Consider the following 72,089-nt stretch of genomic DNA (forward strand, 5'->3'; position numbering starts at 1 on the left):
ATTCCTTTGGTTTTCCTTCTTACAAAAACTATATTTGATACCATATATGGATAGTCAATAGGCCAAATGAATCCAACATATAATAATAAAAAAATTAAGTCCTTACTAGGGATACCTTAGGATGCACTTTTCTAATTTTTTGATGAACTAGTTTAGCATTGGATATAACCACAAGGTGATGAACAACCAAAGATGGGTCCAAACCAATCATGTCAATGTATGACCAAATAAAAATATTGAGTAATTTATAAGAACAATAGAGACATTGATCTTCAACTCAAGATCTAGAGAAGCTACTATTTGTATTAACTTAGGTGTCTCATCTATACCCATATTTATGTTTATATCTTCCTCAATATGAAGTGGTAACCTACATTGAAGTTTGACAAGATCCAATGGAAGGTGAAGCTCACTATAAAATGGTGTGTTTGTATTTGTGGGTTATGATGGTTCTTCTACATTATCTTCTTTCTCACCAAAGTATGTTGATCTGAACTCAATATGATTTGGATGCCCTCTTTATGAACTCCATGTATTAAACACGATATGTGATTGCATTATTCCTAGGATGGCCTTTTCATTTTGAAATGTGTCCAAGGTAGGGGGAATCATGTTGGTCCCATTTAACGAGTTTGGGGTACCATAGGTCAAGATGGAAAGAATGGCATTATCATGGAATAGGTTCGTTGCAACAAGATCTTCAAAAGGACAAGGACTAAAATTTTATTCCCTATCACCAAGACTAGAAGAGGTGTGCCTGGTGTTATTAGAAAAATCAACAAAAGAATCATAATGATCATCGTAAGTGTCATATCCTGAGCTAGTAGTTTCATCATTGGCATATATATTGATAGGATCAATGGGGACTTGTTCATGCTAACCAAGAACTTTTCCTCTAAAGTACATTTAATTTCAAATAAGAAAGGGAATGAGACATATGTGTTATTTAAATCAAGTAGCATAATGTTCATATTTGTAAAGCCATGTGGCACAAAACCTTCTATGTCCTCATCAGTAAAATAACCACCAAAAAGGTAAGTAATGGGGCCCCATTGTAGTGTGTGAGGAAAGAATCTTGGACCTTTGGGTATGACCAACTAAAGGATCAAGGTAACAGGGGTAACTTGGTGATATGAAGATATTTATGGATTTGGTATCCTCCACATCCTTTATTAAGTTTTTTGAATGTAGATTTTAAGGTTGATCACTAAGTGTATGGAGTAGAAGGTGTGGAAGATAAATCACTAGCATCAATGTATGATGTGTATTCTATGGAAGAAGACATACAAACAATGTCAAAAGAAGGACAATGGTTTTGTTATTTACCTTCCAGCATTTTGCAATATTGTTAGGGGTGGAAGTCACCAAAAATGGCAATTTTCGCATCATTATGGGGAAATTAATATATTGATAATATATAGAAGGTACGGCTTGCATAGCATGTAGCCATGGTTGACCAAATAAGATGTTGTGTGGAAGTTCTAAATCTAGGATGTGGCATAAGGTATGCTGAAACAAAGTTCCTACTTTGATGGGAAGGTAAATAGTACTTGTTGCTTCTCTCTGCATTACTATAGGCTTCAATGATGATAATAGTATGTGATCATATGGCTTCTATGAAAAAATAATATGATATTCATCCCCTAGCTACTTGTTGTGTATATGCCAAAGCATCCCGCAATCATGTGACACATCTATATAGTACAACTTGTGCACTCATACAAATTTCGTATGGTACAAAATTTTCTATAGTAGCACCTATCACTTTGTGGCAAAAGGATAGTAATTCTCTTTCAAAGAAAATACTAATTGTTATATATATAAAATCATTTCTTGATTGCTTTAGATGCAAGAGTGTTGGAGCTTTGTTTTACTCCTTGATGCACCTATAAAAAGTTGGTCCCTAAAACCACTTAGAATTTTGCAAAGAACTAGTTACACAAAAACCAACATTGTGTACAAACACATAAACAAGGTTAAATAAAGAGCATATTCCTTAGTGGAGTCACCAAAATGTGTGTAATAATCTGAAATTTAAAATGAAAAACTAATTTAAATCAAGAGATTCTTATTTCAAATGACTACAGACATCTTGATAGAGCTCAACAAAAGAGTTCAAAACAACAAAATAAAATTAAAAACCAAATCAAACTTTACCACAAACTCCATTGTGGAATGTTTTTCTCCAAGTGATTGTTAATATGTGGATGCTCCTTTGCTTGAAGATATCAATTTTGATAGAATATACTTAGCTCAAAGTTGATGGATCTAAAATGGACGGAGCGCCTCTATTTATAGAATTTTGGAAGAAGCAATGGATGGTTAAGATTTGATGGTGAGCTCAATAGTGGAAGATGCTTGAGAGGATTTTCCTAGGATCAAGGAGAGAATTGAGGGTTGACATGGAGGTTGTTGAAATGTGAAGGGCTAGGATACACTCGCTTAATTTGGCAAGTGGTTGTAATCATGAAGGATATAACGAACATGTGCAACTAGAACCCCTTTATTCTTGGGTTTTGTGGAGAAAACATTGGAACTCTAACAAGTGTTTTTAGGTGTACTTTATTCTTGGGGAGGTTGAGGATATATAGCCATAATTAAATAATTATTTTAGCAATGTGAGGTGAAAAATATGTGTATTTAGTCATTTACTTATTTAAGCTGAAATAGAAAAAGGGATAATTAACTAATAATACGATTCAATTAAGGGGGGAACTTTAGGTTAAAGGGACTTGCGTAAGTTATGGGGACTTGACTAGGTGATTTGTATAATCAGTTAGGACTAGAGAAATGTTTAGGTGTCTTCAACTACCTTACACTTCTTGTAGAATATTTAAAGCTCTCCTTGAATGCATTTTATCTAAGTTGAGATGTTAGGTCCCAACATCTCTCATTGTTCTCCTTCATTAGAAATGAAGTCAAGCTCTTTAAAATGACTATTGAAGGAAGAGAGTGGCCAATTCTCAAATATATATGAGTAGAGGCCAAAGATGGAAGCACACATGGAAGTTTTTTGGAGAAAGATAGGAAAAATGAAGAGAGGCAATGAAAAAAAATCAAGGACTAATTGATATATCAAGTAGATATAGAGGCCATTTTGGTTTATGAAGGAGGTCAATTAAACAATTGTTCTAGTTAGAGCAACTAGGTCATAGGGAAGATTTTCAATATGGAACCAGCTAAATCTTTAGATGTTGTTGATCAACCAAGACATCCATAAAGATCAAAACAAATAACTACGAATGTGGAAGATGATAACATTGAAGGAAGCATAAGTAGAGTGTTGATGACTAGGAGCTCACGTTTGGGTAGTGGTCAAATCTCACATCTTTCTCAAGCACAATCTAAAGTAGTAAAGGAAACACTAAAAGGGAAATAAAAATCACTATTAGAGACACTTATAGCGGGGCAAGCCCCTAAGAGGTATAACCCATGATCATTTTGTCAGTCATCGTTAGAGTTGTGGACAAACCTTTATAAAAGAATACCCTTAAGATAGTAGTTGTTATCAACAAAAAAAGCATGGTTATGATTTAGGACACAAAGACAGAAGAGAAAATTTATCAAGGCTTTGCCTAACTCTTGAAAGATTGGGATTTTTTGGTTGTGGATTCAACTAGGACCTCTAAGGGATAGGTCTCGAGATGAAGGAAATCTACATTGCAAGTGGTTAGGTCTGTTTTTTTGTTTATAGAATTGGTTTAGAATTTTACTCTTTAGAGTTGGGGAAAATTTTGTTGTGGCAAATATTTGTGGGCCTTAGGAGCAAGGGGTAGTTTGTTGGGAGGACCTATTTTCTTAAAAAATAATTTGAACTAATAATACTATTATTGGGGTTAGATTTGACTACACAAAGAGCTAGAGTATGGGGTGATGTTGCTAATATTAATCCATTAGCTTATTATTGCTTGAACAAATTTGAGGAGGCTAGTGTGGTGGATATGGAACCTATTAAGTTAGTTCCTACTTAGAGGAATATGAGAGTTGGAATTAATAATGGCTAAGCATGTGGAGAGATTTTTATTATTGATTCTTTGTTGAATGGTTATGTGAGGATTAGATCGTAAGCATCATTAGGTGGTGATTTTGATCATCTTTCTATGTTGTTATGGATTGAGGACCATAAGCCGCTAAGCTAAATTTAAATTCAATATGGTTGAAGGAAGGTGACTTCATTAAGTTAGCTAATGACAAGTGGGTTGCCTTTCATGCTCTTTCAAAGGAGTAACTTGTTTACAACTTTCCATAAATTTGAAATGAAGTAAATAATGTAGTCATTACCTAGGCATCAACAAGCATAAGGCAATTGAACAAGAGATAACTCATGTGGGATAATTGATCACTAATTTGTATGGTAAAGATTTTGGAATTGATTTTTTATGAGGCTTCTAAGAGAAAGCTAAATGTATTAGAGCTTAAGAAGAAGAAAATACTAGTAGATATTGAACGTGTGTGGAGATTAAAAAGTAGAGCTTTGTGGTTAGAAAATGGTGATGAAAACACCATGGTTTTTCATATTTTATAATCACCATGAAAATAAAAATACTACTTGGGGAATGATAAACGAGGTCAATTCTACAGTGCAATCACACAAGATGATTGTCAATTTGGGAGTCACACACTTTGAGAGTGTGTACAAGGACTTTGTCAAAGCCAACATTGAGGAGATTGCTAAAATGGTTGTTTTCTTCCCAAGCCTTGTAATTGAGGAAGAAAACATGATAGTTGTTGAGGAATTCTCTAAGGAAGAGTTTTTAATTAATGATTATTTGTTGAATGGTTCAATGAGGATGATATCATTAGAGTCATTAGGTGGCAATTTTGACCGTCTTCCCATGTTATTATAGATTGAGGACTATAAGCCTCTAAGCTCATTAAATCCAATGCTCGGTAGTTGGAGGATGGCTTCATTAACTTGGTAAGTGATGAGTAGTTTTCCTTTCAATTTGTCAAGTTTTTTACTACTTGTTGCAAATTTGAAAAGTAAAGAAAGCAACAGTCACATGGTTTGTCAACTAGTGTAAGGAAGTTGAACAAGAGATAGCTACTATAAAATAGTTGATCATTGATTTCTATGGTCAAGATTTTGGAAATGACTTTTGATGAGGCTTCTAAGAGAAAACTAAATGTAATAAAGCTTAAGAAGAGGAAACTATTGGCAGATGTTGAAGCTCTATGAAAATTGAAAAGTGGAGCTTTGAGGTTGGATAATGGTCAGAATGATAGTGGCATTTTTTAGTCTCTGACATGAAATTTTATAACCCAACAACCTAGAAAAAAAATCTCTTAACACAATCTAATCCAGAAACAACTGCAATAATTCACTATGGATTGTGGAAACTTGATATCATTAATCTAGAAAAATTCCAAATAAAAAGCATAACGGGGTGAATTTTCAAGAATAATTAATTTCAATTCAATCAGGTAAATAAATACATGGCAGGTGGGTCCAGAAACAGTTTTCAAATATAGCATCATACCAAAGAACTCCAAACAAACAAAAAACAGTAAACACAAATAATAGCAATAAAAAAGCAAAATTATCAATATTGTCTCATGACCCCAGGTGCTATTTAATAAGTAAATTGAGTACTTGACTACTAACATGATTGGAAGGATTGAATTGTCTTGCATAGACTGCATTTTTTGCATTTTAGTGATGCCGAGGCTAACCATGAGTTTTGAATATTTTTACATTCACCAAAAAAACAAAAAAGAACTGAGAAATGTCTATCAGTCCACTAGCAATTAGCTACTCGTGAAACAGGTGGTATGGAATCTATTGATAATTGTTTTGTATAACATCAAACAAGTGAATAATGTCATATCAAATTGTTAAACTAAAACAAAAATTATAAAACAGTAAAAATGCTATATTTATTCTCTTAAACCAGCTTGAAAAAATATCTGAAATTTGGAGAGAAGTTAACATGTACCATTTTTTTCTAGCACGCATGCTTCACACAGGCTGGACCGAATGTAAACAGATCTGGATATATGCATGGTGGAGTTAATTTTACTAAATTTTAATAAATAATATTAACTTTAGTTGTACTTCATTATATGAAGCTAAATCTACTCAGCACAAGGTTAGGAGCTATCTGCATCAGCAGTTGCAGTTTCCCCAGCCTGAAAGAGAGAACGTCCTATTCCTGATATTCTATTTACTATCTTTGAAAATATGCTTATAAATCACATATTCATTAGTAAATCCTAATTACAGAAAAATAATGAATATCATATGAAGAAAGAAATACAAGATTTTTTCCCATCAAAACATGTAATAAAGACTTGTGAAACCCTAATTTATGGTCTTTCTAGGAGAGACTTCACAACATCACATTATGCTATCGCTAATTGAACTAACTTCTCAACTCAAGATGTAGAGTGTTCCTTAATGCACAGATATATAATGGCCATTCTTCCAATAACACTTCAATTCTCAAAAAAAAAACGTACACTAAATTTTACCAGGATATTCCAACAAAAAAAATAGGACATGGAATTTATAGTCCCTTTTCCTATCATTTTTATGCAATAATTAAAAGAAAGAAAAACCCTTCCATCTGGCATAAAATCTTCAACAAAATTGAATGAGATAAGAAATCATTATACTGCATACACTCTTGTTTTATGTTCTAATTTTCAAAAAATGACTCTTCCATCTGGCGAAAATTCCTCAACAAAACTGAATGAGATGAGAAATCATTACACTGCATACAGTGTTGTTCTCAAAAAAGTTTCTCTGCAATTTGCACTGCATTAAGAGCAGCCCCTTTGCGTATTTGATCCCCACAAACAAAAATTTCCAATCTGGTTTAGCATAAACAGCAGTATTAGAATATCAGATATGATAATAGGCACACATCATTTTGGAGGGGTGCAAGAATAATGGAGACATACCCATAATTGCCATTTTGAGAAGCATCTTGCCGGATCCTTCCAACAGCAACATCATCCTTGTTTGAAACCTGTTGAAAATGGTTCTTGAAATGTGTTAAATGCCAAAGCAACCACAAAGCATCAAGATGAAGAAATCATTAAAAAAATGACCAAATAGTGCAGTGAGCATAGCAATAATGACTTCAAGAATTTCATATTATCTCATATTGATATAATAATGGCAAACATGACTGTCAGAATTTGTTTATATTGCCGTATTACCAATCCAACACATATGTACTCATGAAGAGCATATAAACAATGCAAATAGATGAAGCAAAGGAAGTACCTGTAGAGGAGTTGGAAAGTGGTTGGCATCTCGATCATCAATAACAACAACACCATCAGAATTCTTAAGAATCTCTCGAGCAGTATCCTGCATAAACATAAAAAAAAAAATTGTGGATCAACAAAAGCATTGTATTACTTGCAGGAACATTTCAGTATCAATGAAAGTGAGAACGTAACACAATGATACCCAAATTCAGTACAATTTGAATCACCAGAAATTAAATGCCTCTGCCATCATAAAGGCAGATATTACAATATAGAGGACCTCACAGAAATTTTGATTTTAAATCACATTGTTAATGTTTATAGCAGCAGGAGATTTCATTTTGCCTTCGATGGTTTCTTCCTACACTTCTAAGAGAAGCTGATGTGTAACAGCTTCCTTGATAACTGTCACCGACCTGCATGTATGACTCGCAGCTTCGTGAGAGCCTCGTGCATGCTGGCAGCGGTTTCTTTCCTCTTCGTATTCCATCCGGAAAGAGGTTCGCTTGTGTCTACGTCTTATGGCTCTTGTCAGTGCTGGAATTTGTAACGGCAAGTATTGTAACTACTGTCTAGCATATTGCATGATCTGGATGTTGGCTTTTCGTCTCCTCCATCTCAGATTTTTCAAGCCTTGTCGTTTCTTTAAAGGAGGTCAGCAGTTCGTAATTCGGAGCATGAAAAGTCCTTAAAGAGAAACTATTATATATTTGTATGAGTGATCATTCAGGGGTGGAGTTTTTTGACAGTATTTCTCTGTATCTTCTTCAGCATATATATCTTCTCTGTCTTCTCGTGTATGATTGAGGGATGATTATTATATGTCTCAGAAAACTTCGTGCTGGCTGTATTGTAGAAGCCTTCAGTTTCAGATGTTATCAACTTCATTCTTCTGATTGTTAAGGGTTAACAATTGTGTCTAGATCATTCAGTTTGAGAGCTTTTGTATTCAAGTTTGTGACTTCAATAAAGTTTGATTTTTGATGTGGCTGGGTTTTTCACCCTCAGGTGGAGGGTTTTCCCAGGATAAAACTTGTGTATCTTGTCCTTGTGAAATTTTATTGTTTCAGATTTCTGTGTCTTATGTTTCTGGTTCTAACATTAACACACATAACTAAAAATATCATTTTTATGTTAGTTGTTTGGACTTATGAAGCATATTAAAGCAAGATAGTATTTGGAATGCTACTGGTGCCTAGCATTTTAGCGTCCGGTTGACTGAAACAGTTATCATAAAGAATATGACAGATTTTGAGACCCAGAAAAATTGGATAGTTCCGCAGATTTTCCCAAGGAGACAAGGTGCAAGAAACTTCTTTTCAAAGCCATAATTTTTTTCTGCTGTAGAAACTTAATAAAACTTCAAGTTTTGAGCTTAAAACAAAAGGGAAGTATCAAAATTAATCTGTTATAACCAGACTAATCGTGGAAGTATCACATAAAGCAATTGCCAAAATCTCCAATGTAGCCTTGATGCAACTAAAATGACTTTTTTTTCCAGCATTGCATATAGTTAGAAGCTGAAAGTGGGCATTAAGAAAACTATAGTCAATAGTACTATATCAGCAACAAGATATAACAGCCAGGCACCTCTCCAACAATGGTCTTGTTGTGACCTTTTTCACACATCGCCCCATTGCAAATAGGGACCCCTTGTTTTTGCTTTTTAGGGTTTTGTTTTGGCGTCGCAACTGCTAATCACTAATCTTTTTAAAATGAGGAGTTAGAGTTTTTGAGAATTCATCCCAAGCCAAGTTGAAAAATCATGTATGAATGTTGTCAAAATGTTTAGAAGGTCTGAAGGACGAGGATCGCAATTGCTTTGGGTCATTTCTGAAAACCTGCTATTTTTAGAAATTTTTGTTTTTTCTGCTTTTTTGAAAGTGGCATATGGGTTTTGTTCCTCGAGTCATTTTATTACTACCCATTTTGTCAGAATTTGAAAATTTTGCCTCTAGGTATAAAAAGAAAGGCTTTGAATTTTTTTCTTTTTTTTGAGATTAGGGTTTTGATCCTCATGTTAAATTATCCCTACTCATGTTCTCAGATTTTGAAAATTATGTCTTTAAGAGTAAAAAGCAAAATGCAAACCCTAATTAGGGTTTCGTTCCAATTAAATCAGCCATATTATCAGTACCCATGTTCTCAGATTTCAAAAATGAGGTCTCCAAGTGCAAAAAGCAGAGTGGAAACCCTAATTAGGGTTTTGTTCCAAATGACCCAGCATAGTATCAACATGGCATGAACGATGTTGATCAAATATAGCGGAAGAGTTTGGGTATGGCACATTGAAAATTTCCCCTAAGTTGGAGAAGTAAAAATGGCAGATGCTTAGACAAGCCTGTCAAGGCTCAAAGTTAGATAAATGGAATGATAGATGATCAGTCAAATTCGCCCAAGGATGTCAAGTATGGAAGATGTTTAGGCAGGATCAACGTCTACCATAGCATAAGAAAGTTGTCCAAGACTCAATCGGACTCACCTTATGGTCAAGTAAAATTGTCCAACAGATGGTAAACTCCTACCAATGGTTAATTAACTCTTGGCAAGAGTTAGTTAAACTCCTACTTGAGGTTAAACCATGTTGGAAGAAAAAAAAAAAAAGAATAAACTAAGGCATGGAAGTGTAAAGCAAGTTGGAAAATAAATTTGTCACATGAAATAAATTTTTAATTATTTTTCAAAAAAAAATTGAAGAAATCTTTTTATTATTTTCAACACTTAGGATAAATTCAAGAATTTTGGAAATTAAAAGAAAGTTCTAGAAGATTCCTTGATAAAGATGAATTTGAGAGATAAAATAAAACTTTCCATTTTGGAAAGATTAAAACAAAAAAATGATAAAATAATTTAAAAACAAAAATAAAACTTCTAAATTTAAAAATCTGAAAATAACTCACTTTCACAATATTATTCAGGTTGAGAATTTGGAGAGCAATTGAGAAGAAGTTTTCTCTCAAAATTTGTGAATTTTGGAGAGATTTTCTAGAAGTGAATTCTTCTAAGTGTTAGAAAACAAGAAATTAAGTGCTTTTTTCGATCTTAAGACAGAATTTCAGAGTTGAAGGTAAATTTCAATCATAAAGAGGACCTAAAATCTGAATTTCACTGAATTTTCTTACCTTTCTGTCTTACTTTATCAATTTCTTGATCAATTCCTTCACTTTCAGTCTACTTTTTTGCAGAAATTTAACCTTTTGATAGGTTGAAAGTGAACTTTTCAGAAAAGAGGATTAAAAATCAGAATTAAAATCTGAAAATAATATTAAATTTTCATGTGTTTTGCAGGATAAGGCAGCAATGTACCAATGAAGTTCGCTAGCCATAAAGAAAAGCATGATGGGAATTGATCAAAATATGGCGGTCAAACTTCTTCCAAATCCGCCATGATGAAGACAAATTAAGGTTGGCAAGAGGTTTTCAAACTTCACCCAGCCTAAGGAAAATATGAAGGTGGTCACAACAAAGAGCAAACACAAATTGACAAAGCCTTTGCCAAGTCCGCCATATCTAAGAACTATCCAAGTCCGCCTTGAACATGTCCGACAATCTTCCAAGTCCACCTTGGCATGGAGTCTTCCAAGTTGGCGTGACAAGGAGAAGATGAATTCCTTCCAAGCATGATCAAAGTCCGCCTAGGCAAGTAAAATTGTCGAACACATGGTAAACTCCTACCATTGGTTAATTAACTCTTGGCAAGAGTTAGTCAAACTCCTACACGAGGTCCAGCAAACAAAATTAAATTGAAAGTAAACTAAGGCATGGACGAGGTCAAGAAAGTAGGAAGGTGATTGTCCAAAGTTCGTCCAAGGCAACAAAGCATGAGCACATGGCAAAGTCTTTTGCCATGTCTGCCTAGACATGTTCAAATTCTCATCCAAATCCGCCTTCCAAGTTGGCAATGAACATGTCAAGACATCATCCAAGTTCGCCAAAGTTGGAGCATAAGCCTATGTCCAAAATTCGCCAAGGATGAGCAAAGTAAGTAGCTTCCAAACATGATAGAACCTGATCAGATTATTAGACTTCAGACAGAGACAACAAAATTTGCATGGAGATAGGAAACAAAGCATTCCAAAAAGTAGAAAGAAGCACTCAATAAGTTCGACATGTCCAAGACTCATCCAAGTTCGTCATAGACAGTGAATTATAAGATAGCAGATTGGAAGTTTGATGAGCACAAAGACAAAGTAATATGTCTTAGCATATTCCAATTCGCCTACAAAGAAGAACATCTCTTGTCTTCTAAATCAGCCTGAGAAGGAATGACTAATGATCTTCCAAGAACAAATCATTCATGTCCAAGATTCAAAAAAGTCCGCCCTACCAGGATTAAGGAAGAATGTTATCCAAATTCACTAAGGAATAAAGCAAAACAAACTGTCTAAACTTCCAAGCAATCAGGTTGGATAATAAAAAGAGAAGGCTTGGAGAATGATCTTCCAAGCACATGACATGGAAAGAATAAATAAAGCCTAGTGATCAGACCTCCAAATCTGATCCATGAAGACGGGGCAATCCAAGTTCGCCTTGGAAGGAAAAGATTAGCCAAGGTTTGTCCAATAAAATAAGACACAAATTGAAACTTGTCCAAGGATGTGTAAATTCTGCCTTGCCAAGAGGAAATTTGCTAAGCAAGCATAAGGATGGCATGTATTTTTCCAGGATTGCCATAAATCAAGATCAAGGAAAATTGGAAAACAAATTGTCTGATCATATTTCCAAATCTGCCAAAGACAAGAAGGCTCGTGACTGTCCAAACTTTTTCAAATCCACCAAACACAAGGAGATGATTGTTCAAACTCTTTCCAAGGCATAAAACAGATTAAGGCAAATTGAAGGATGATTGTCCAAGAATATTCCAAGTCCAAGGGCAAACAAATTGACACAAAGCATGCCAAGGCATGGAAGAAAGATTAAAGCATAAACAAAGGTTGGCTGGACTTCATCCAAGTCTGCCATGGCAGAAAGAAATAAATTTGACAAGACAAGCACATGAATCAGATTCTTCTCCAAATTCAAGGCACCTGAAAGAGTCTCCGGGCATCAAGAAGGAAAAGTCTTCAGACTTGGCAAAGGTATGGAAAGAAATTCCAGATTTCTTGAAGGATTTAATTTCTGAAGAGTCAAAGACAAGCTCCCCCGCACAACATAAATTGGCGGCAAGAAGAGTATTCCAAGCAAATTTCCATACTTAGGCAAATTTTTCGACACAAATTGGGGAATTCAAGTCAACACATCCAGGTTCATTGAACACACTACCTCTCAACAAAAGAAGGGGGTGCAATCCTAAAAGATAGCATCTTGTGCCACTTGTCTCTCATCCGACGGATATTTGATCTATTTTGGGAAACTTTGATTAGGGTTAGGTTGTTTTAAGCTCGACCGTTGATTGGAAATCAATCTTGGCCATTGAATTGTAACTGGGGAGCCTATAAATTGAGCTCACCCCTCATTTGTAAATTATGGGAGCATGTTGCAAAACATGTTGAGATAAGCAATTGTTGCTTAGGATTGCCAAAATAAGAAGTAATACATTGTTCGAATTGATGGTGAATGTTTCCCTTATTTTGGAGTCTGCATTGTTCTTATCCCTCATCATAGTTTAGGATTTTATTTCATGTATGTTAAATGAATGAAGGATTTGATAGTTTAGATTGGTGAAACTTTTTGCTCATACTTTTGTTGGATGGATGATTTTCATTGAATGTGTAAAGTTAGCCTGAGCTTTTGATGTGGATGCTTAACTTCTACCTTGAATAATATTGTTCAATTGTTGGTATTATTCATAAGTGTGAAAATCTTGAGCACAACCTTAGAAGATTGCACATGCTTTGCGTAGATGTCCTCAGTGTGGGGAAACAAAGTGTTGTTATTAGTTTCACCTAGTCTTTACCATCTCCTGAATTCTTAGGAATAGATTAGAATTTGTAAACCTTATCTCCTTTTTAATTTTCTTGAAATCCATGATCCAAAACCCAAACGATAAATCTCCACTGTGAATTGAATGACCAAGCGTAAGTCCCTTTGTGTATTGCCAGCATATCACAACACCCATTGAGCTTATCCACACGTCAAGGCCCGACAAAAGAAACCTTGGAATCGCCATAGGATATTAGCATAAGCGGTGATTTTTCAAGAGAGGATTGAGTGTCTTTGGATATTTTATTCTAATGTTTGGTAGATGATAAAACAAACACCAACAGGCCCCTACTGGCATAGTCATCCAAATATAGAAACTCAAAAAAGTTACATTAGCAAATTAAGTCACCCAATAAAACATCTTCAATCAATCAGTTCAAAGAGTACACTAAAATAAGTATTGTTATTCTCCAGTTAACTGTCATCTAGATGGATTTTTCGGGAATATGGGTAATCTTGCCCAGAAACTGCTGGACCAGCAACCCATAGCAATGCTTTTTGCAATAAAACATTCCTCTTTAAGCATACACTACACACACTCGGCAGCTGGGGAACCCAATGTGTGTCCTTGATGTTGAGGTACTCACAGAAAAAACCCTCATTGATCAACCAAAAATAATATCTTGATGGATTTTGGCGCACATTTATACCTACAATCAGAAAACTAACACAACTAGGCCTAGTATTGAAAACTACATCTTGGAAGTGGATCAGATCACTTAAGTAGAAAATATGGTCTACAATCCATTACCCTATCGAATCTGAGAGGGTTTTCATTCACTTTATAGCTGTGTAACATATGATAGATCTACCATTGCTATAACATGCAATAAACACTATACATCTTTAGAAGACCATGGGGTCTGAATCAATCTGATTCTCTCTTATTGTCTTATTGTTTGAGAAGGTGAAATTTATCTACCCAGTAATATAACCCTTAAATGAACACCATATGTCTGAATAATTCTCAGCTTTTTCTTTGGAAGAGAACCATCATGTACAGAATTATAATAGTGAATTACCTCATCGAGTGGCTTGTCAAATTCCAGATTGATACTCTCTGCATGTGCTCGCATTACTGGGACTCGTATACAAGTTGCAGTCACTCTTACATCTTGGTCATTCTGTGCAAGTTTCAGTGTTAAATATCCAATGATTATTCATTAAAGAAAATAACAGAGATAATCAGAGCAGAAAGAAAAACATAAACATAACATATGTGAATCAAAAGCTCCAAAATCAAATATCCTATAAAAGTACTCACCCAAATTTTCCTCGTCTCTTTTACTAGCTTCATCTCTTCCTCGTTGTAACCATTTGGGAAGATTTTTGTGTTGTGAGAGAAGAGATTGAATGCATACTGCAAAACGGGGCTTATAGAAGAAGTGACTTGACAAGATCAAAAGATAAAGATGTAACTTATCTGAAAATTCAGGCCACCTATGAATCCTGGAAATGAATATTACATTAATAGTTGTACAATATATATATAGTATCTCAAACAATTAAACTGACCTGTTGACTAAAGATATTACAAGTTGGCTCTTTTCCTTCCAAAACCTGATCAAATTCCAGATACAAAAATAAAAACTCGTTAACTTCTCAACGGTCAGTAAACTTTAGCAAATGGCAGGTGGCAGGAAAAGTAAGCACCTCACGTGTTTGCTGTTCAAGTTCAGCCATTGCTGCAGCACCAGCTCCACTTGCTGCCTGATAAGTGCTAACCACCATTCTTTTCACCTGTCATGCAGTCATGGGTTAGCAATATATATGATTAAAGCATTTTAAAGGATTGATAAATTATGTCAATAATACACATTCCATTCTGATGGAAAAAAAGCTGAAATCTTTAGCTTATCAGCCTTCTTAAGCTCCACCTGGCCCAAGTAAACTAAAGTGAAATGCAAGTTGCACGATCAGCCTGGATAAAACATTAGAATTAATGCCTCACAGACAGTTACGGCAGAGAGAACATGAGGATGTGCAGAGGCAACAAGTGTCTTGTATGTGGTTTCCATAAGAAAATTCAATGCAGACTTCCATAAGAAAATTCAATGCAGACACCTTCACGAGATCAGAAAAGTATGATTTCAATGATAAGAAGAGGCAGAGGAAATTTTTGATGCAGGTAAGTTAACAAAGTAGAAATGTCTATGTACGATAGCTTATAGCTTAAAAAGTTAGATATAGGTGAGGTGGTTTCGTAATAGAATCTACTTTGATTTAGCCTCAAATTGTGACACGGAAACATTTCACATGACGATACTATGAACAAAAAGCATGTTGGTATTCTGATGGGCCTACCAAACAACAGCAATCAGCAATCTATTCAACTGTCATCATATAATATGGTGTCAATTACAAGTTTTATTAAAAAATTAACACCACAGATCCAAACAGCTCTTATTAGTTATCTCTTATGTCTTTCAAAACCAATATTGTATGTGGCATGGATGAGGCTTAGGAGTATGATGAGCAGACATTTAGCTTGACAGTCTCTTGAGACAAACCAACTCAAGCTATCCCAAAATTTCAATATGGTGTACCATCATTTATGGGGGTACCATTTCTGCATCCTAATAGCAAAACAAATGCATGTCAGTCCTGAGAAAGTATGGGGACAGATTGTGTTCCTGAGGAAAAATCACAGTAACATTCCCATGATAGGATTAGAGGATGCTTGGCATACCGCTTATCAATCTTCATCCACACTCAAAGGATAACTTGGTGTATTGATGGTCACCAATACTTGATAATTTCAAATAATATTGATTGAAATGACTGCTTCTGTAGTACTGCAATGCCTTCTTCCTGGATAAGCCTTTTTCTGTCAGTAGCATTGTCTTTACTATTTGCATTTATGCCACAGAAAATCGTAGGCTCAAACATGTTATGAGTAATTCTCGAAATATGTCTAAGAATAATATTATTTTCTATAGAACGGGAGCTTTACATTTTAATCAGATTTTCTTACAGTTGTTTCCATATTTTTCTATACTCAACGGAAGTTACTATTGCATCACTCTAAAAGACTATAAGGGGCCTTGTTCTGTAAATGTGGTAATATGAAATATATTTGAGAATCCTCACAGGTTTTAGCAACCAGATTGCAGATTAAAAAACAAACTATGCATATCCTGTCAATGTGACCTAAAATTGTAAATGACAGAATAAATGCCAATTAAAGCTTCTCTTGGTCCCACCTATCGATAGACATCTGATTATTCACTACTCCATGTTGTATTCTGTGGCCAGAAAATGTGATAATTAATGGTAAGATTGTAAAAATCTCCTATCAATTTGTCAACAACTACAGGCAAAACTTGACCTGTCCCTTTCTAGGTTTCAATCCCATTATGGTTAGAAATAGTCTTTACAGGTTAACACCATCTACAAATAAGGTTTAATGTATCTAATACACAGTGTACATTATTTATCCACCCTTACACACAGTAACAAACTCAAAGTTCACCATCAGCATTGACCTTTTAGGAGAATTCCTTCATGACATTCACACAGTTCTACCACATAATCATACATGGAATATAATAACTGACACCTTCTGGACTCTAATGACATTAAAGCAATTGAGATTGGCATGCATCTAATCTTCTTTTGGCCTAGTTTATCATTTATGTCACTTAGTTCACAATATACACAGATAGGAAAATAGATGGAGAACCAAATTGAACTACAAAAAAAAGTGAGCATACACAACTAGGTTGTTCCCAAAGACAGCCTTGACTATAGGACCTACTGCTTAAGGTTTGGTTAAAACTCTCAGATGAAAGGGTTAGGACTACAGCCACTTGGTGAAACTTCATTCACTATTCCTAAACTTCCAAGATTTAAAGAAATTCATTTTTACAACACTTCACATGGAAGATCCGTAATCCCCTAATCGAGACTAGGACATTAGTCAACATGATCCAAAAAATCTACAACACTAATAAATGTGTAACTCCATCAATGCTAACAATTGACTTTCATAGTTCAATTGGCGACCTCATCATCACCTACAGAACATGTGGCTGTAAGCCTGTAACACAATAGTACATCTTCTCTACAATCTTGCCACACACATCCAGCGGCATCTGGCTTGACTATCCTGTTCTGTACACAGTTGCAGCACCATTCCCAGATAACAGCGACACAAAGAAATCTCATCAATGCAACCAGCTGTTGTCAAAGCTGCAAGCAGTCTTGTAACTGCCCAACTGCTCCTTCATCCTCATGTAATATACTGTATGCTACCATACTTTATGGACATATACAATACACAAGCGATTGAACACAAAGTACATTCTTAATATTTAATTAAACCATAGCAGTACAAGACGAGCAACATTTTTTATATTATTTTCAACACCATGAAGCATTTGTTAGTATGGTGGAGGAATAGCCAATGCGAGAAATTAAACTATTTTGGGCTTTTCACCCTCAAGCCTCTTTCCCAATTCACAAAGCTTATGGTATGTATTGAACTTTTCAAATCACCCACTCACCCCATGGTGGGATGAATGAGGGATAATTGCTTAAAAAAGCAGCATGCAATAAGTGATTTCAATTAAAAAAAAATCATATTTAATTAAACAGAAGCATTTGCTAGTGCCAGTGTGGAAAACTAAATTATTTCGTGCTTTTCACAAGACAAAAGAGAACGAACATGGTTCATTCTTAATATTTAATAAAACCAGAGCAGCGGTGAGCAGCTGTTTTTATATTATTCTCAAAACCATGAAATATTTGCTAGTGTGGGGGAGGAATAGCCAGTCTGAGAAACTAAAATACTTCGGGCTTTTCACACTCGAGCCTCTTTTTCCCAATTCACAAAAATTATGGTGTGTTTTGAACTCTTCAAATCACCCACTCACCCCATGTTGAGAATTATATAATAAAGAGAGTTGACACACAAATTAACAAAATTTAATTGCTTTCATTGTCAACATGCATATTTTATATAAAAATTACACCAAAATGTCAAAAGGCTGCAAGTTTTGACTGCAAATTAACAAAAACATAAAAAATATGCAGCTGTCCCCAATCAACATCTAGTAACACTACAAGATCAGGATCTGAGTCCAAGTCACTACCCCTATGTGGGGCTGCCTCATCTAGTGGATCCCAATCAATCTCTCATGTGCCTCCTCCTCATTAATCTATGTGGTATTCTTGGGATCAATATCCCAATGTGCAGCTAGAGTCTGACAATACTCAAAAGTGACAATCCTAAAGCCACAAGTTACTATGCATGGCCACCAACTCAACTCAAGACTTTACAAATCTTGCAAGGAACTTGGAGAACTCTGATACCATGGCGATACTTATTAGTGGTTACAATTATTCCAACAACACATAACATCCAAGAAACCTATTGGGAGTTTGGGAAAAAAGTATAGTTGCTGATGAGCCGTTACACAACAATTTGGATGCAAAAAATCATAAAGATCCTATACCTTTGTTGGCATAATTAAATTGATCTATATTATTGCACATTTGGTCCAACATCTTGTGTAAAATGAAACCATTGTTTGAACTTTGGTCAACTATTTTGCAACCAACTGGATTAAATTTTTATCTTGTGAGTTTCTTGAATGGATCCCAATTCTTAATAGATGGCAAATCTGAAGCTAAGAATTGTCTAACATATTCCTCTCACTTTATCAATACCTGGTCTTTATTATGTAATTTGGCTACCATGATATTATGACCATCATTCAAACATTGTTCTCAGAAATATAAATGCAAACTATGGAACTCTAAATCCAGTTTTTCAGCATTAATTGTACCATACAATATAGAAATATGTTTCTACCACATCTAGATTGGTTGTGCCAGCATAGGAACAGTAGGCACATCATCAATGTTTCACATCAACATGTAAAAGAGGTGAGCTAGACTGTCCCTTGGGTGTTGAAACCATTCAAGACTAGATTGGCAGCTTGGCAATCTAGAAGCCTTTCATGTGATATGTTTGTATTCCATCTCTTCTATCTTCAACTTTACTTTGATTTCAGTTTGTGAACCCCTTGGTAGTAAATGATAGTATTGTAGCCATATGAAATGTTTTGTCATCTGCCAAGTTTCAACTTTCAAGCTTAAAATTTGCCATTTTCTTAATTCAAGTCGAGTTTCAAAATTTGTCTTGTTTGTCTGACATTTAGGTGTCATTTTTGTCATCCTTTTCTATGTCTTTTCAGAAGAAATTGTAAGAAGCTTTAGAATGGATTCATCAAGCAGTAAGATTAGTCTAATGGTGAAGGCATTGTGAACATTCTTTGAAGCATAAAGATTGCACTCAATATGTTAAAGTTGACTATTTTTTTTAATAAATTGAGTATTTTGTGTTTTGATCTGTAGCTGTCCCCAAAATTACTGAGGGACATCTAAAAATCCCTCAAGACATTTGAATGTCCCCTAGCTGTCCCAAGGATAACTAGCCATCCCCTAACATATCGTACCATACACTGTTGAAATTTTGTCACACCAAAAATATTTCCTATTTTTTTGAATATTTAAGGACATGGTGGTGTTTCCTACCCATCCTTGATAAATCCCCTGCAGAGCACAGGTCCAATTTTGCAAGGGACATGTCTCCAAGGTATATAGGTTTGCATGAGTGTGTATGCTATGACTTATCATATTATTGTTTCAAGTGTTCCACAGAAACGCATCCCCCCCCCCTCAGGACCACGTTTCCAAGACAGGGTCGTTTCTGAGACAGGGAGACAGGGACGTGGCATCTCCTGCCATCCCACCACCGCCACCGAACATCTCGGCATCTCCAAGGAGTCTTGGAGACGTCTCGGTGTCTCCAAGACTCCTTGGGAAACTCCCAGGCGTCTCCAAGACTCCTTGGGAGACTCCCAGGCGTCTATTGAGGGGTGGGGAGACTTGCATGAGTCTCATCTTTGAACACGTCAAAAAGCAATTGAAATTTTAATTTTTTTTAATTTTGAGTGATTTTGGGGGGTTGGGGGATAACCCTAATTTCACGTGGGCCCCACCCCTTCCCCCAATGCAATACAAAACCACTAGAACTACTGATTTCATTCACATTTCTAATTCTGATTTTTTTTACCAGCTAGCTGAAGAGAAGAAAAAACTTAGAAATCTTTGTATTTAGATTTAGTATTTCAAATTTTGCTATTTTATAATTTTACTAAATTTCCTATAGTTTTACTTGAAATGTAATTCTTATACTGTTATACATCTTTTCACAACTAGTTTTTCAAGTACTATAAGTATATGTATAACTATATCAACACCACCAATCCGCCACCGTCCACCCGCCGTCCCCAAACTTAGGCCCTCTCTTCCCCCGTCCCCAAAACCCGTCCCCTTGTCCCCAACGGTCGTGGAACACTGGTTTCAACTGTTTATTGCATGATGTGTTTGATACATGCAGCAAGTGTGCAGGTTATAGGTATAAGTCAAAGGTGGTTAATTATGGAGATGCTGGCATGGACATAAGTGTGCAGCATCTCACTCCATCATGTGGGGTAACTGGGCATGATGATGTATTACCAATGCAACCTTTGTTATTTGAATGGAATGTGATTCAAATCCTCTTAAACTAAAACCATAATTGATGTCTTAAGTGAATTATACCTTAGAAAATCATGTACACATGTTCTCCATATGTCCTGGAATAAATTACATGCTTGTTTAAATGTTTAACTTCATTTAAAAAATGAATAGAAAAGAGTTATTTTCTCAATTTTAATAAAAAAATCGGTTGAGTTATTATTGTATCTGTTAGGCATTATCTAGAAACATCTAGAAAGGCTTGACCAACTTCAAGGATAAGACATTTTCAATACTTTAATATTTGTGCATATATGTTTTCGCACGTAAGTCTTTGTATCCATGTGCCCTTCACATGAGCCAAAGGGTTTGTCTTCTAACTTGCAATTTCATTTATATTTTGTGGGTGAGTGATATTATATATTTTATTTATCATCTCCTCAAAAATGCCTTATTTCACTTACTGACTAAGCTAGAGGCAATAGACATGTGTCATGTTTCCAATGCTTAGGATTTGGAGAATTAGAATTGAGGCCATTAAAATTTGGAAATAGGTTAAATTCTTATTCTTAAGATTCAATCTTCACTTTTGCACTTTTAAATGTGGAGAATTAGCGAGCTCGGGAAGAGGAAAGAAACTAATACAATGTTCTTGAGATTGTGAGTCAAGCTTGGGAAAGGCAAGGAGAGTTCTTGGAGAAGATTGAGAAAGAATCAAACCCTCTTTATTGAAGGTTTGTGAGATTAGAGGTATTTTTCTTTTAGCTATGGTTTTCCTTCTTGCTACTTTTTGTTGTTTAGTTATGGTTTTCCTTCTTGCTACTTTTTGTTGTTGAAAGAATCTTCTGCCATTGTTAAGTGTGTGAATATGCTTGAAAGAATTGCTTTAACATTGTTTTCTTATAAGTTGAAAGAGAACTTAAAAATGTATTAATGGGGTTCCTATAAACTCTTGTGAAGAAACTTGTGTGCACTTTTTTTTTTAACGAAAAGAAAAGAACGCTATTTGTAGTTCTATATTGTCATTCATATCTGAAAACAGACTGAAACAAATTTCATGGAAGAAATGAGCTTCAAATTATTATTAATTTATTATTAAAGATTTATACTTTCCAAACAAGAGAAGTTTAGAAATAAAAAGGTCACCGTGAGACGCCCTGAAATGCATTTGGGCTATGGATGGTGTAAAAAACGTATGCTGGTAAATCCCTTCAAATAACATATTTCGCTCCCAATCACCTTTGCTCCAAGAGAATCTGTTTGTGGCCCCGTAGAGAGCTAAGTTGCTCCTTTGGGACCTTGCAGAAAGATAAGGTGCCTCTTCTTTAAAAGGATCCATTTCTTTCCTTGTGGAAAGATATGTTGTCTTTGCTCTAGAGTCCATTTGTGACCCCATAAAAAGGTGATTAGGGATTTGTTGAGTCTGCCTCATAATTGTCATTGATGAGTTTTCATATTTGGGTTGGGTTGGACACAAATAGCAAGTTGATCCAAAACCTTAAATTAACGAGCCCAATTCCCATGACACTGTTAATGATGAATACCTGATGGTACCCATCTCTAATAGGTTTGGTAATGGTCACACTCCAATCCTCATCTTAAGGGTTCAAGTGGATATCCATACTCCTTTGGCGGTTTGGCCTTATGGACCCAAAGGTTGCCTTGTTATACTAACAATATGTTGCACACATGTATGTATTTGCTCCCCACCACATGTTTATATGACTATAAGATATCCTACATACACTACCTAGCTTGAATATATTTGTTCAAGAAGTTCTAGTTATGTATCATCCCAACAATGGATTTAAAATTTGGTGGGTATTCGCTAGCCAAAGAACATAGATAAACCCAATTGCAACTTGGCTGGTGACTCACAAATCCTTGCAAAAAACTCACAAAATCATATGAAAAAGATAGTGCATTTGAAAACATGATTTAACACATTTTTTTATTTTCCCTCACTTCACCACTTTTCGCTTTGCTCTTTAATGCTCACAGCTTAAACATATAACCACTTTTTAGTTGTCGTTAAGCTATCATCATCAGATTTGAAGGATTTTTTGGCAGGATTTTGAATGATTTGAGAGGCATGTGCTTAGTTTAATGGTTTTTGTTTTTGCTTTTGAAGTTATTTTCTTCCATTTTAGTTTTGTTCTACAGTTTCCTTTTTTGTTATTTGCTAGTGTTTCAAAAGTGTAAAGCTAATTGTTTTTTTTTCTAGGGTTTCAAAAGTATAAGGCTAATTACTACTTTGCTAGGCTATGCAATGACCTAGAAAATGGTATCCTCAGCTTATCATAATAATAGCAAGTTCAAGGACCCTGCTTAGCAGCATGGCAAACTAGGTTCAAAGGCAAGAATTGTGATATGCAACTACTATGGTTTCCAAATAAGAAGAGGAATCAATTGCCTCAACTACCACTTTGCACAAATCCCTAGCAAAGATGTGTAGTCCTGCATTCCAGTGCAGCCTGGAGTTACTCTCCTTCGATGAGTACTCTCCTTCCTATGTACGAGGAGAAAAAAATAGAAAAGAGGAGCACATCTACAGTAGTTTCAATTGTGATAATAACCCCTCATTCACATACTGAATTAGTAAGCTCTTGTCTTGGCCCATAGATTGGGGGTTCATCCACTAGAAAGAATTAAAGCCAATTGCATTCATAGGGCCTTTTTTTCTCATAATACTCTTTGGTGCGCAACCTTCACTCAATAGTATTTGGCTTGGAACTGGGAGAATCATCATGATATATGAATGGCTGCTGCAAGTTTTTGTGACCATAACATATTATTCCATTTGGCAAGACTCCCATATTGGGAATCATTGGCCAAAGCATTGACCTTTATTGAGATAGGGTTCAAGGCACCTAGTCCTCACGATTTGAAGAAGCCCTTGCTAGAGGGAGTCATGAAAAATAAAGGGGTAATAGTAGATTATAAAGAATTCAGCGCAGAAATGGCTACAATGTTTTGTCTGATTTGTAGCTGGATGGCAAGAATTGAACATTGATAAACTCTCAGTGACTTCAAGTGGCTAGTTGGAGTTCTTGGAGTCCATTGATTGCTCTTGTGATGTGACAAATATAGAGACTTTGAGCACTATGTTAGAGGTGATTATAGAAATGGGCATTCAGAATGACTTCCAAGTTAAGGTCCTAACTATGCAACACCATATGTAGCATCAAGGATGCTTCTTGAAAAGAAGCAACCTACCACTATCGGGGCCCTTGTGTCACCCATTCCATTGATCTTCTAGTTGAGGGCATGGGAAAAAATTGATGGGTGGAAAATGTGGTTGAAGAAGCTATATATATCACTAATTTAAATAGCCCCTAAGTTCTTAACTTGATAAGAAAGCACATCAAAGGAAAGGATCTTCAATGATTGGGAACACAATTACCCACAAACCTCATTACATTGCATGGCATTGCAGCCTCACTGACATCTCCTAGAGAGGTGTTTAAGAGCACATGATAGTTGCAGTCTCCATTTTGTGAGAAGTCAGAAGTGAAAAGAGGTAATGAAGGTATTTTTTGATGATGTATTTGCAAAGAACACAAATGAGATCATCAAGGTTACCTTAAACTTAACGATTACAAACTTACAATTCTTTGCAATTTTTATTCTCTGCTTTATCGATTACATTTTTCTTTGTTAATATCACTCAAGTTCCAATTAAATTTACTTAAAAAATTCAAGTGGTTATCTATATGAGGCCATTGACAAGGCCAAGGGGACTATCCAACATTACCATGGGAAAAGAAAAAAAAATTGTAAACGTTTGGTGCATAATTGATATAAGATGGAACAAATAGCTCCACAAGCACATACATGCATCAACCTACTACTTGAACCCCATTTTTTTTCTTTTCTAATTCCTTTAAGACAACTAAGGAGATAATGTACAGCATCAACACATGTATAGAGAGGATGATGCCCAAAAAAACAATTAGAGACAAAATTCTTGATGAGTTACATATTTACGAGGGGTGACTCTCATCTTCAACTATATGCATTTGAAGGAGAAATGACCTAGCAACTAGGTTAAAAAATTTGAATCCAATAATTGTAATCTATTATCTAGTGGATATTAGACTCTTTTTCGATCTAAAATTAATAATACCCATTCATTATCTAAATTCATTTTTAATGCTTTTAACAATATTTTGCATGTTATTTAATTTGATTTTAAGAATTTATATTTTTTAAGTTAATTCAATTTATATTGTTTAAAATGTCAATTTTTTGCCTAAGTCCTGAGTCGAAGTCAAAATTTCAGGATATCAAATTTTCTCCAGGTCCAAGTTTTAAAACTATTATCCCAATTAATAAAGTGATAGAAGAGTAGAATTATTAGTTGTAGCATTACAAAATTGCGTATGTTAAAAAGGAATAAATCAAGAGGGGCTAAAGTATTCATTTGTAAGCATGTGCAATAATAGATACCTTTGCATGACGATGCAGAGGTGTAGCTGCCATGAGACAGATGATAGTTGAACAGTTTGGATTCGCAATAAGTGCTCCCTTCTTGGAACCGAGTTTTATATGAGCCATTGCTTCTGGATTGACCTGAGAAATAACCAAGGATCCAAAATATAAAAACGACAAGATTTTCCTTCACTGATCTTCAACAATGAAAATAAAACAAGAAATGGATGAAACAACATACCTCAGGAATAACAAGAGGAATACCATCATCCATCCGGAATGCAGAGCTATTATCAACTACAATTGTGCCTTGTTTAGCAGCCAGAGGTCCAAACTTCTTGCTGAAAACAATAAATGAAGCAAACTTAAGATTTATGCTCGGGTAGAATGCACCTTCTCAACACAATATCTCCATGGTTAGAAAATTGTATTTCTGCATATAAAATCACTTTAACTGTCATTTTGCACAGAGCATCTTCCCAGAGCATTGCCTCTAGAATCCTTTTGCTCGTGTGGAGATAGAAAAACTCCATGGTAAAAACCTTAAACCTACTTCTGCACATTTACTCAATAAGCTTACCCCCAGCTTCATGATCTTTGCAGTTTATGCTACATAATGTATCAGAAGAACCTCTGCCTACTATGTCAAGAACATTCACAAATAGGTTTGGGAGATTTAATATTATTTAATATGGTGAAGCTGCTGCAGATGGTCAAAAACCCATGACTCGAAGATGGAGTTTAAAGCAGCCACACAGTAGATCAACTTGTCAGTCATAAGTGGCATTTAAAATGGAAATATGATGATATCCAATCCCACAGGGTCTATGGTATGTCAGTTGGAAGAGGGGTGACATACATAAGAAGAATTGCAGTCAGCGCTTAGTCATTCCCAAGAATATCTCCACTCTTTTATGGTAAATCTTAATTTTGCATTGTGGGCAGTGAAATAGTAAAAGCACCAATTTGTATTTTTCCAAGTACAGCATTTCATCGTATATAAGATTGTCTGCTGTTTACAAAATTGTATTACACCCTCAATAACATGTCCTGCTACCACATGGTACACTAGCAGTGCATATTCAGTCACAAAAATAAGATCTACGTTACCGTATGAACATAACTATCAACATTTGTTATAATCATTGATCAGTAAGTCCCAGATTATCTGAACAGCCTCGCCCTATAAAACTCTGCAAACCGATATGGTATTTGAGTTGCACTGATTAATATTGAAGTCCAACTCATTGCCTATGATCAAATATTGATGTGACCTGTGAGCTAATTTATTCTGCCTTAAATAGCCAGCATATTAAAATAATTATTTAGCCCAACTTCAGATTCTCTCCTATTGCATTGTCATAACCTTTGTCTCCCTTGCAAAAATTATCATTTTCATGTATCTGATCCATTTTATACACCAACTTATAACTTTGGAGGGTAGCTTGGAAAAAGTTGTAACAGAAAATAGGGTAGCAAGCTAAGCAGACTTGATTGTGGAGAAAACCCAACGGTTAAGAAGGTTTTATTATGGGGTAAACCCAATGCTCATGCCATATTAGTTCTGCGATATATGAATTCTGGGAAGTCCCAGTTACCGGGTGCAACTCCTCGAGGTGAGAATTGAGGATATTGGATGCTTCTTTTCATTACTTTCAATTCTACAACTTCACCCTTATGAGCATCACCTAATTCCATGAGTGCCGGGTTGATCATTCAAAGTCAAGGGATATCAGTTATACTTGGAATGACTACTCACTATTGCAGACACTCTAACTCCTAAACAGTCATTAATAACAACCCTAAAACTATTTTAAAAATGCATTGTGAGAAGGATTCCGAACGGACCTTATTGAGCCACCAGCACTAAAAAGAGCAATGTCAATACCACCAAAACTGTCCTCTGTGAGCTCCTCTATAAGATAATCTCGTCCCTAAAAAGATTCAAAGAAACAACAAAAAAATGAGCACTTGCTACTGATACTTACCAAAATATGACGTCCCGCAAAGTCCAAGACATGACCAATCCTAACTGACCTCAAAAGTCGTGTGTTTTCCTGCAGATCGCTTGCTAGCCAGCAGCTTAAGACTCCTGTAGGGAAAATCTCTTTCAGTCAACACCTTCAAAAACTCCTGGCCAACAGCACCAGTCACACCCACAACAGCCACTGATGGCCCATCTTCCTTGAGAGCCATTCTCACTGTTTTTCTGGCTAACTTGGATGGAAACTTAGCAGAAGAGACTGATCTAAGGCTTTTTCCCCATATTTGGCTACCATTGTTACCTCCATTGTGGTTTGAAGTTGCAGACAATGCAGATAAATGGTGAGAGGAAGCAGCTGCCATTGCTGATACAAATGTTCTCTGGAAATGAACTAGACTTATGAAATGGTGAGAGCTGAGTTTCGAAATAACATTAACAATGGCTGCTTGAATAAAAACTGAATATATAAAGATCTATTGGTTGCAACCGCACTTGGTATAAGAGCACGAGGTTTTAGCCTTGGAAGGGTTTTATGTTTGGAAGAGGCGTACACCTCATGGATGTTGACCATGAATTCAGATGTGTGGAACATTGGTTTGATTGAATCAAGTGAATTAATGCAAATTCCGGTTGGTAGTGCTTGCAAACCAAAAGCCATTAGGGGAGTATTAATAGATAATATAGTTCTATGAACTGTCACTTTATTGTCATTTATTGTCATTTGATTCTTAATAGTTGTCATAGTGAAAACATCATTAATAAATTTGTTTTGTATCAATAGCCGATCATTTTTTGTAATTAATTGGTCCATTTGTGCACAACTATTGAAACATTTGTCCCATTTGTGCACCACTATTGGAACATATGTGCACCACTATTGGGACATTTGTCAACAAGTACTAGCGATTTTGAGTTGATGGTTATTGGAAAATCTTTAGTTAGGTATCAGGCGACACTTTGAAATGTGTAATTTTTGACCTTTGTGCGCATAACTGATTTTGCAGCATGCATCGTTACTACCCAAAAGCCAGATCAATAGCTATAAGTAGTTAAGTCGCATACGAAGACAACTAAAAAAAAAAATCAAAATCAGATGTACCATTTAAGATATGTGGGTGCACGAAGTTAGCTATGACGGCTACTGGTGATCTTCCCCTAGTCCTCACTCATGTATTGAATAACTATGGGGGAATGGTCAACATTCTTTTTATTAACTCTATTTGAAATGATAAAGGTGAGACAAAGAGTTAGTTTTGATTTTTATAACAGAGTGATTTTATTGAGAAATATGTTCAATATTTTATTGAGTGATTTTGTTGAAAAATATGTTCAATATTTTATTGAGTGATTTTGTTCAAAAATATGTTCAATATTTTATTGAGTAATTTTGTTGAAAAATATGTTATGAAGAGTATAAAATTATTGAAATTGCAATAAGATTTATTGGACCAATAATCTTTTGTAATATTATATTATTTTTCATAAGAAAAAAGTAACAAAGAATGTTATAGTACCAATAATAATATAAGATGTATAATATATAAGAGCAACCTTCTTTATAAAGACGATGTGAGAGTTAAACAACATAGAATTATGACATGGTCAACATTCTTTTTATTAACTTTTAGGTTAGTGTAAAAAATAAGAAAGGAGTCCAAAACTAATAATTTTAAATATCTCTATTTGAAATGATAAAGGTAAGACAAAGAGTTAGTTTTGACTTTCATAATTGAGTGATTTTGTTGAAAAATATGTTCAATATTTTATTGAGTGATTTTGTTGAAAAATATGTTATGAAGAGTATAAAATTATTGAAATTGCAAAAAGATTGTTGGTCCATAATATTATATTATTTTTCATAAGAAAAAAGCAACAAAGAATGTTATAGTGCCAATAATGATATAAGATGTATAATGTACAAGAGCGGCCTTGTTTATAAAGACAATGTGAGAGTTAAACAACATAGGATTGTGACAAGTGTCATAATCATATGACATGAGAGACAAAGAGATAACTATCTTAAGTGTAACCTAAAAGCTCCCTATGTAAACTTAAAAATCTAGGTGTGAATAGGTCATAAAAGAGAACTAGTTAGGTAAATAACCATGTTCATGCCAAGAAAAGTAACTTATTCTCTACTCTTGGTCAAATTTGCACCACAAAACGAGTTTTACACCTATAGAAATGAACTTGATATATGAATTTGGCCTCTAACTCAAAAAATGGCATGTGTATCTTTTGATGTTTAAAACCTTTTTGTCTCAATGTTTAGACCTATGTTTGAAAATGATATTGATGAATGCCTTTAAGAGCTTGATATGTGGATATATTCTCCTTAGTCAAATCCTTGGGTCTAAATTAATTATTTTAATAATGATTAAAGATACACCAAGTAATCATGCAATATGCCTATTCTTTTGCTCATGATGTTAATACAAGTTAATGAAATTATGCTCTCTATATGATGTCATGATGCTTGGAATATAAGAGAATGATGTTGATTATGGGTTCCTAAAAGTGAATTATTGTTTGTTCTTTCGTACATCACCCTATCATGGAAATCATACATTTCATGCTTAAGTCAACCAGTAATGGCTAATAGAAAGGGGGTTGTCTTGGGCCCATTTTGAATGCAAAGGTTTGATGGTGAAATCCACAAAAAAAATTGAACCAATATCATTTTTACAAGTGCAAATTCTACACAAATAGAGGAATGATTAAACTAAATATTGGATCTAATCCTTATAATGTGGGAAGTTATATTTAGATAGAAATCTAGTTATTTGTCAACTCTTACTAAAAAATGTGCCAATTATACTCTAATCATTGCATTTGGGACAAACTAATCAAATAAAGTCTATTGGGTTCAATAACCACTAATCTTGAATCTTAGAATGTAACTCAACTATCTAGGTTGGGGATGTCTTTAAGATGGAAAAGTTAGGGTTCATCCACAAATTATAGAGGATTAAAGGTCAACTAGTGAAATTGGGTAATCTCCCTTTCACTTTAGGCTTGACTTAAATCAAGTAGGGTATTCCTAAATATATGCACTAATAAGCATTCATATCAAACAAAATGAATAAATAATGTACTTCATAGAAACCATACCCAAATATGAGCTTAATATCAATAATTGTCATTAGACTAAGCTCAACTAGTTGATGTAAAACATCTTTATGCATGATCAATATCTTGCACAAGCATCTACAAGTAAAATAGTAATGTGATCCCTTAAAATATTTTTAGTTATTTTTCCTAAGCATTGGCAAAGCATAAATACACTGAACATGACTCATTAAATCATTTAATAATTAGGTTTTCCTTGGTTCATGAACATGTGTATATAAAACCTAAAACTAGCTCCTATACTAATTGGTGATTAATTTGGTATGATTTTGTTGTGGTTGGAGATTCAAAGCCTTCAAGACTAGTGCATTATTGGGTTGTGGAGTAGCATTCAACCCTCATAAATAAAAAACAATAAACAATAATTGAAATGTGATGCATACAAACAAAATATACTTAGTGATCCTTCTCTGAACTCGTCAATGTTTATTCATAGTAGACAAAAGACAATCACATATAATATAATACTATAAATTAAAGTGATGCAACACTCTTAAAATACTTGATATAATCATACCAATAATTATGGTAAGATAAAGTTTACAAAGAAAAGGGCATGTCACACCTTCATGAATTGAACCACCCTAAAATACTAATGACCATCCAAGAATACATGTAATTGCATACAACTAATGCAATAACTATCTCTGTACAACTTAGAGAGTAGCACCATTAAAATCTTATATATTCTTACATTAGAGTAGCTCAAAAACTCTAACTTGATCAACCCTCAAAATGAATGAAAATGCAACTTTTAAGAACCTCCCATTTGAAGTAGCAAAACCATGCAAAAATTAGCTATAATAATCAACTATTGCACGATTAGTACTTGATAATCAATGTCCAAGAAAAACTATGGACAAATTTCCCAAAAACACAACCCAAATTGTACCTAAGGACAATTAATGAGTTCCACAAGTACAAAAAATGTTGCCTTGAATGCAAGTATGTCATGTAGCTTAAGTTCTCTGACATAGCAAATAAAACATTTTGTGGTCTAATTAAAAAAAATAATCTAATAGTGGTCATGCCATCAAATACAATTGGTGCTTTTCTTATTTCACTAAATACAGGAACGCTAAAACATTATATCACCCACAAAAATCAATCATGTTTGAGTTAAGCTTATCCTTAGCTTGACCAAATTCTATTGCTTTGAATTTAGGTAGTTGGATAATTCAAAGGCCCATTTATGGAATTCCAAGAGCAATTATGGGGGTGGCAAGAAAATGAGTTTGAATTGTACCTCTAAAGTAAAGTTGAAATAAAGCACAATAAGACAATGAATTTTTGCAAAAGAAGAAAACACGGAAAATAAATCAAAAACCAACTAGACTTGGAATTTTAGAGATCCCAACAATATGTGGCACATGAAGGGCAATGACAAACAACAACATTGGTAAAATAACTCATGAAAACCAACAAGAAGTATCTCAAATCAACTACATGCAATGAGAAAAATGAAACCTAAGTGCATTGAGGGAAGGGGACTCACATAAAATGGGCTAAGTCCCTACAAGCTCTATTTAGGGATGTGTTGCACTTGTTAACACAATGAGAATCTAGATCTCTAAGAAAACCAAAAGAGGGGATCAAAACATAAACATGTGATTAGGACAAAAATATACCATCATGAACAGTTTATCTAATTTAACTAAATTTGTTATCTTTCAAGAGATAACATATCCTACTCCTCCTGCATATCATGTAATAGTTGATACATAGTTAATTTCATATTGAGTGGCATTCTATCCTATGTCCCATACACTGACTCAAATGGGCTTCTCCCTATGGCATGCTTGAAGACTATTCAATCAACCCATATGGCGTACTAGTCATCTCAACACTTTTTATTCAAGTCTAATATTCTCCTTTTAATTTTTATTAAGATTTTAAGGAGAAAAGCCCATCCATTGCTTTGAGGATATTAAAGAGGAAAGAGTATCATATCTATACCAAATTTATAAATAATATTTGGCATAACTTGAGATCAAAAACATATCTAACATTATTAGTTAAAAATATCGATAGGTAAACTAAACCTAGTTATTATGTTGCTAACAAATAATTCTACAACCATCATAGATGTTGCATTATGAGTTGAAATTGTATCAATCCACTTAATGAAGTAGTTAGTAGCTACAAAAACCCACTTATATACATTAGTGGATCTTTCTTGTATCTCTTTAATGAAGTTGATTCCCCATTAACAAATGGATCATCTTTATGAAAGGGAAAAGGGGAAGATCACCAACAAACTTTAACTTACTAGCAAACCTCTAACAAGCATCACATTTTCTTATCATTTGAAACACATATTTAAATAGTGCAGACAAACAATACCCTAACTTGAGGATTTTGTGAGCAATATCTTTATCCTTGAAATTTCCTCCACAAACACGATGGTGGCATTCATTCATTACCACATTAAATTGTTGATGACCTAGGAAATTGCATAAAGTCCTATCACTACTATGTGTGACACATATTATATTGTTTTAGTATCCATAAGGTATGACCAAAATTGTTTTACAGCATACACAAGTGCATAAGTATGTAAATTTCCATGATAAAGTACTTCAATTAAATAGCCTATGGGGAATTGATAAAGAAAAACACATATTGCTCATACCCTTCCTAATTGTTTTGAAATATAATGACAACTGTGTGGAAGTGAAAGAGAACATTTAGAAAGACTTTGGAATAATTTAGACTTATTAAAATCGGTGCCTCCTTAATATCTTCCTTGATTTATTTAAATTCTTTAATTGGCTTCACACTCCACACAATTTATTGTCCTTGAGCATTTTCAAAACAATTTCCATAAAAATAGTTTGCCTAAGAAAATTTATTTGCCCCAAAAAAGACTATCTCATTAATTGATTTAGGTTGAGAAGCGAGACTAAAAACCTTGACTCATTCTAGATCTATACCCACCCCATCTTTTTGAGACAATGTGTCCCGATTGTTTCCCTTCCTCAACACCAAATATAGATTTCTTAGTATTTAAGAGAAATTCCATAATCTAAACACTTGTTAGCATTTAACTCTAGGTGTAAATTATGCTCATCTACTTTCTTAGAGAAAGCAATTAGATCATCTTGATATACCACCATGATATTCACCAATAAGACCGATAAAGCCACATCCATTGCCCTTAGGAAAGTTGAACCTATATTTTGTAACTTATAGGGCATCCTTACATATACATAAGTGCCCCAAGGAGTAGTGAAATTTGTGTTAGGTTGATTCAATTCTTTGACTACCACTTGGTTAGATTACACGACAAACTACATAAATGTGTCTCGTAGAAAAGAACCAAATCTCTACCATAACACATGCACAATATATTCAAGATTTAGGAAATTTGGATCAATCTTTGATATTATCACTAATAGAAGATTGTGGCATAGAGTAGACAACATAGAGTTCATTAAGTGGGACATGCAGGAAATTTGTGTACCTTACAACATCAATCTTGATACATCATGAAGAAGATTTGTACTAGAGAAACCCTGAAATTGAAATGCAACATATTGCATTAACTCTTGAAGATTCATCATCAAAATTAATCCAACCTACACATTTCAAAAAACATCGAGTAATGGGATACTTGCAACCGATATAGATCATTATTTAATATTGCTTTTTACATATGAATACCCCTTGCATTCATTATATGTTAATTAGTTAGCTAGGAGGATAGTAGAGTTAGTAAAGTCAAAGAGCTAGCTTGTTCTTTAGCATTATGCATTCCAAGTCAAACCTTGCATGTAATAAGCTTGTGGTGACATGAGAGATAATATTGGCAAGAAAATAAGCATTATATAATCATTATATTAATTAAATGAATAATGATAAAAAATTGTTCATGATAATTCCATTGTTTTAACTCTTGATTCCATGGTTGGACAATCTTTTTCTTGGACCCTCCATCCATGACAACACTAAGTGGTATCAAAGAAAGTTTGTGTCCTTTGTGAGAAAATATATTTTAAAAGATATTTGGGTGAACAAATCACCAACTCAAGGTAGCCTACGAGTGTTTGTTAATAGAGCACCAAATGTGAGGCAGTTGCAACTTTGTAGCCATATGGCCAACCTGGGGTAGTTGCACCATATATGAAGAAAAGGTTTCACCAAGGAGAATTCTTGGTATAACCAATGTTGCTGGAAGGATGGAAGAAATGTTGTACATGATGAAAATAATGAAGATTTGATTAGATGTTGTAGAAGAGGATAATAAAAGAGGTCTAAACCCTAGACATGAAGATGAGAGAGATGATGATGAATTAAGAGTTCAAGCTCCAAACACTAATACATTTGGTCTAGATTTCCAATGGAGGTTTCCGATGGAGAAGGTATATTGTGACCAAATTTGATTTATTTTTTAAAAATGCCCGAATTTGTCGAAATTCCGACGGTAATTTCACATTTGGTTTCGACGGAGAAGGCATCAGTAATGAAATTTGTTTTTTTTTCAAAAAAAGTGCCCACATTCATCGGAATTCTGACGACAACGGGCATTACTTTAAAAAAAAAAAAAAGAGGGCAAGTCATTTGTGCATTGAAATCCTGCGCAGGAGGTAGATTCTTCACCTTAATTTCGGATTTGCATAATGAGGAATTGTTGAATCTTCACCTTAATTCATTCATTGGATCTTTGTATTTAATTTGTAGAGCCAAATCCTATAGCAATTCATCCCATAATGATTTGAGTTGTGTCGTAGTTGGATCAGAAGGATCCCCTTTCAAATAACGGTACCTACCCTAAATCTTCTTAGCTACTTCTTTGACCTATTTAGTGGTCTACATATGCTGCATTACAACTTCTTCCCAGGCTATTTGGTGAAAGATATCTCCTAACTAAATTTTTTGTAAGGGAGATATGCTCCCTATATCCACTTGATTTCTAGTTACTATAATCTAGAGTAATTGAATTGATGCTACTAGTTATAGTTGTTTTTGTGCTAGGAAATTTTTAATGTGTTCCATTGTAGAGGGTTTAAATGTTGATGTTGTAGAGGCAGTAGATCCGATATTTGTCTGGGGAGGTGTAGGAGCTATCACTTATGTTTCTCTTTTTCTTATTCTTCACACAATTGATTAAAGGCATTAGTAGTTGCTTCTATTATATCTGGTTGTACCTATTGGATTATCTCCAGTTTGTTCAATATTAACTTGTCAACCCTCTATTTTTTCTAGAATTTTTTGATCTATATATCTTTGAGCTTCTACAATTAGAGTGGTGTCATATTTGGGGCTATTGTTAGGATGGATATCTCATTTAGATTCTCCTCTTGTTGTGCCTTTATCCTTTGGCTCTTCAAGAAAATAATTATGGGGTCCAATAAATCACCCATGAAATCTTTGAGGGTATACTTGTTTACCATCATGTACTAGATCAATGCTTTCTCTTATGCACGCGCTTGTTTATTAATGGTATGTCCTTGTATTTCTCCATTTTTTAAGAAAAAAATTTAGGGTCATAGAGAGAACTGTATAGCCAAACTTCATCTAATAGGGTGACTTATTGTGTTGTAGTTAATGATTTGGTAGTTTCTTATTTTATGATTTGAATATCCTCCTCACTTTTTGTATCTGATTCTTGTTGTTTGTGTGCTTGTTGTTTCTTCCTTGGATTTTTTTCTACACTTATCTAGCAAGATATTTCATTTTCACAAGTCAACTTATAGTTCTTAATTCAGTTATAGGCTAGTATCTTGTGTGTTGATTGTACCTCTTAGTTTGATAAGGTTTTGGGTGGATTTTAATCTCTAATTTTGAGGGAAAAAGTTTCCCTATAAAGGTAATCTCAAAATTCATTTTGAGGGTCTAAGAATTGATTATTTAAGGTCCAAGTTTAGTAACACTACTTAGTTTGTTTTCTTTCAAAAGACATTTAGCAAGAGGTTGTAGATTGAATACTTGTGCTTTGCTGGTATATTTTGAAGAATTAATGGAAATGAAGTTCATAGTTTGCAACGGTATTGGTAGTCTTTTTTTATTGCTTGGTATTCTTCTATTTCTTTCATTTTATTTAGTCTTGAATTAATATTTACATTTATGAAACATCTTCTTTGTTATAACCAATTTGTGCATCTTTCGTGGTGATTAAGGTTAATAATGAACATGTGAATGAATAGTAGTAGTTGTTCTAGAGCTTTCCTTGGTCTCATTTTCATGTTAGAATTGGCAATTTTGGTATGATAAATTATTTACATACAAGGTTATTTCTAGATTTTGTTGATAATGTGGGTTTAGGTAATACCAATGATTCATTTTCTTGTAGCCTTGTTCTATCTTTTGCAATTTATTTTAACCTTTTAGCTTAGGAAGATTGAGAAATCGACATTTCAACTGTATTGTGACATTTTCCCCTTGAACAAACTGGCCACATGAACACTTTGTTATCTTGTATCATTGTTACCTTGGGAGGTCTGGAATACCTTTAGTTTCTACTATTTTATAAGAGAGATTAAGTGGTGATGCTTAGTCCATTTTGAGTGTGTCAAAAGACCAATCAACAAAATTGGCTCTAGAGGGAGGGAAAGAACAAGTTGGAGCGTATGCCATTGTTCTCTCTTGAAAAGTTCAAGAGGGTTCTAAGATTAACTCCCAACAAAGGAAAACTATTAGAGCTTGGACTCATCACTAGATCCAAAGGAAATAAAGGAAAATGACAACCCCATATTCATCTTCACAATCAACACCCATTGTCCAAACAACATCCCAATTTATCATGGTCCCTTTGGTGAATAAAACCGTAGTTATCTTAGTTGTCCAAACAACATGAACACTTAGTTATCTTGCATCGTTGTGACACAACAAAGAGACCTTGGGAGGTCTTGAATACCTTTAGTTTCTACTTCTTTCATATTAGTTTTCCCAAGCCTAGAAGCCAATTAAGGTAATGATTATAATGACAAAAGTTCAAAATTTGTCTTACAAAGTCCTAAGATGGGACTCAAGTGATGACAAGATTAGGACTATGATATATAGCCACAAACTGATAACTCAAGCAAGGTATGGCTTCCTAGGAAATGATAAATTCTAAAGGTAAGCTAACTTAACTCAAGGGACTAAGATGGTATCCTACCATGAAAGATGATAGTTCTAAGCAAAAGACTACCTAGTGATATCAAAGTTGATGCGAGATAGTAAGGACAACAAGGAAATTTATTTTGAACTTTGACAAGATTGAATCTTTGGGTGGAAGTTTGAATGGATTGATAGTGAAAAGGCATGGTGATGCAGAGAATCTAATAAACTCAACCAACTAGGGAGATATTTCTCCCAGATCACCTATTCAATTAGGTGGCAACCCTTCACTGACTCACAAGACCCCTCACAAGGCCATAGGTTACTCAAAAGGATTCAATACCCCAAAACACACCCATACTCACCAACCCTCACCCAACCATTGAATCACACTCAAATAGGAGAAATAAACATGTCCAAGTCACAATCCAACTCTCCAACATTCAATCACCACCAACACCCTCAACCCTTATTCACACAAATCCTCCTTCAACTGGGTCTTCTAATCCCCCCTAACACTCAACTCACAAAATGTATTAGATATCTAAAAAATAGAGTACTTTCAGACACTCTTACAAGGATCACTCAACATATACCACCATGGGTCTTTACCCTCCCAACCACCCAAAGGTCAAAGGAAGATTCACTGGTGCAACACTCACTTTTTGTGATAGTCTCAAGCACTTAGGACAGTCACTCCTTTCATGGACATTCTTCTTCACAACACTCTCTAACATTAATTATGATGATAGTTTACCTCCTTAAACCTTCCACCAACACCAAACTCAATACCAAACTCATTCCCAATCTCTCTAATGGACTAACTCAACTCACTATCAAATTGTGACAGTCAATGCAAGGTTTAGGACACTCATACACCCTCATGGATTGATGGGCTTTTTTGGTCACCAAACACTTGGATTATGTTTATAACTCCCTCACAAATTCCCCAATCCCTTAACAAGACCATTCAAGGACCCTTGAGTCAATTACACCATCCAAACTCCATGCATACACTGTGTTCTCAAATTGAGACACAAAAATCAACACCTTCCACATATTTGCACGTGCCAAAATGCTCATGAGACCTTGCAATGATTAAGAAAACAAAATACATGATTTTATGGGTCATCCCATGCCTTTAAATGGATTTATCGACATGGAAATGATCCCTAATGCATTTTAGTTTGCCTCGAGTTACCCTAGACTAGGTTTTTGATAGTTTTCACCAATTTGGCTATAACTTTTGCAATACAGAACGAAACAAGATGAAACCAAAGGGAGATTGAAGAGGATTGACCCCTATAACACATTAAAGAGATTTTTCAAGCAAAATAACATTCTAAGGAACTCCAAACTCCAATATAGCAGTTTGCACCGTTAAAGAACTCGAAAATTGTAGGGTAAAATTGAGATATTCATTAATTGTGCTTAGTTACAATGCTCAACCGACCCTTGGTCATGGAGAGTGCCTTATTAAAAAACTAAAAATCCTCCCTCAATGGTTAGAACCACCTTTTAAACTTGTCTCAACTAACTAACACCTAATTGCTCATGAAAGGCACAAAATGTTGCTTTAACAATGTTGAAAATATTAGCAACTTTGTCAAAAATTGTTTCTAGACTCAAACCAAGACCACTATGACTCAAAAATCATAGAAATAGGTTCAAATAGGTCTATATGGCCTTTACATATAATTAAACATCGCATTTGACCCATTGAGACATATTTGCAACATAGTGACAATTTTGACAATATTGATCATCATGACCCCCACTAGGACTCAATACACCATCTAATGGTCTTAATGACATTTATTACATCAAATATGGTCTTCTAAGACCTTATTCATAACCAAAATCAAAAATCTTGACCTATTACTAAATTGGCTTCATGGTGGCCATCTTGTGCTAGGTGCTCTTGCCCAAAAGGATGATATGATATAGTGGAGAGAAATATGAGGGGGGAGTTGTAGGAAATGTTAAGGGTAGCTGCTACGTGGAGAAAGAGGAGGGAATGGGATGTGTGGGGAAAGGGGGACATAAGGGATATAAATGATGGAAGAAGGAGATACGTGGGGGGGAAAGAGGTTTAGGATGTGGGAGGTAGAAGGGGTTGGAGTTAGGATATGTTGGGGAATAAAGTGGAGTGGGAGGTATAAGGGGGTAATGAAAGGGTAAAGGGGGTGTAGGTTATATGGGAGTTATAAGGGGCAAGGGAAAAGGGTAAGGGGGTAGGGTGGTAGGGTGGTAGGTTAAGATAGGGATAGGATATGGGTAGGCTAGGATGGGGGTAGGTGATAGGATGGAAAGGGTAGGTTAATAGGTGTGTGGTAAAGGTAAGCTTAGGGAAATAAAGGAAGTAAGACTTATGGGATGTGGGTTAGAATAGGTGATTTTAGGGGAATAAAGGGGTAGGTATTATGGAGGGGAGTGTGAGATAGAAGGTATGAGGGGAAGGGAGATGCTAGGTTAGAATAGGGGTAGGGGTAAGGTGGAAAGGAAGTTAGTGGAGGGAGGTGAGGATGTAAGATGGAAGAGTAGGTTTAAGTTAAGATGTGAAGGAGGTTAAGGCATGGGGTATGAAAGGTGGATGGAGGATAGAGGATAGGAAGGTAGTTGAGTTATAAGGTATGGTAAATGGAAGTGAAGAGTGTTATGGGAGGTGGAAATGGGAGGAAATGGAAATGGGAGTGATTAGGTTTGGGCACCCACTAACAAGATCGACAGAAGTGGAAGGGATTATGCCTTGGTTGGGCAAAGGGAATATTAAAACCTCACTTCATTTCAAAGAGAAAGACTTGGCCAACTCCTGGGAAAGTACGAACAAAAGGTTAACAACAAAGACTCGACAACAACCAGCTAAGCTAAGACAACTAACCTAGAAAGCGAAAAAGTGGGGTCCCCATTCGCAATGGGGTGATGTGTGAATACATCACAATAGGATGTCACTCTTTCCACTTACCTTTCTTTTTGTGAATATGCATAACACTATTTTGGAAATGATAATATAGATCCTCATCCATTAAAAAATAATTATAATGGTAAAATTAATAGACCTGTTGTAGGGTCCTCCAAGCCTAGAGTAAGGAGTTTGAAGTGTAGATACATTGATTTGGCCTTGTAGCCATCAATGAGTGTTGACCCAATAGGAGATGTCTTGAGACTAGCAATTTTGGAAGTGTGGCATTGTTGAGAACCAACATTAGGTGTGAACCCTGTCTTCACAAATTATAATCACTTTCCATGAAACTTGACCCTATCCTCATGGTGTTAACTCAATTCATATTAGTTTTCCCAAGCCTAGAAGCCAAGTAATGTATCCAAGGGTGTCTAGAATAATGGAGTGTATGATAATTGACTTTGTATGTTGAAACCATTGTACATGTCGCTCCATTGAGGGTATTGAGGAAGATTGGGAATAGTGTGTTTTGGTGAAGAAACATGATGTGAGAAGTTTGATTCAGAGGCAAGGGTAGAACTCTATATTTCATATTAGGACAATAACCACATTGATTAGGCCAGTCAAATAAGGTCTCTCCAATGTTTAGGATACACAAGGGTAGCATTAGTCATGTAAGTATGCATGAGAATGGGAATAGATAGTTACTTTCCTTTTAGACCAACTTGGGTCCATGACTCTCAGTGGTGTTCATCCCAAAAGTATAAGTAATACCATTCACTTGCACCCAAGGTGTGAGTGAGAATCTTGTCTTACTTGTCACCATACTCTTGATTACTTCACAACATTGATAATGAATTCACATTAGACACTCATGGATTACCCCAATTAGACATTAGTCAACTTAAGATATGATACAAGGATTGCATACCACAAAGACATTAGCATATCACCTGCTCTAAATCACCACAAAGCCATTAGATATGTTTTGAGATGAAAAAGAAGAGTTAAATGGTTTTGGTTCATTTTGCATAATTTCTATGTTCAAGTAATTTAATTTGGTATATTATACTGAAACGTGATTTCATAACTAACATTTCAAATTCTATATAACTAGTTCTATAGCCCAATTTTTTTGCCTGTGAAGAAAGACCATGCCAAACAATATCAGCGAACGACAAAATAAGGAGACAATAGCTAGATTGTGGTCTAACTTGAAAAGAAAAGGTGATGGAAAACGTTATTGTCCCTGCAAAATTTGTAAGGGGTTAAAGACTAGAAGGCTTATAATAAAAAAAGCTAAGAAACATTGTAGACTGCATGGTCACATTGAAGGTGGACATGATTATCATCCATTGGTAAGTTTTTCATTATATCATTTTAACAATTTATATACATAAGAAATCACTTGATGATGAGATCATGATCATGGTTTATTTATGTTTATCAATTTTATATAGGTCGAGCACCCCAAAGCACATGATATGGATCAACACAACCCAAAGAATACGGTTTTCAAAGTGGAGGAACATGGAGGTGTGAATATCGAAGCTGAAGATAATGATCCCATGGAAGATGATGATCATGAGCCACAAAACACAATTGAAGATGATGGTACAAATACATTGATCCATGACACACTTAGTACTGGCACAACTGATCATGATGATGAAGATGACCTTGATGTTGTTCATGATGTCCCTCTACCTGAGAAGGCATTTGAGGCCCTTTACGAAGGCTCCCAAACAACTCTTCTCTCTGTTGTATTGTTGTTGATGAACTTGAAGGTTATGAATGGTTTATCCAACATAACAATCTCACGTATGTTAAGGTATGTCGTATATTTCATTATAGTTAATAAATGGTGAATCATGTACCATTAATATTATTTATATTAACAAATTATATTTTTTTGTTGTAGATTGATGGGCGAGTTTTTGTTACCACCATCAAATATTCTACCTCGCTCATACCAAGAATTATCTGTCATTATGAAAGATACTTGAATGGAGTATCAAGAAATAGATGCTTGTCCCAATGATAATATTATATATCACAAACAACATGAATTTCAAACTGAATGCCGTGAATGTCATATCAGTAGATATCGAACAAATCAAATAACAAAAAGGGTTCCTCGCAAGGTTCTTCGCTATATTCTCGTTATTCCACGTATGCAACGATTATTCAAGTGCACTAGCTTGACACAATTTATGGATTACCGTGCACGCAATAGAAGTCAAGATGACATTATTCTAATGCCTGTAGATGGTTCAACATTTATGGACATAGAGGAAAAGTGGCCACACTTTAAAGAAGAACCTCGTAATCTCAAGCTTTCATTGGTAGCAGACAGTGTCAATCCATTTGGAGAGCTGATATCTGTTTACCCAGTGTGGCCTGTTTTTGTTATCAACAATAACATTCCTCCATGGATGTCAATAAAGAGGGAGGACATAATGTTGGCAATGATTGTTCCAGGTATTTTATCATTTAATAGTCATCTACATTTAATTATAAATATTGCAGTAAAATGGTCATAATAATTATGTAATGTTTTTGTTCATTCGATTATGTAAGTACCAAGTTAAAGATATGAATGTATATATTGAGCCTCTTATCGACGAGTTGTTGGAGTTATGGAATGTTGTCACTATGTATGATGTCTCTAGACCAATAGGACAAAGACAATTTCAATTCCATGCGATGCTTGTATGGACAATACACGATGCCCCAGGGCTAACACATTTTTGTGGTATGTTATAGTGTTCAAGTTGTGCATGATAATTATAATTAAAAAATTAACATATTTAATCCAATTATACATTATCTTGTAGGTCTTCAAACAAAGGGAAAATTTGCATGTCCAATTTGTGGTCCAAAGATGAAATCTCATCATTCAAAAAGCTTAGGAAAGCAGGTGTTTGATGAGTATAGGCACTTTCTCCACAAAAATCATAAGTATCAAAATACTAAAAAACATCTTTTCAATGGGAAAGAAGAGAATACATCAAAGCCATGGAGAATGCCACCTCACCTGTGGAAGTTGGAATATAATAGAATTAATCATCAAGGTAATGCCATTCCATCTAATGGTTTATGTCATAAAACATCTTTTCTATTGTGTTTTGTTTACTGATGATGTGATCGATGATTGTGAAGGTCGTCAAGGCATAAATGACCACCTTCCTAAGAGACTAAAAAGTTATCCCCGACAATTTAGGAGGTTTCCCTACTACGAGCAGTTACAAATTGTGCATTTGTTTGATACTATGCATATTGGAAAGAATATAACAAAGACATTATGGAAAATATTGGATGGAAGGCGTGACAAAGAAAAAATTGTCAAAATTTGTAGTGACGTTCAGGATTCCAATCATGCAATGAAAAATGTCATTCAATCAAATAGTCATGGAGACCAGATTAATATAAGTGACCTTCCTTGGTTATTAACTGTGAGACATGGACCAGCTTTGATACCATGTGAGATTTTGCCAAGATCAAGAGGCAATGGAAAGCACAAATAAGAGAGAACAAAATAGATGATAGAAATAAATTGTATTCTATCAAGATGAAAAATATGATCAACTGGATCATTAAGCGATACATACAATGAATATGAGCCTGCTTATATAGGCAAGGCTATATGGATATGTGAGCACACAAACATGACATGTGGCTCAATAAGAAACAAGGGTAGGTAGGAAATAGGTGTGGATAGGTAGGAGAAACAATATAATATTCCACATGAGGTGGATCACCCACTGAATGTGGAGTGTAACAACAAGATCACACCATAAAATGTGGAAATTCTCCTACACACACTATCCCAATGTGGCACAAACACCCAAGTGTCTCATACCCAAACTACTATGAAATGCATTTCCTAAGTAAACTTAAGTAAGGTGTAATAATATCTAAGATGAATAATTATTTACACCAACATTAACGGACCAACAAAGCAATGCTATAAAAGAAGTCATACAAAAAATTTAATTTCCCATAGGATTTGTTGCGAACATAAACAATCTCATATCAAAGAAAACTGAATTTGGGCCAGGGATGAAAACGCATGATTGGCATACCTTCATTAAGGTAATTCATGTTCTTGTGTTTTTACTATATATTTTGTATACTGCGCATGTACTTTTCATTGTATTGTGTTAGAAAAAAATGAAAAGATAATTTTATAATTGTTGCAGTACGTTCTACCTCTATCGCTCCCAGATGACTTCGACAATAATGTCAAGCAAGTCATATATGATCTTGGAAAATACATGAGGTAAGTAGTGATATTGGTTCAGTTCATTGTATAGATATTATATTTGTGATTTGTTTTACTTGTTATGTAATATCATTTTTTGTGTCTTGAATATCTTGTAGGTGGTTGTCATGTAAAGAAATCCATAAAGAAGATATAAAATATTGGAAGAGAAAAATTCCTCATCTAATGTGTGAAATGCAAAAGTGTCTACCTTCAGCTTTTTTCAATGCACAAGAACACTACCTCATACACCAAGTTGAGGAGATTGAATTGTGTGGACCTGTACACACTAGGTCAATATGGATGGTTGAGAGGCACTTGAAATTTTTGAAGGCTTTGGTTCGACAAAGATCACATCTTGAGGGTTCTATGGTGGAGGGATATATGGTATACCAGACTATGGTGTACATTTCTGAATATCATCCTAAGTTTGAGGCAAAGATCCACATGGATCGCATTTGGGATCTCAACCCCATTAACAAATTCAAAGGGGAGTACTTGATGGGGAAAGGTAGATTGAGGAAAGTGAGAGGTAATTATAAGATGTTGTTGTAGTTAATTAATTCTTAATCTTCAAAATAAATCGGTTGTAAGACGTCTATTTATTTTTTGTATAGTTGGTCAAGAGTGGGATGCACTACATTTGTATATTGCAAACAATCTTAATTAGATGACGGTATGGATTGAATATTGTCAACATTATGATCACACATTAACATGGGAAGGTGTGGCTTCATTGGTTAAAGAAGCTCATTGTAATGAAGTTTCCAATGTTACGCAAAGGGAAATTGATTTAGCATATGGTTTAAGAGATAAACAGGTATGTATAAATTTATTAATCACTTATATGTTTATCAACTCACGATGCAATAATTTTTACATGTTTGACATATCACAGATCAAACACCACAACACTATGTGCTACAATGGTCATAAATTTCGCATCAAAAAGTTGGATGAGATGAAGAAAACTTGTGATTCTGGGATAACTGCAGTCTTTGAGGTGAAAAATATTTCATTGAGAAATGACATACATCCTCAAGAGTCTTAAAATCGATACTATGGCATTTTGGATGATATACTTGAGTGTGACTTTAATTCCTTCAAATTAGTTTTATTCATTGTCAAATGGTATAGGCTACGATTGAATAAAAATGATCCTGATAGAACTATTATTGAACATGATAATGGTTTTACAATGGTTAATACAAGGTCGTTTGAACCAGTTGGGGATGAGCCCTATGTTCTTCCAAGCCAATGTGAGTAGGTATTTTACTTAGAGGTTCCACATAAACCGGGTTAGTCATTTGTTGTTAGACATAATCCAAGAGGAAGGTCGATAAAGTATAATGTGATGGAAGAAGAAGATATTGAAGAAGTAGATGATGGTCAAGATCGATAGTTACTCAATGATGATGAAGAAGAAGAAGCTGATGATGGTGATGGTGATGGTGATGGTGATGGTGATGGTGATGACGATGATGAAGACAATGAGGGTGGTGGTGGTGATGATGATGATGATGATGATGATGATGATGATGATGATGATGATGATGATGATGGTGATGGAAATGATGAACATGATGGTCATGATGATGAATGAAATGTATGAGGTATGCGATTAGTATATTATCTATTTAATATTGATTTCTTGATAGAATTTTTTTTGACTTATATGGTTACATAATTAATTCATTATGTTTTAAATTATAATGCCATTACATAATTAATTCATGATGCACCTTTTAATGTTTTTAATTCATGTTCCATGACCTCTAGCAGGTCCTTATAGTAGAACTATGCCACCTCGAGGAGATGGAGATAGGGAGAGTGACTATTTATGTGACATTTTTAAAACTTTGTGATAATTTATGGAATTTGGATTGTTTATTAGCTATGTGATGGATGTTGATTTAAAATACATATGTGATTGATTACATGTTTATGATGATACATGTGACATTTTTTGAACTTTGTGTTTATTTATAGAATATGGATTGTTTATCACCTATGTGATGGATGGTGATTTATTTACATATGTGATAGATTAAATGTTTATGATGACACATATGTGATGCTAATTATGATGCTCAATTGCATATATGATGATACATCATGTGATGCTTATGATACATATGTATTTATTGTTTATCAACTTACAAATGTAATGCTTATGATGCTCAATTGATGGTGTTGATTTCATGCATAGTCCCTATGTGACGTTGTCACCCTCGATGGGAATAGGTCATTGACTACAGACATCGTCAACCCTTTAGTTGAGGACCCTGCATAGTCTATATAAAGTAAAGGTAAGGAATTAAAAAAATTACAATGATTATGATGACAACATCTTTTTTTTATTTAATACTCTTTTTGTCTACAAAGTTCATTTTGTTCATGTTGTGTACTATGTAATTTTTAGCTAACATAAGATAATTGAATTACATGTGCAGGAACCTGAACCCCTTTGATGAGGATCCTGCACAGTCTCATAGATCGACAGGTATAAGTCAATACACCCTATAGAAACAGTTTATTTTAAAAAAATTACTTGGAAAACAAACTTCCTCAGTTTTTCAGACCTTGACATTAGCAGCAAATCAGAGGTTAGCCCCACCTGTATTGCTGACTGCAATGTTGGCAACATGCAGCATGCAAACATCCTCTATTGCATGTCATATTGGCCCACCCACTGTTGGTAGATCCCTCCTTTGCTCTATCTTCTGTTATGTGTTTATTTCCCTTCAAGTGTTCCTTCTTGGGGGCATTTCATAGTGGATTCATTTTATGTAGTAGGAGACGCACATGAGGATGCGCTAGAGGTGACTACTACTGATAAAATACCATCATTTCTTGGATCTTCTTGTATTTCTAGTACGGGAATGTTGCAAGCCACATTGGTGGTGAGCGACAAAGACATGATTCCCTTTAAGATACAGAAGGTTCCAGGTACTTTAAAATTATTATTATATAAAGTCTAATTGTAATTTACTTTCTGATCACTCATTTTGGACTAATGATCCCATGAATTTTTTGCAGGAAATGATATTTTTTATAAAAATCTTAATGACATTGCATTGCATATATTTGGGCCCACCATACGTAAAAGGTGGAACATCATATGTGAACTAACCCTAATCCACTATTTTGATTTCATATCATTGCTAGAATAGTTTTCCTTTGATCCATTTCTTGAACTATAATAAATGTAGCTTCAGTTCATTTTTGAATCTAACACGTTTGTTTTTGCTTTAAAAGGTGGAATGACCAAGAAAAAAGGTTAAAAGATGAATTGACAAACCGTATGGTTGAGTGGTTTGGAAATGACACCTTTGACAAAACCAAGCTCCTTGAAAAAGCTGGCACATATCTAAAGTATGTGAGAGACCAATACAGGACCCATTTAGAGAAGAATGTAAAGTATGAGCCTCCCCCATGATTCCAGAGAGGGAGTGGAAGGACTTGATTTTGGATGCCAAGGAGAGAATTGAAAGGAAAAAAGGAAATACACCACTAGACGCCAAAAGAAGGTATGAGATACTATTAAGAATGTAATTATGTACTAATTAATTACTCTTTATATTTATATAATCTAACATATTTCAAAATTTTCATAGATCGAGTGACATGTCAAAGGCAACCAAGGCAAGACAAGAAAAGCACGGGCAACACAAACTCGACTCTGGTGGTTATATGAAACTTGCCCCATGAATTGTAAGTATCTGTAAATGAAATATCGTATCAAAATATTTATAAATTGCAAATGATTTTTTTTTATTATCAAACAATGCAAGCAAAATTCATGATACCAAGCAAAAATGTAGGGCTCTGAATTCAATAGAGACCCACAGAAAATGACAATAGAATTGCCTACCAGCAAGGCTATACAGTCGTGGTTGATCGGCTACGAGAATTGAGTGGGCAAACACAAGACTCCGATGCATCCGTCACAGAGGTAAATAAGCTAAATGAAAATTGTTTCAAATTGAATACTTTACCTGCAATAATCTAATTGATGTTGAGTTCCAACATAAAGTGACTATATTTGTTTTAAATAAGCAAGCAATGATAGCAATGTGCATGACATTGGAATGCAACTTGCTAATCGTGAAACACCACATGAAGGTCCAGATGTGCATCCCAGTAGTGGAGGTATTCATTTGCAATTAAAATTTATTTATGTAATTATTAATACAATTAAACATCTTAATTTGTAATTAGAGTAGTAATTAATGTAACCTTTTTTTGTTAATATTTTAGAGCATGTAGTCGGTGGTGACCAAGTGGAGCATGATCTGGGTACACAACATCATGAACGTGATGTTCCCCAATCAGGTAAAGAGGACCATTGTTATTCATTTAAACAAATTTAATTGCAATTGGTGTTCAACATTAATGTAACCTTTAGTATTTCAACTCCAGAGGATTTAGAGGGTGTTCAACATGTTGAGGTTGAGGCTAGACAAAATGATGTGGCCACATCAAGTAAAGAGAACAACAATTATGTTCTCTAAATTAATGAAACACTTGTAACAATAATAGAAAAATATTTTGAATTTAACCCATTTCTTTGTTATTGCAGAGGACCCCCTTTCGCTTCAGTGTCCTCGTCCTCAGTATAGGACTAGGCATACATCAAGATCACGAGCAGAGGACAGAACAACTGAAGAGGGGGGAAATGATGAAGAAAACAATGTTCCACTTAGTCTTTTCATAGCTTCAAAGAAAAAACAAAAAAACAAATGATTGTAATCTACCTTATTTGATAATGACTGATTTTTATGTGTTAATGAATGTAATTATGTGCTAATGAATGGTTATGAATGATATGTGTTAATTAATATTGATGAATGTTGCGTGTTAATTAATGTTAATCAATGTTATGTGTTAATGAACGTTATGTGATATTAATGAATGAATGTTATATTTTATTAATGGTAGAAAGAAAGAATGAATGAATGAATGTTAGATGTTAACGGGGAATTTAGAGTGATGTTAGGGAGGGGGGAGGGGCCAAATGAGCTTCCACCTTCACGTGGTTGGCCCTATTAAGTAGAGAATATTAAACTATTCTCGAAACCAAGTGAAGCTCAATAAGATAACACACTTTTCAATATTTCATTATGTTGCACAGTTAATCTCATTGAATAATGTATATTGAATCTTAATTGCAGGGTCCAACAGAGCCAACACGAACAACAACACCACAAGTTGTTGGGTATAATGAACTCCCATATTGTCTTGTATGTACACTAACAATATGAGTTGCTTCTAGTGTTGATATCCAAGGCGGGACTACAAAAGTTATGAATATGCCTCATCCTTGTAAGTTTTTTTATTACTTGACATTTTCTTTAGCATTTTAAAATTTTCCTTGTCATTTTAAGTCTAACCACTTTTATATGGAATTTATTGTTCTAGTTTTTATTACTTGACTCCATGGTTGCTCTGTGTGAGGATTATTATGACTATATGCTGCTATTTCTTGGTGATTCATATGGACTATTATTTAGGCATTCTCCTTATCACTGTTGTATGATCTGCATGGTTGCTATCTTATATTTGTCAACCAATCTTAGATTTTCCCTCGATGATCATGTATTTTCTTGCTATTTTTATTCCTCATAATTTGAGTCTTTCTCATACTATTTTTTATATGCTTTCTCATCACCTAGACTAATGCATAAAGTTCTATCATAAGCTAGATAGTCCCTCATTGTTGAAAAGTAAACCTTTGAATAGTAGCAAACTATTTTACCATCTTATAATAAGATGACTCCCATGAAATCCTCAGTAGCATTTGTGTAAGATTCAATGAACAACAAAGAATTAGGTAAGGTCAACATTGGAGCATTGTGATGCACAACATGAAAATTATATTGTCAAACGTAATTGACAACATTCGAAGCATGATTTTGCTAGCCTGTTGGACGAACCTACTTTAACAACTACTCAGTTAGAACTAATGATTCAACCCTCTTCTTAAATAATTAAAAAATTGAATTGATCTACCCAACATTGCATTCTTATGAGTATTCCTTTAATTGCTAAGTGTTTAATATGTTTTGAGCATGCCTACTCCATGGGTGTTTTATATGTACACTTCTCTCGTGTATACCTTGTGCTTGCACCATGTCTGTCATGTGTCTGGCGTATGTTTTTATATCGTATGTGTATTTGTGTTACTTCATGAATGAGATGTTTTCAGATGTCTATTCCATGAATACCTCTCTCTTGTATGCTTCATGATCGATGTGTCTTCAGCATGTCCACTCCATGAGAACCTTTCTCATATATGCTTGTACCTTATGTGTATTTATGTATTACTTCATGGTTTACATGTATGATTCATGCCTTGCATGTATTCATATGTATGGTTTGTGCTTTACATAGCTCCTTCATGCCTTATGAGCATTACTTCATGCCTTGCATATATTCATGTATGTTGATTGTTTGCTTACATGTATCCATTATCTTATGCCTTATGTGTACACTTCACATCTTATGGTAATTATGTATACTTTATGCTACATGTATGCATATCTTATGGTATTTATGTATACTTTATGCTACGGGTATGTTGCATGCCTTAAGTGAATCCATGCATACACTTCATGCTTTACATGTATTTGTGCCTTATGTGTACACTCTATGTTTTTCATGAATGCTTCTTGCCCCAAGTATATTCATGTGTATGCTCTATATGTATTCTTTATGTTTTATGTGCATACTTCATGCTTTAAGTGCATCCATGAATATATGTATCTTATAAAGCATGGGATGTTCATTGTAACACTTGCATGTAGTCATATGTATGGTTTGTGCTTTACATAGCTCCTTCATGCCTTATGAGAATTACTTCATGTTTTGCATATATTCATGTATGCTGATTATTTTCTTACATGTATCCATTATCCTATGCCTTATGTGTACACTTCACATCTTATGGTATTTATGTATACTTTATGCTACGTGTATGCACATCTTATGATATTTATGTATACTTTATGCACGTGTATGCTACATGCCTTAAGTGAATTCATGTGTACACTTCATGCTTTACATGTATTTGTGCCTTATGTGTACACTCTATGTTTTGCATGAATGCTTCTTGCCCCAAGTATATGCACATGTATGCTCTATATTTATTTTTTATGTTTTATGTGCATACTTCATGCTTTAAGTGCATCCATGTGCCTCATGTATATTTCTCTTAAATGCATGTTTTATGTATATATACCTGATAAATTGTGGATATTAATGTATGTTTTTGTTGTGTCTTCAACATGATTTCCTCATTGTATGATTTATACGTGTACTTTTTCATATATGCATTGTACCTTAGGGGGTATTTGTGTGTATTACTTCATGTCTTGCATGGATGCTTCATGCTCCTGCCTTGTGTGTAACAATATGTATGTTTCATGACTTAAAAAGAATTCATGCTCTACATATATTCAAGTGTATGCTTTATGACTTCAGTGGATTCATATGGATGCCTCATGCTTTATGTATGCTTTCTGCTTTATGCGTTAAGTATATTCACGAGTATGCTTCATGATTTAAGTATTCATTGTATGCTTCATAATTCAAGTGTATTCGTTTGTATGCTTCGTGCTTTAAGTGCTCATTGTATGTTTCATGCTTCAAGGTATTCATTTCATGTATGTCTTATGACTCATGCGTATTCATTTGTATTCCTCATGTTTCAAGTGTATTCTTCATGCTCCATGCACAACATGTGTGCTTAAGTGAATTCATGGACACTCTATGTGTTACAATGAACATCCCATGCTTTATAAGATACATATATACACATGTATGATCCTTATTCAAATCATGACTTAAATATATTAATGTATTTATGGAACCATCAATTCCTAAATTTGGTGGTATAGTTTGTAGATTTCTTGAACCATCAATGAGGAAGACCTCATAAATTTGGTGCGTCCATGGAAGTTTCCACATCTGATTTACTTAGATTGTCTTTTACCACTGCAAATATGCATGCAACATGAGGTGAAAGATAGATTTGATGATCTTGAAGATAATGCATACTTTTGGAGGGTGTTCAACAATACAGTAGATGATAAACCATGGGCCAACATTACTATAGGTCATAAGAATGGGTATTGAAGTATTGTTGGAGATGTATTTGGGAATTTGTGTGAATAAAAGACACAGGTCTTCAAATGATCCAAGGTCAAAGGGGTCTAGGGTTTGTATTTTGTATGACACATATTTGCTACCTTTTTGACTATGCAAAAAATGAGATTTTGTGATCTCATTTTATAACTTTATACCTATCATATAATATGTTTTTCTTTATCCAAAAAAGGAACTTGTGAATTCTTAAACAAATCTGCTATGCTTGTCTTTCTAGAATTCAATTAACATGTTGTTTTGAAACTCATCATTCAATCAACTTTTTTTTCAGTTATAAAATAATTCTAACTCATACCATGTTTGAACATTGACATAGTTTGACTATGTAGTCAACCTTGCAGTAGAATGGTCTGTTGGTTTAGAATTGTCTTCAACGTAGTACCATTGCATCTCAAGTTTACTATTATTGATTTTTAGTTTCTTTTTCCCTAAGATTTAAACTCTACACATTAAATCTAAAGGGTACTCCTTTTCATATTTATGGGTGTGCTAATTTGTGTTTGCTTGCTTCACAATTAATAAGATTTCTGAAAGGACTTCAAATAATTTAATATCACTCTTTGAAGAATGAACTGCTCTTTGTATCCAAGTTATTGGAGTACAAGTGAGGTGGACAGTTCTTTATTAAGGGGTAAAAAGTTGGCATGTTCTAAAAAGTAGTGTCTAGATTTAGGAATGTGGTCAATTTGACTACTATGATGGAATGTGACTTATAAGAGAGCATCTAGTGTGCTTGACCATGAGTATTGGGATGTTGGAACTTCAATATGGCTCATGGTTTTGACTTAGTTTTAGATACCACTTGTTTTTTATTTCATTTTTTATACATTGGAGGCATGGGATAAAGGTTTGTAATCTCCTTTCATAGGTGCTCTTATGTTGTTGGATTATTGTCAAGGGAATAATTGATTGTATTGGCATACACATCTTATTGTGATTAATACAAGCTTGGGTGTCTTTGTTGGTGGAGTTTTTTTTCTATAAGAGTATCTCCATGTATATATGCCATTTGCATGGTTGCAATTTTAACGTTTGCTTCTTCATTAATACATGGATCTTATTAGTTTAATTAGGTTAAATCACTATTTTTTTAATATTTACAATGTGTCGTTTACTTTGTTAATGCACCTCTGCCACTTTAATGTTAAACTTTGAAGTCTTTTGTCTTCAATCTCATTTAGTCACTAGCCCTTTGTCAATGAAATTGTGGCTCCAGTATCAATAAGAATTATTACCCTTTGTCCTCGCGAAATTCCTCTGACACAAAAAACATGATATCTAGGTGCCCCTAATAATACTGCAAGTGTGCCTCTTGGATGCTCACCTCCTTGGTCATCATGCTCAGCCTCCACCAGAACTATCTCAAGCTTAGGCTCATCATGCTCTATATCCTGATTGGAGACCACCTCTATGTAGTGCATTTGTCCCTTTCCCAAACACCTATTTCTAGGTTGTCATAGCTCTCTGCATGTGAAACATAGCTTTTTTCTTCAAAGTTCAGTCTTAGATACCTCAATTTGGTTTGTCTTGGTGGGTAATGCATTAGGTGGAGGCATACTTTTCTGATGAAACATTTTTGGCACAATAGTAGGTGCCTTCTTGGAATATAATTTATCCTTAGCCATTGAATCCTGCAAGTTTAGAGCTCTCTTGATGGATTCTTGCAATGTACTTGGATCAAATACCCTTACCAATCCTTTGAGGGGTTCATATAGGACCTGTACAAAAATGATTGAGCCTCCTTTTATCATGTCTGGAACCATCATCAAAGCCTCTGGAATTCTGCTACATAGTTTTCCACTATGCCATCTTCATTCAGTTGTGCTAGCTTTTTGAAATGAATTTCTCTATCCTTTCTATCGAATCGCTTTATCAATGTCTTGCTTAAATATTCTAAGGTAGTGACTGAATCTTTCCCTTGGGCCATCATGCCATGATACCACCATTTGTGAGTCATCCCCTCAAGATGCAAGTTGGCAAACTTGATGGCCTCTTCTTCAAACTTAGGATTGAAAAGGAAACATGCGTCCAATTTTTGCAACCAAGCTCTTGCTAAAGAGCTATCAGATACAGTAAAGGTGGGAATGATGATCTTTTCAAAGTGGTGTTGAATGTCCTTTTGGGGCTGCTCATCACATCTTCTCCTCCTATGCCCATCCCTTGTCTTCATCTCATAGTATTTTGTAAAGGAAGTGTATCTTCATATGGCAGCACTTAGGGCATTGTATTTATCATGAAGTCTTGTCATTTCATCTCCCTGATTGGGTTGCTCTTCTTCCATTGGTGTTGTCCCTTCCTTTTCTGGAAAATTGGCTTTAAAGGCTCTTGTATTTGGGTTAGCTAATTCCTTATCAACACCAGAGTTGCTCCCTTTGATCCCATTTTTAATAGGTTTACTAGTGCTTAGTGGTTGATACAGTCCTCTTAGGAGTTGGACCATCCCAACCATGGTGCCCCTCATATGCGTATTCTTTTTTTTTTTTTTAAATAAATATCCGTCGAAATTTTGATGGCAACACAACTTTGCACCGATGGCCAAACCGTCGGACCAACAATATCCTCATCGATGCAAAGTTTCTAGCAGCTGTTGGAATTGCAATGCCAATTGAAGAAACATCCAACAAGGATGTTGTATGTTCAATGACACTTTCTTTTCAGACGGTCGTCAATGCATATTCGTGGTGAGCGTCGGAATTTCGACATCCATCTGACGACATTTTTGGTTGGAGGAGCGATCATGGCCATCGTTGAAAGAGTTCACGATGTTGTTGGAATTCTGACGTTAGATGGCATCGTCAGAATGTTCAATGACAAGTTTTTGATGGCTTCATTTATCGGCAGTCCGATGAAAAGAAGTCAAAATTTTGATGATAGGTTGTTGGAAATTAGCCATAAATGTACTACTGAAATTTTAATGAAGTAATCCTAGTAGAAGAATATTTAGATCCAATCAAGCTATTGGAATCCATTTCAAAAATTGGTAAGAGACCTAAAAGTAGAATTTCTAACTATGCTGATAATTTGAATCCTAAGGAATTAATTGATTGGATAAATGGCATGGAATGTAATGTCCTACCATGAAACCCATTGGCAATTAGCCAATATATATATATATATATTTGAAACAATTAAGGCTAACATTAAAAACTTAACAGCATAACTTACACTCAAATGACAACTCAAGATGTCCCATCTTGATGCAAAAATACGCAAGCAAAAGATTTATACTCCACAACTCCCACCAACCAAAGATGGATGTTTAGAATTCCTTAGGGATTTTCAACAAAGGGTTTTATCCTCTACAATACTAGGTGGATAATCTCCCCACGCCTAGGTTTGCCAACTTGACAACCCCAGGAGAAGGCATGTAAAATGATGCAAAATATGATAGAACTTTTCAATGACACCACTTATGGACAAGCTCTAAAATTTCCTAGACTCATAACAACTTTTATATATACAGAATTTACTTGTTCTAGACCCAAAAATGTTCATTTTTTGATGAATAGATGATTACAATACTCAACTAGGACATTAGCTCCTCTATGTGGGACACTAGAACCCAAGTGAGACACTAATGCCTAGGTGTTGGAGTTCTAGTTTGATGTTGATGTCTAGTTCTAGTGCTAGATCCTTGAATGACCTCTATTGACAAATCTTGGTGTTGTAGTCTAGTTTGAGCTCTAGTGTCACAACTAGTAGGCAATACAAAAGTATCGATTGACCTCCAAAACACTCTAATCTTAGATGAACTACTCAAATGCCACAACCCTCATTTTCCTTAATTTTAATATTTAATAACTTAACTGATTTTATAAATATTTAAAGTGAAATAAATATTTGTTTATTTTGTTTTAAAATGAGTTTATTAATTTTTAATACATTCTTTCATTTCATTTGAATTTGGGAGTTACAAAGAATCTAACCAATGTATTTCATGCAACTTGGAAGCTAAAATAGAAAAGGAGTGCATGATATAGTTTCTCATTTTAAGTTAGTGAAATTTGAAATATCAACAATTCCTATCAAGTTTGTTTGAGTTCATGAAACCTTGATCCAATTGTATTCCTTGATGCATGAGTGATGCCTTTAAGTTGTGCATACAAATTGCCATGCAAGAGCGTCTGTAACTTGAGTTTCCTTAAAAACTATCACATATAATATAATCATGCACGAGAGCTATCATAGGGAATGATAAAGGTTAGTTCGATACAAAAGAATGACAAAGGAACTCTATTTAAGGGCAAAAATTGTGGTTGAGGAAAATTATGGCCAATCCAAGGTATGGTCATTTTTGCATACTATAGTTTTGACACTTGGCAATGGTAGGCTTACATGTTACTAGATATTCATGTCATTCACCTTCTATTGAACTTTGTATGAAGCCTAGCTACAACTTATGACTATAATTAGACTGCAATTTGGAGTCAATGCATATCATTTTTTTTAACTCTTATTATTCATAAGATAGACTATTGTGTTTTGCCTAACATACTTCAATTTTGTTGAGGTCATTTCCCTATCCTCATTCCTTTTCATTACTTCTATAATTTTACATGAGTGTGTGTTGACTTTCTTATAGTAATAAAGCAAAGGAATTGTCTTGTAACCACATCAGAGAACCTTTCCTTTTAATAGAGGTCATTATTCTTTCCTTGAGATCTAATAACGTAGTGGAATACCTTTTATTTATGTTCATATATTTAATTCTCCCTCGTCCTCATAATAGGCCTAGCAAAATATCTTTCTTTGATAAAGATTAAGTTGGTCTTAATTAAACAATGGATAGGATTGGTTGAAGTGTAGTTTTATGTGTCATTAGTAGTTCAATAATCTTTGAATATATAAGAGATAGGATTACTTCATTGTGTAAGGCTTTCTTCTTTAGATAATAAAACTTAAAAGGATATTATAGCAAGGTAATATGTATTTATGAAGTTGTTCATATTAAAAGTTTAAGTTGTCAATGAAACTTATTTAGGTTGACTAAGGATATCTAAAAGCGTATAGATTTTAACTATTAAGTCAATGAATGTTCTCTCTCTTATAATTATAGAAGTTATGATGCCAAATCTCTTGGAAACCTTTAAATTAAAAGGTTATTTGTACTTGTATATTTAGGAATTGTGATACAACTTATCATTTAATGTGATTGTTTCTTAAAGCATGTATGTTAAATCAATAAATTTCCTAGAAAATTATTCACATATTTGTGATCGGCTAGACTTTATAGTTTAATTTGTATACATATTTAAAAATAATAGATATGCAATGTATTGGTTGTAGAATTTGTAGGCACTTATGATTAATTAAATTAATATTTAATTAATTTAAACCTTTCCACATAATTAACCAAATTAATTGTGCTAGTTCTCTTCCTCATAAAATTAATTAAATCTCATTTAATTAATTCTATCACTTATAATTAATTTATCAAATTTAATTATTCCTTATTCTTCTAAAATCATTTCAACCTCCATTAGTTCCTCTAGAGCCTAATTAGTTAATTGATTTCAATTAACTAAGCTAATTCCCTGATTCCTACAAATCACCCTTCCTAATCCTATCATCTAGCCTAATTACTTCTACCCTAATCATGTTTATCATTTCCCCCAATTTTATATTCCTCCACTCGTTCTCTCTCCTCATGTACCATCCTCCTAAGTTTCTCACTTGTACTTTAATCTTTCATATCCCACCTAATTAGTCCTTCTAATAACTTGCACATCCCTAATAACCTTGATTAGGGATGATTCAACTCCTTGCCATAAATGGCTTTCCCATCCCACCTTCCAAACCTTAAATGAACCAACTTTGGCTCTTCCAAGGAATTTCAAATTCCTTGACTCTCCCCATGCCCCCTATTGGAACTTATGAAAATAGCGAGTTTCCTAAATAATCGTGATATCCTAAATTATTTTCCCACTACTGTCCTCAAATAATATAGATTTATATCCATGCACAAGTTGAGTTACATGATTGTAAATAATTCAATGTGTTTTCTAGCTTAAAATCCCAAAACATAATATCAAAACCCTTGTACATAAATCAAATTTTGAACCATAAATAGACCCTATATAAAAATCATATCCTTGATAAAAACCATATTCATCAGCTAACACATCCATATCCCACTCCATTTCTCTGAAAATGCCTACATGTACCACTCATCATCTTATATGGACACCATAAAGCAAAATCATTCAATTCATCGCTATTTCACAGGATGGTTATTCTGTTATATTCAATAACTTGTGAAACAATGAAAAACTAAAATATAGATTACACAACTATTGCAATTTCACAAAACTCACATCTCACTATACTAAGTGGATAGCAAAACAATGATGAAGGGGACAAGGCATATTAAGATATCGCCATTTCGCAAGACCCAAATCTTATTAAATTGGGTATCTAGCAAAACAACAACAAAAGGAATAAGGTCTACATAGGTATCGCTATTTCGTGAGACCCAGGTTCAATCATATTAGGCGATTTGTGAAACAATGATAAAGGGAGCTAAGATAGTAAAGGCATCACCGTATCACAAGAAATGACTCAATGCAAAATAGGAACATTGCAATAACAAACTATTATCGCAATATTGCTAGAAGGGCTTAATAAGAATATCATGATGATACAATATGGTGATAATTCAAGGGGCCATCACCACACTGCATGACGAAGATAATAAAAAATGATGTTACGATATAGCGATAATAGCTAAACTCGGTATCGCCATATCGTAGGGGGTTAAAATTAAGAGGAAATTGGAGTTGCGATATAGTGATAACCAATGTCGCTATTTTGTAGCAATAAAATAGGATCAATTATAAGAGTTTGTGATATTGCAAAAATAGTGAGCCGAGGCAAGTTGATGATGACATTAGCATTGTCATACTTCAAAATTTTGAAAAGGGTGGCAAAGATGTTAATGGCGCGCAAGAATTAAATGCAGAAAAGACATCAAGAGTCACCATAAATGATCAATTTTTCCACTTGGTTTTTTCATTCCAAGATGAAAGATTGTATGAAGAGGGCTTTGTGACGAGGAGGAACAAGCCATAATTATTTGCGATAACCACAAGTAAGTACTCAATTACTTCCCCAGCTGCAAAGTTCACAGAAATTATTCGGATTTCTAGTAAAAAGCACAGGATAAAAATGCCTAGAAAAAGGGAGGAACCTAGGGAAATTGAAAGTTCAAAAGGGGAAGAAACTTCTGAAAGAAAACCTAGAATGTCAAACCCGACTAAGAGGCCTATGCAGAAATAATTGTTAGATGCATTACCCAGCTCAGAAAACACTGGAGCTAAAAATGTATTTAAAGATAAAATAAAGGGTTGTAGGGACACCATAATCCCCATCTCAAGGAGAGATTTATTTTGATATTTCTATAAGAACAAAGATGGAAAGGTCCTCGTGTCAAATCCCTGGACCCTTGACATTTCCAAGTTAGTAGTGCCCAATATTTTCATAGATGTTGAGTTAATTCAGTTGCTAGCAGACAATTACCACATGGTAACTAGAACTGTGAGGATGCCTAGTGGGAATCCTTTGCTGGTAGTCACAAAATCAGCTATTATTGACTATTTTATGTCGAATAAGCAAGCTCTCACTGGGGTTGACCCCAAAACAAATGTTTCTACTAGACCAAGTAAGGCAACAGGAAGAGCCAATGATGGTGGCAAAGTTTGACTCTGAAGAAGGAATAAGCGGCACATGATATAATCTAAAAACTGAGATACTAGTTGCCTGGGTGAACTTCAAAAGTACTAGCAAACCAAAGATAGTAGGAAAAGTAAAAGAAACTAAAGGGACAACAATCTTCAAAACCATGAAAGATACCTCCCCATTGTAGGCGGCCACCATGACTATGCATTCTTCATGTTTACGAGAGATGTAGTAAAACATATGCAACAAAAAATAGTTGAACTTGCACAAGCGCATAAGGAAATGAATGATGAAATAAATATATTGTACATTGAAAATGCTACATTGAAAGATAAGACAAAGGAACAACTTGGTAATCAGAATAAAGCTATAGTTTTGCATTAGCATGCTCCTCCCAAGCCAATAGACACTATTGAAGATACCTAGGGATGGTAAGAAGAAAATAAAAAATATGAATAGGAAATCAAATAGTTGAGGTTAGTAAATGAAGAAGCACTACAGAAGGTGCCACAGCAGATCCTCAACACTTTTGAGCAAATATTGGTCCAAAGGGTAAAATTCATTATTGATAGATTAGATGAGGCATATAGGTGCTATGAGTCTCTGATAAAGATGCTAGACATGTTTAAGGAGAACAAACCTAAATTGAAATCATTGGAAAAAAGATGGTAGCCAGCCTATCATACTTTAGTCACCTTGAGCAAAGTAACACATAGAGATCTTGATGCTCCCAAAACAATAAAGGAAATTGAAAACATAGTAAAGCAATCATTAAAGAGCTCAAGTATCTTGGCAGTGAAGAACAAAATGTGATAGCCAAGATTGACCCATTTCATACCTTTCAACACTTGACCATACCACAAATCACTGATAAGGATAAGCATGTGAAGGATTTGAATGATTGGAAAACTGATTTCTATCAAATGGTTTAAACAATTATCACACATATGAAAGAAGAAAGGGATGTGAGTATTCAAAGTTTCAATTTATTTCAGGATAAGATCATTACATTGGATATTGGTTATGCAAAATTTATCACAAAAGTGAGAGAAATGACAGATAAAAGATGGAAAGATCACCTTGTGAATGTGCCATTTATCCAGAATCACAAATGGCCCAGTGACTATGAGATCTACCAATGGGAGGCCAAATATTTGAAGACCTTTGGAGATTAAATGCATAGGAAGTTAGCTGGTGGATGTGAAGGATGCCCAACTTAAAGTAGAACCTTGCCAGACCTAAGGGTCAAGGGTTGCTACTCAAATTTAAAGATAATACGCTTACTTGCATCCACCGGTTATTCTCATGTTTTATCATCATGTTATATTTCTTACATGTTGTCAAATCTTGGTTTAAAATCTTTGAGGGTTTTAATTTAGTTTCTTTAATTATATATTTATATAATTAGTTATGAAGGGATGTAATGTAATGTTTTGAAGCTTGCTACTTCTCCCCATTTTGTATATAAGGGAGAAACTAATATCGATAAAAAAAAAAGATAGAATAGAACATACATAGCGAAATAGCATAAAACATTGGAAAAGAACTTGAACCCTCTTTTTGTGGTGAAATATAATAGACAAAATCTTAGATTCTTGTACTCGGTTATTTTGTTGATTGTGGATGATAGAGTATTGTGTGGTTGTCTTCAATCTATTTTCTTTCTTATTTGTTTAAATCAAAGCATCAAGGATAATTCTGATTTATCAAAGCAACTTTCTTTGTTTTGTGTGATTTACTTGATTGGTTTCTACAAGGCATAATTAAATTCCATTTGATTAGATTGCATCAGTTTGGAAGGAAATAATTGGATTAATAAGAAGAACCATGTAATATCACATTCATGCATGCTTAACACTTATAAATGCCAAGTAACTTAAATAATAATCAGGAATTGGATGAGTGTAACTCTATAGCCCTGAAGGAGGCACTAGTCATTATCATATAAAATAGTTTTCATAAAAATTTCAATTTTATTTATTTATTTGAGAAGATAAAATAAGAGTAGGAGTAATAAAGCATTAAGCATTCACTTCAAGTGTACATGCCATACTAAGTGGATTATGAATACAAGTTTTAATAAGATTATAAATCTACTATATTTAAGGTGTACCCACTAAGGTTTTGCAGAGCTTGAAGAGCAGAAGATATATTTCTTCAGAAGAATCTTGTTCATTGGCCAAGTCAATTGTTGAACCTGATCATAGAACTTGACACATTCTCAAGGTTTTGCAATCTATTGATTTGGGAACTAACACCCCCTATTTGCAAGGAATTTTTAATTCCTTTCTCCATTTATTCTCTCCACACATTCCCTTGCCGTGAAATTTTTAGTTCCGCTTGTCCTCTTCTAAGGAATTTTATATACCTTGTTCTCTTCCTAATGTACTTGGGGAACTCTTCCCCATATACTTGAGAAGTGTGGAGACAAGAGATGCCTTTATGACAAATCTCTTGGATCTCCCACTTTGTCATCTCAAGCTTCCTCCACTTTCTTTCAATCCTAGCCCTTCATCTCCATTCAATCTTGGTCCTCCATTTTGGGCCCCTCTAATCTATAAATTGGATTCTCCTCTTCCTCACAAATCACTTTCATTGTAATTGCATGTTGTCCATTTGAGTTCCAAAATCATCCATAGCACCCTCATAATGCCAAAAGCTTACCACATCTAAGCCAATCCATTCAATCCATACTCATCATCAAGTCTAAATCGCTCTTTTTGTGTAGTAGAGAGCAATCCATAATCCACTATTTCAAGGAGCAAATCAAGTGGAGCATAGGGCACAACTTCCATTTCAAGCTCAATCAGAGGAAGAAGAGAAGAAAAGGCATAACAAGGTTACTTTGTTGATTTTGAGTATTTCATTATGTTTTATGTCTTGTTTATGCATCTAACCTTTCCCCTATTTTTCTGCTTTTCATTTTGGCACACCCGGTGGAACCCCAAGTCCCTTGAATCTAACATTTTTTGTAAGTTTTGTAAAAGATTTTTGCATTCCCTGGATCGACGTCTCTGTCTCAGATTGTTGTTTGCAACTACCCATTGACATTTGTGCTCATAAATCAACATCTCTGCTTAGTTATTTTCCTTCCTAACTATGTTTTTTAAGGAACTAAGGATCGCCATCTCTATTTACAAATCAACTTATGTGCCTCATCTTTGAGTTCTCCATCTACCGGAATCAATATCTTTATTTAAATAAAAAAAAATTGCAACATTTTGTTTTCTTCAACGTCTCCATCTGGCAGAATCAACATCTTCATTTAAATAAATTTTCTTTGCAACATTTTGTTTTAGTTGAAATATTTCTTAAAAAGCCAAAAAAAAAAAAAATATTTGTTAAAAAAGCACAAAATTACATTCTTTGTTTAGTTTTATTTCTGCAAAACAAGTATGTCTTCATTGTCTTTGAAATTTTGGCAAATTTTATTGATTTTTAACTAACTTGGATTCTGCAGGATGTGCTTCGATGTCTGCACAGATGTTGCAATGTTACAACGTTTGGGCTAGGAAATTGATGACTTTTCCCAACGTTTTCCTTGCCTCTTTCTCTTTTTGAATTGATTTTACGCAAGACCTTAATTAGCGTATATGCAAATGTTTCGCCGTTTGCGCCTACACTTTGGCGTCTCTACTGTAAGTGTAGTTGCTTTCCAATTTTTTCTAGTCTTTCTTATTCTTATAGAATTTTCACTTGTCAAAGGACAAAAATCTAGACTACTAATTATTGTTATAGGATGCGTGTCAAAGAAATCATCTTTTTGAAATAAATTTGTTTTTTGTCTTAGATTAGCTAACATTTTATTTGGTGCTTAAAAAGAATGTTTGTTTTCCATGTTTGGTGTACTTGCACGTCCATTGGGTGGACCCACCATTACACTAAGTATCCTCTCCCCTCGCCTTCGTGGACCTTGGGTGAAAGAGAAAGGTGATTAACAACACGATTTTTTTTTGAGTAAAAAAACACCTCTTGGGGGCCTCATCACCCCAAGGGAGTGTTTCAAAATTGAGAAAAAATGAGGATATCATCTCTTCCAGTGGGTCTTGAGTGGTATTTTTCAATCCACTATAGAAATATGTTGGTTAGATGGTCAAAGTGTTGAGTGAATTCGGCTAAGTGGAGGCCTTCTCTGCACTTATAAGCTCAATTAGAGCGGTTTTCTTTGCAGATTTGTTGTTGGATTGGGATCCCTCAAAAATTACTAAACACCTTGTTGTAGTAGCCAAAATCCATTTGCTTGTTGGTGTAGGGGGTCAAACCTCCAAAGTTGCCCCATCGTACTATTCAAAGTAAAGATAGATGTCTCTTAGTTCATAAGATCTTCGGATCTTCGAGGTATGAGATTTTGGTATTCTTGAGAAGTGAGTGTCGTGGTCGGGGATTCAGTGCTACCAAATCTCTATTTATCCACTTTGTTTAAGTATATGGAGAAATCCAAGTGGGGATTCAACAAGTAGAATCCACTTTCTAGCCTGGGTTGTATGTTTTTCGTGTGTCTTCTATTGTGCAAACTAGTAAATTTTGTCACATTGGGCTAATTTAGGCCCTCATAGTTTATGCTTGCTTCAAGTGTCACTTTGGCCAATGTGTATTCATTTATTGATATCTCTTTCCAAGTCAAACAAGTCCAAATTTTTTAAATTGACCAAACATTTGACCAAATTTACCAAATTTCACCTTAACACTTCCAAGCCTAAGTTTCAACATCCCCGCATGTATTTCACCATCTCCACCTCTATTTTGTCTTCTACGTTCTCCGAGTTTCAACATCTCCATTTGCAATTCGATGTCTCCGTCGGAACTAAAATTTCCATTCACTTTTCATGCATGCAACATAAATCCAGGCATCCCAAGAAGTCAATCTATCATTGAGTCAACAAGAAGAAGCCATGTCCCAAGGAATCATAGAGCGCCAAAGCTTTTTGTACAGAAAATGTGAACTCCTATTAGAACATCGAACATTCCTTCACAAGTATCATGATTTCATCCATAATTTTACCAATGAGTTTGCACTAGAACCTCTATGAACAATAGCCCAAAATCATAGGTTAGGCTTTGTTAACACATCAATGAAAATAGTCGTATCCCACTCTCTCATCTCCCTAATCCACCAATAACCCACCCATAGTCCGTCACCTTTTTCCTCTAACAATTAACTTCCTAAGAATTTTCTTTCATAATCCTTCTTATTTCATCCTTGAGGACTTAGCACATCAACCCAATCAAACATTTGAATCCAAATCAATTAGTCAATCATCAATCTCCCTATACAAGGTCAATACTTTGCGAAGTCTGATTTAGACCCTTATCATTTGTCAATCTATAATTATCCTTATTCTTGAGAAAGAATCTATCTCAAGTATTTTGCTTAGGAACTTAGTCTATCCTAAGTAGAAGAAGACTCGATCAAATTGAATCTTAATCCAAAGTTCTGCACTCGATTGAATTGAATGAATCGATGCCCATGGGAAATGGATCTCATCGCTTGAATGAATCACCATAGAATTGTAGGGCTTGACTGAAACCCCCAATTATAGGTGGCTAGATTAAAATTTGAATAACTCACTAGAATCCCCTAGTCCATAAAATTTTAGTGCTTGACTAGAACCTACGACAAGTAGGGGAGCAGTAGATTCAAGAAAATAGTTCTAGAATCACCCATAGACTCACTAGGGGAGTAATAATTATAGTTGTGAGATGAGCCCATAGAAAACTATAGAAGGGGGGGGGGGGGGGAACTAGAGTAACTAAAATAGTTCTAGAATAGAGGAAACTTTAGTCTTCCACCATAGAATAGCAGGCGACCACCCCATAGTAGTTCTTGTAGGACCCTCCATTTCAAGGGGATGGGGCCTTGGTTGGGTCAGGCCCTACCTCTATCTTATTGGGAGGTCGGGTTGCTTTCATTTGAGTTGTTTCAGTTGGTAATGGTTTCTTCATCTTGACCATTCTGCCAGATCATAGGATGTCTTCAACTGCCCATAGAATTTTAGGACTGCCCTTCTAATTCATACCTAGTGCTTGTTGATAATTGGGGTGGGCCCCTACTATTTTATGAGTTTATCCTAGCTTTGTTGTTACCTTACTTTATGTCTCATATGATTGACCCCTACACCTCATCTACATCCTAATACAAGGACTTAGGTGTCATCCTAATCCAAGGACCAATCTAATCCAATCTAATCAAATCACATCTAATTCAAATTTGCTAAGTCCTTGTCCTCGTCTAGCATCATCTCATCACCTTTCTTGACCATGTCTCATTTATCCAATTTAATCTTGTAACCCCATTCTCATCATTTTGAGATTACCTATGTATGGTCTTGATTTGTTCCCAAAAAGTGAAGAAGATCGTTGAGGGCAGTGAGTTACCCGATCCTAGTCTCTACATGGATCCTAATCCCCAAGTGGAGCAATAGTCATTTGACCAATCTGAGAATTCCCTGCACCCAAGGACCTTCATAGACAATCCTTATAATCAATAAATGTTGGAAAAATTCTTCAGAGTTGATCCTAATGGGCTCCTAGTTGAGCTTATCAAACAAGGGTTGCGCTTACCCTCTAACTTTGATTGATCAATCCTTGACACCCTTATGAAAGATGAAATCACAAACAACCCTATTCTTAATACCATTCTTCACCCACCACCTTCTACCTTGACAACTTCTACCTCTGAACTTGCTAACACCTCTAACCCTCCCATTTCCAAACCACTCATATCATCTGCACCTCTTCACAACTCAGCCAATTACATTGATGTTAGCCTACCTCCCATTAACATTATTATTCTTTCACATCACCCTATCACTTCCACCTACTAGTATATTGGTGGTGGTGTATCAGTTTTCTCCACACATATCCTAGGGTCTACTTTAGGTCAACACATTCCTAATCTCCAAAATCAACAACCTGACCTCATCAAGGAAATATAGGACATGAATGACATTATCAATAACCTTAAGGATGGTACTTGTAAGAAATCATACACTTTCAAGGAAATTTGTCCTTATACCTATTGATGAGACAAGATTATAGTCCTATTTTCTAAGGATTTGTTATGTTTTTCATGATGATACTTTAGACTTTGATACTATGATGTCACTATTTACTATGTTATTTACTTAGAAACTATTACCATTTGGGCTTAAGTTTAACCTTGAAACAATTCATGATACTAATGTATATCCTATGTAATTATCTACTAAATGTACATGTGTTGAAAAGAATGATGTTTCAAGATGATTTGGGAAATGTGGTTGTCTGTATGTGCTAACGTGTTTTGCAGGTTTGTACTAAGAAAGTGGCATTATTATGAAGCTTGCAACAAGGACCATGAATCTTACTAGTTGGCCAGTTGTTGAAGAAGTCAAGGAGTAACCAACGTAGAGGAGCTTTCTCTACTTAATGTTGCAACTACCTTTTTAACTAATCATGTACAATCGATTGAGTCTATTTAGGGGCATGCTGCACTATATCTTTGTTGAGGAAGTCCTATTTGACTTGTTTAAGCACATTCATGAGCTTTCCTTTCGTCTTTTCATGCTTTTAATAAATGGTGCCCTCCTTATGTTGTGGAGTTGGTTGCCCAATTAGTTAGGATTAGTTGGTAGTTTTTCTTTCTATAAATGATGTTTAGATGATCTCTTCTAGAGAAGGGGGAATTCTAATGTTGTAAGTTTACTTTCAACTTTTAAATACAATTTAAGAGCATGATGTCATATATTGTGTACTTCTATTTTGATGAGTAAAATGACATTTTGAGTTTTCAACACTTGTGTTAATCTTGGAAGTCTCACTCAAGGGGGCCCGTTTGGTGAGAACTTTATCCAGATAGCTTAGTAGTTATTCTTCAATCAATAGTTAGTACCATTCTAGTAGTTGAATGTTCCTACAACTAAAGAACTCTATTTTGGGTTTGTTCCTACAACTAAAGCGGGTGAAGTAGTTTCCTGTTTGTTTGTTTGGAATTTCATTCCTGTAGTTTGTGTTTGTTTAAGATTTGCATGATAAAATTAGTTGTTAATATAAGTTTAGTTTCCTTCATTAGTTATTTACAACATTTCAATTCTAGCATTGTTCTTTGCTTAAGTTATGATGGCCATAACAAAGTCTTAGTACACTTATAGTGCTGACCCAGTTCAAGTTCACGTCCCTGGGTTGATAAGTTAAATGAACCTTCATAACGAGTCTGATAGCTACTTAGTATAGATGTGTAATCTCTAAGTTATAGCTTTAAGGGCTTAGTTATTGAACCATTAAAGGATGCTAACATTTTTGGCGCCATTGCCGGGGATGGTGTCAAACTAAGAAGTTCTTTAGGGTCATTTTTAGTTTATTCTTGTTTAAATACTTCTGCAAGTTGCTCTTAGAATACTCTCTCATTTGAATGTTATGCCCATAATTCTTTCACAAATTCTTTGTGTGGAATTGGCTGATACTGAGTTGATAACGTATGCATAGAAGAAGGGATGATTTAGGGAGATTTCTTCCTAACGACCCTTATCTTGACAGTCATTTTGAGGAAGCCTACAATCAGCCTGAAGAAGAAGACCAAGAGATAAATCCTTTGGCTGATATATTTGCTAGCTTTTATAATCTAGAAGATCTAGTTGACCAAGAACTTGTTGATAACCCATTTGCCTTGATACTTTAACAATCAAGAATGGTTGTTGTTGCACAAAATCAGCCTAACCAAACCACTTTTGAATTTCCCATCACTGGCTAGCATGATAATAACAATCTCAAGAATATCCCTGCTTTGATCCTCCCTAAGTTTTATGGGCTTGTAATAGAGGACCCAAATATCTTTCTTTTTGAATTTGACATCCTATGTAGAAGCTATGACTACACCATTGATTCTCATAGGCTTAAGTTGTTCCCTGTTACTTTGAAGGAAGCAATCTTAAGATGGTTTATGAGCTTGGGGAGAGATGTTGTCAATAGCTGGGATTCCATGCAAACAAAATTTCTTGAGAAGTACAAAGAATACTGTAAAAGTGGTAATATGAGGGTAGATGACGTCTTTAGGATGCAGCAAAGGGAAGATGAAAATTTGGAGGACTACATTTCAAGGTTCATGTTCTCCCTAAAGAAATCCTCAGACCATACTCTTAACCAAGAATCTCAAAAGTTTCTTTTCCTCAAGGGAATTAGTGACAGTTTTACTGACGCCCTGGATCTAATAGGAGGAGGAGACATTAGTCAAGTTCCTTGGGAAGACATTAAGAAGATACGCCAGAACTACTCCCGAGCATCTGTCAAGAGAGGAAGAGGTTACCAAATGAGAAAATCATTTACTAATGGGGTCTCAAGGATAGAGATCACTAATTTACTTTTAAAATTTAAGCAATATATAATAAACGATATGGCCACTTAGCTAGATACTCTGCAAGTAAAGAAGAAACAAGGGGAGGTAGAAGCAATGTTGGCAGAATACTGCCCTCACTGCAGGCAGAAGAAGGATTGCAAATGTAAAATGTTAGCCAATATTGATAGCAAACAAATTCCACCTGAGTTCATGTTGATTGAGGGAGATGAAGAACAAGTCTTCCATGCTGCACAAAGAAGACCATGGGCTCCAAGATAAGGTATGCCACTTGATCCATTATCTTTTAGTGGACCTTACATGAATTCTTATGCATCTAATAACTAGTGGCAACACCAATATCCATCCAATTTTGGGGGGTATCCACTATAGTCTTGGAATAACCCTCAAAATACTTGGCCTAATTACCAAAATGCTCCACCTAAATGGAAACCTTCTCAGGGGAATTAGCAGCAGCCCCAAGGGAATTGGTAACAAACATCCCAGTGGAGGAGTGGACAACAATGGCCAAACCAAGAAACTGGTTACATGCAACCTCCTTCACAGCCTCAACAACAAGATATCATGCCCTCTCCTAATCCTAATGCTAGTACACCTAGACCTACTCAGTTGCTAGCTCAACCCACACCTAATCAAAATAATAAACAACAACAACAATAGGTTTATTTTGCTGATCCAAATATGTACCCTGCATATGCTATGATTTTAGGTGATATTCACTTACATTCAGTAACTACCCTGCCTACTCCTTCCACTCCTCTCATAACTAATCTCCCTGAGGAGGAAGAAGAGCATCCAAATCTAGCTGAGGCACCTGCTCAGCCAGAACAATTTAAGGATCCTGAACTAGCCCACATATCTAATCTAGAACCACCATTTCCTCAAAGGTTGGAAATTATCAAGCAAAAGGAAGAGACCACCTTTGACATTCTGGATCAATTGAAACACATATGTGTTAAGTTACCTTTGTTTTGGGCCATTAAGGATGTCCCAATCTATTTAAAAGATATAAAAGAGGCTTGTCTCAAACAACTAGGAAGAAAGGTGAAAGATCCCACTACTATTCATGTGGTAGGCCAATTAGTAGACATTATGCTTGGGAAAGTAACTGTCCCCAAGTATGCTGATCCAGGTAGCCCTATAGTTGCAGTCATCATCAATGGTATGCAAATAAGAATACTTTAATAGAGTTAGGTGCAACAATTAATGTGATGACTAAGAGATCCTACAACAACTAAATTTTGTCAATCCAAGATCCACTGCTACCATCCTGCAAATTGTTGATAGTTCTACTGTCAAACTGGATGGTATAGTGGAAGATGTAATGGTTACTCTTGATTCATGGGAGTATCCAGCAAATTTCATGATCCCTTCCCCTAAAGCCATGGTAGGAGGTTATCTTATTATCTTGGGAAGGCCATGGTTGACCACGACAGATGCTTATATAGGATGTCGTTCAAGAGATATGACCATGTCTGATGGTAGGAATACTAAAAATTTGCTAATCTATCCACTTGCTCAACCATCCCAAGAAAGAGACAATCCTATTTGGCCAAATGTTGGAGAGGAAGATGAAGACATTAATTCAGTGGCTAAGCTCATGATGATAGATAGAAGCCCTTTCTTGCAATCGTATGATGAAGATGAAATTTTATCCCAGATAATCCAAAATCATTATGAGGCTCATGCAGAATCATCCAACCATGCATCTAGTTTAGAAAGCCCTTTGCCAATGCTTCTCCTTGTTTCTCTTGTTGTAACAACAAATATTATGCCCAAATTGTTACCTAGAGAATTGAAAATGCCAACTGTAAGTGAGACAACCATGATATAATTGATTACACAAGAACCAGTTTTAGAAAGAAAATATCTGAACATCAATAGTTAGCTTAGCCAAGAGCAACAATTATCTTTGACAAACCTATTAAAGAAGCATAAGAAAGCATTTTCTTGGAGTTACCATGACATGAAGGGCCTTCATCCTAAATTATGGAGTCATAGGATCCATATTAGAGATGATTGTGCACCAGTGAGGTAGCCACAAAGAAAAATTAACCTTGCATTAAAGGAGATTGTGAAGGAAGAGTTGCAGAAGCTCCTGGATGCAGGATTTATCTACCCAATCTCAGACAACCGATGGGTATCTCCTTTGGTAATTGTTCCTAAAAAGGGAGGTAAATGGAGAGTTTGTATTGATTACAAGGAACTCAATGCTGCAACTAAGAAGGAAGATCAAATATTGAATTCACTAGCAGGAAAACAATACTTCTGCTTCCTAGATGGTTTCAGTGGCTACAATCAAAAATAAATTGCGCTAGAAGAATAGGAGAAGACAACTTTCACTTGCCCATGGGGAACCTATGCCTATTCAGTGCTTCCATTTGGTCTATGCAATGAACCTACAACCTTTCAAAGAGTAGTGATAAGTATATTTTCAGACATTTCACATGAATGTATGGAATATAGATGATTTTACTAAATATGACACTAATTTTGCTGAAGC

The 72,089-nt window shown here is 34.9% G+C and overlaps 1 protein-coding gene across 1 annotated transcript; it reads right to left on the reverse strand.

Annotated features, from left to right (window-relative positions):
- Positions 1-6,383: 6,383 nt before the first annotated feature.
- Positions 6,384-27,667, reverse strand: LOC131077695 (uncharacterized). Its single transcript, XM_058015229.1, has 11 exons — positions 27,136-27,667; positions 26,947-27,032; positions 25,340-25,439; positions 25,117-25,239; positions 14,794-14,880; positions 14,656-14,700; positions 14,405-14,500; positions 14,163-14,264; positions 7,232-7,318; positions 6,904-6,971; positions 6,384-6,813 (listed from the first exon to the last, which is right to left on the reverse strand). Exons 1-11 carry the CDS (start codon positions 27,442-27,444, stop codon positions 6,732-6,734), a joined length of 1,185 nt encoding a protein of 394 aa, XP_057871212.1. The 5' UTR covers positions 27,445-27,667; the 3' UTR covers positions 6,384-6,731.
- Between the last annotated feature and the right edge of the window lie 44,422 nt (positions 27,668-72,089).

Source organism: Cryptomeria japonica, chromosome 8, assembly GCF_030272615.1.
Source record: "Cryptomeria japonica chromosome 8, Sugi_1.0, whole genome shotgun sequence".
Classification (NCBI taxonomy): Eukaryota; Viridiplantae; Streptophyta; class Pinopsida; order Cupressales; family Cupressaceae; genus Cryptomeria; species Cryptomeria japonica.

Coding starts and splice junctions, on each gene's coding strand:
- LOC131077695 (XM_058015229.1), bottom strand. CDS start 27,444: ATGGCAGCTGCTTCCTCTCACCATTTATCTGCATTGTCTGCAACTTCA. Junction 27,033..27,135: donor GAAAACACACGACTTTTGAG/GTCAGTTAGGAT, acceptor GAATCTTTTTAG/GGACGAGATTATCTTATAGA. Junction 14,881..25,116: donor CTCTGCATCGTCATGCAAAG/GTATCTATTATT, acceptor ACTGCATGACAG/GTGAAAAGAATGGTGGTTAG.